Raw genomic sequence first — 72,089 nt, 5'->3', positions numbered from 1 at the left:
CTGGAGGAGTAAACAGTAATTGTTCTTCAGTTTTGGATGTGGCTAACTGCATTTGCCCCTCAAATAAGATTAGTGAGGTGAAAACTTCAGTTTATTTTTTATGTATTATCAGCATAATTTATGATCCATAGACTAAGCTCTAAAATATTCTAATAAAGCTTAACGTATAGTTATATTGTTTATTACAACTTGTAAAATGCCTTTTCTTTTTGTCCTAATAGCTTCCACAGTCAAAGCTGTTTGTGCCTGTGTGTTTCTTGATCTCCCAGGCATAATGCAGTAGTACAGTCAGTTTTGAGTTGACTTCATAAGGAAACACTGAAAAGGTGAACAGTCCTACTATTCATATACACAGATCCACCAACTCTCCCTTTGTTTTATCAGAGTCAAGAGTTCTCTGCAAATACTGGCAGGGGGCTAAGGTGAAACTCATGCTGCCGAAAGAGCGGTGAGCACTGCAGGAGTATATGGGGTAACATTTTTATCACCAGTCTGGTGTCCCTTTTTATGACAGCAAATATTTCCCTTCTCATTGTAATTTGTGTGGAGTATTTGTTTAGTTTAGAGGAGATAAGGTAGGAAACCCAGTAGACATTGGGTTTGGGTTGAAATAATGGTGGGCACGGGTCTTTTTGAGGATGCTGAGGAAGTTTTGTGTGGCACTTCCCTCACCCTCTTTTCCCTTTCTACTTTGATTTGGTTCTCTTATCTCCAGGTTTTTTCTTTATTCATTTTTCATTGCCATCCTTATCTGAAAAAAACCCTCAATCTGTACTTTCTTATGCAGATGAGATCTGAATTGGAGTAGAATTAGGAAGGGGAAAGATTTTTCTTTTATTGTTGTTTTAAACAGGTTTTTTGTTTGTGTGTGTGTGAGAGAGAGAGAGAGAGAGAAGAAGAATCTTGTTATTCCACTTGTGCATTGAATGCTTTTGGTCCGTGCCTTGACAGGGAATCAGACAGGTGACCTCAGGTTTTGAACTGGCAACCTTGGCATTCCAGGTCGATGCTCTATCCAGTGCACCACTACCAGTCTAGCTAAATAGCTTTTCTCTCAGCTTCTGGAGCAGCAGAAGTAGGAGAGACAGGAATAGAGAATTCTGGCTTGATAGTAATTGGTTAGTGTCTGAAAGAACTACAAAGTAACAATCTGGGGTTAACAGCTTTATTTCTTCTCAATACAGAGTTGCTATTGCCTAGTTATATATTGGTATTGTGGTTTGGAATGGATGAACAAGGCCTAATGGAGAAGTGTGTGTGTCTAATGTACAGGACCAGCTGGCCAGTTACTATGATACTCCATATCTCCACCTCTGCCTTAGTCATTTGGTTACTACTACAAATCGGAATTTTTACACTTCTTTTGGGGGGGGGTGCTGAAAGAAGGTTGAGAACCTTTGTTTTAGAGTGCTCCTGGGAAACTGTTTACCTAGCTAGAGTCATATACAGAGTGTAGTTGACGAAAGTTATGAAGTATCATTGATGCTATTAACTATGTGACACTTCATTTGTTTATAGAATTAATTCAACCAAAGATTTTAAGCCCCCATTAAATGTATTACTAGTGTTTAGTATTTAGCTTTGTTTAAATAGCATTATCATAGGGATTTGTTAGTTTATTTTTGCTCTTAATAGCAGGATTTCATATTAGTCAGGAGATTGAATTTGTAAACTCGAAATAGGAAAGGTTTTAGAACATTTGTGCTAGTTGTGATCGAGGGAGTTTTATCTCTGTGCCACTCACCATTTGTAAACTAGCAGCAGTGCCCACCATCTATTTTGTTTGTGTGGCTCTGGCTTTTAATAAAAAGGCTTAAGAAGTGATTTAGGGTGGAGTAGAATTTTAGTGTTGGAAGGAACCTTAAAGGCCTTCTAGGCCAAGTCATGTTTTACAGATGAGAGAGGAAACAGTCCCAGAGTGGTTGAATCTAGTTCCTGATAAATTGTGAGAATTTTTAAGCAACTATGTATGTAGCAGCATTTCTCAATTTAGTAGATGAACATTTTCCCCTATGCAAGAATGATTGGGAATGTTTAATTCATGCACCATGTGTAGATTGGTTGGTAAAGATAGAGGCAGTTTTGTTGCACATGAGACATGGCTTTAAAGAAAACGATCATTCATTTTGGTCAGAGGTGAAGATGATTATTTGAGGCATAATTATAAAGATTTTAATCAAAGAAGACCAAATTGTTTCATAACATAATAGAGGCATCTGTTTAGTATATTTAATGAAGGATGGGTAGTGTGAAGAAAGGTTTGATAATTAAAGATAATTAACTCAAATTATTACTTCCAGAGCTAATAATGTGACCTACTTTTTATGTATCACACCAAAATTAAGAATCTAGCCATATATATTAATTAATCATAAACCATAAAACTTTGCAGTTATGAAAATCAAAAGAAAACTACTTTTATTTTTCTAAAAGCAAAGTGAAATTCTCTTATGATATTGAAAAAATGTGTTCTTGCTTACAAATTTAATTATTTTGCTTTAAATTAAAAACTAAAAAATTTTAAATGTCTTCATTTCTTTTTAAACTGGAAAGTAATTCAAAAGTTGCAATTTTTCAGCTTCTCATGTCTTTATGGCTATATTAGTGAAGATGTACTCAATTGTGATTAGAGTATGAACTGTTAATTTGAACTAGAGTTCCAATGAATATTAGAATTAATAATCAGATTTTTAATAGAAAAATAATATCAAGATATTATCCAACTCTGGCTACTCAAAGAATAAGTGTGGACAGTTTGTATAAAAGGAGAAATAGCTAGAAATAAATACACATGAAATAAAAAGTTTGAGCTCTGAACAGTGCCAGTTAAATCAGGAGATAACATTTGCTATCTGAAATAGCTGAGACTGGGTGTAGTCTTCCATTTATTGTTGCATAACAAATTGGGCATAATCTAGCGTGGATGTGCACTCTTGCATGCAAACCATTTTAATACAATTAATATCTTTTAAATAAAGGAAGAAAAGATTTGTGCGTATAGATATAACTTTTCCAGTTAACATCTGCAAGCATAAACAGTAATGATCTCAGTTTATAAATTTATCAAGGCCAGAGCAATTGACCAATGTCTCTTTATTGTTAGCTTTACTGGCAGAGGGATTAGTGTCCTTTTGTTTCTCTTCTCTCGTTCTCCTTGTCCAGAGACATTTTGATGAAGTCTAGCACAGATTAAAAACCACAGGTATACCATTTATGTGAGACACACAGATTGTCTCTTAAACTACATTTTAAATGCTTGTTGCATTTAAACAACATGAAATGTGAGCGAGCTGAGACACTGTCCATTTTCTAAGGTTCAACCGAGGACTGGCTAAACCATTGGAACACCTCTGCTAATAAAGGCTGTCCTTTTCTTCTTTCCCTTACAATTTAGTCTTTTTTTAATTTTTGGTGTGTTTGGTTGCATGTAGTTAGAACGCTTTGATCACTTTGCATATGAGGAAAACCAATCATCTAAAACTATGACAGGATCTTAAGTGGGTTGGTTTGTCTGTTTCAGGTTGCTAGTTGGTGGGCCCTTCTCAGGGCCTTCATTTTACCTTCTGTGTCTCCCAGAACATTGATCAGAAAATGACTCTGAGTATCATCCCATCTCTTTCTCTTTCTCTCTCTCTCTCTCTTTAAGAAGCAGGGAGGCAGAGTGACAGACTCCCGCATGTGCCCCGACTGGGATCCATCTGGCAAGCCCACTATGGGGAGATCCTCTGCCCATATGAGGCCATTGCTCAGCAACTGAGCTGTTTTAGTGCCTGAGGGGAGGCCATGGAGCCATCTTCAGTGCCTGGAGTCAACTTGCTGGAACCCTTTGAGCTATAGCTTCAGGAGGGAGAGAGAGAAAGAAAGGGGAGGGGTAGAGAACCAAATGGTTGCTTCTACTGTGTGCCCTGACTGGGACCTGAACCCGGGTCGTCCATATGCCAGGCCTGGGCCGATGCTCTACCACGGAGCCAACTGGCCAGGGCCCATCTCATCTATCTATTTATTTATTTATTTAAATTTTTTACAGAGACAGAGAGTGAGTCAGAGAGAGGGATAGACAGGGACAGACAGACAGGAACGGAGAGATGAGAAGCATCAATCATTAGTTTTCCATTGCACGTTGCAACACCTTAGTTGTTCATTGATTGCTTTCTCATATGTGCCCTGACCATGGGCCTTCAGCAGACCGAGCAACCCCTTGTTAGAGCCAGTGACCTTGGGCTCAAGCTGGTGGGCTTTTGCTCAAACCAGATGAGCCCGCGTTCAAGCTGGCGACCTCAGGGTCTCGAACCTGGGTCCTCTGCATCCCAGTCCGACACTCTGTCCACTGCGCCACCACTTGGTCAGGCCCATCTCATCTCTTTTAACCAGTACCTGGCGAAAACTGGAATGTCCAGCACAGTATATTTAAAAGTCATCCACAAAAAAGAGATTCTACAGGTCTTCACAAAACTTGGAATTTCCAGAGATGTTTGATCTTTATAATCCAAGCATTCAGCATTGAAGTTGAGCTTCCAGGAGGCAGTTTGGTCTTTATAACCCAAGCAATTGGTGGTTGAATTAAAACCAGTGGGGAGATAGAAGCTTCACTCCAGATAAACATAGAAGCAGTGCTGCTGGAAATGGCTGGGACTGAATTGCCAGGGGTAACTGAATTGGCCACTTGCTTTACTCTATGAACTCTTCCTGAATAGATGTTTTTTTTGGTAGGTCTTACTTTGTTTTAACCCAGGGGTCAGGAGTCTTTCTGGCTGAGAGAGCCATGAACCCCACATATTTTAAAATGTAATTCCGTGAAAGCCACACAACAACCTATGCACGTTATGCATTATCCAATAAAAACTTGGTGGTGTCCTGGAGGACAGCTGTGATTGGCTCCAGCCACCGCAACCATGAACATGAGCGGTAGGAAATGAATGGATTGTAATACATGAGAATGTTTTTATTTTAACGTGTTTTTTTTAATTAAAGATATGTCTGTGAGCCAGATGCAGCCATCAAAACAGCCACATTTGGCTCGCGAGCTGTAGGTTCCTGACCCGTTTTAACCTATAGTCTGTTGTTTCTATGACTTGTTGGTAGCACTTAGCTCTTTGATTCTTAAACTGTACCAAGGGGTGCAGCAAGTCCATGCCAGAAGTGGTCAGACTCAGCCCATTGACTACATAAGGTGATTAATTAAGGTTAAGACATTATGCTAAGGTTGTTCCGAGGCTCAAAGTCAGTCCAAATGGGGATAGCAGTGGGTAGGATCTAGCCAGAAGGTCTTTCTTCCCCCAGAGTGGACAGATCCAGGGGACTCGGTGGGTGGATGGAACTAAGAGCAAAGTATATAAACATGTCCTGGTTTACTCCTTCAGAGGCAGCAGCCCCTTTTCCATGGTCCACCACTAACAAAGCATAATCCAGTTGTATAGTACATATGAAACGAAAAACTGGTCATATTTTTTCACTCTGTAATTCCACATTTGAAAATTTTCTGAAAGGAAATAATTCAAATAATAGTATGTACATAGATTTGTTCTGGAGGATATTATACCGCAGATTTAAAAGATCATTATATTGCTGTGGAAAGTGGGCTAGTAAATATGAGACCTTAGGACACAAAACGAGACATTGACCAATTGTAGACATGAGAGCTATGTGTAGGCAGAACTGAAAGAAATGAAAATAGTTTTGTTGGTGTGGTAGAATTAAGACAACCATATTCTTAAAGTTTCACCACTAAAATAATCTCTTTTAACATTGTAAATTTTTTGGGTCTTTTTTTTTAATTTTTTATAGAAACAGAGAGTGAGTCAGAGAGAGGGATAGACAGGGACAGACAGGAACGGAGAGATGAGAAGCATCAATCATTAGTTTTTCATTGCGCATTGCAACACCTTAGTTGTTCATTGATTGCTTTCTCATATGTGCCTTGACTGTGGGGCTACAGCAGACCGAGTAACCCCTTGCTGGAGCCAGCGACCTTGCGCTCAAGCTGATGGAATTTTGCTCAAACCTGATGAGCCCGCGCTCAAGCTGGCAACCTCGGGGGTCCTCTGCATCCCAGTCCGACACTCTATCCACTGCGCCACCGCCTGGTCAGGTTTTTTTGGTCTTTTAATACAAAGAATTTTTCCGTAGTTATAATCATATAGTATTTTTAAATGTTTGATTTAATAAAACAATATAAATGTGTTAAGTCTTTTCCTATGATAACAGATTAAATAGAAATGATACTGCTATTGTGTATCCTTAAGGAAATTAATATCTAATCGGTTGGTGAATCTGTTGGTTTATTTTTATTTCTTTTTTTACTTGAAAAAAATTGCCTTGGATGATCTGTGAGGTCTAATTAAAGTCTGCTTTGTTTGTAATTTCATGTTATGATGGTTGGAGTGACCTATATCTGAGAATGTCGAACAAATTTATATAGGTCATTCGCCTTATACCTGCTTGTTTTATAGTAGATTGAAAAAGTTGTATGTTTTCCGAATCTGAACTCAGAATGCTGAGAGAGGATGTTGATAATAAATTAATATCCCTAAAGATTGCTTTTTATTAAATGACTCTTTAAATTGGATGTTAGAATGGTATATATAAAATTTTAATGTCACATGGTTGCCTGTGATAAGCTCTTATTAATTAATGAAATAGCCTAGTCACATTTTAACCATGTTCTAGGAAGTTTCATTTTAAATCTTTTTCCCTTGAATGCATTCACTTCAGTCTTTATCATTTGTCTGCATTTCAAGAAGGTTCCAATAAATAGAAGTCAATATAGTGCTAATTACACAACTTTTAAAAAACTTAATCTCTGTTTTTTTCAAATGTTAATTAGTTGAGGCATTTGAAGGTCTGGAAAAATGTTTTAGGGGAAGCAGAAACAAGTTTGTGGGGCCTGACCAGGCAGTGGTGCAGTGTTTAGAGTGTCACCCTGAGACGCAGAGCACCCAGGTTCAAAACCCCAAGGTCACCCGCTTGAGTGTGGGATCATACACCTGACCCAGTGGTCTCTGGCTTGAGCCCAAGGTTGCTGGCTTGAGCCAAGGGGTCACTCAGTCTGCTGTAACCCCCCCCCATCAAGGCACATATGAGAAAGCAATCAATGAACAACTAAGGAGCCGCAATGAAGAATTGATGCTTCTCATCTCTCTCCCTTCCTGTCTGTCCTTTCTGTCTCTCGCAACAAAACAAAATAAAACCCAAGTTTGTGGGTATGTATGTTTTGCTTTTGTTTCTGTGCATAATTCAGGTTACATGAGACTTTATAGTAGTCAGAATATTAGAGTGAAAAGGTAGTTCCTAAAATTTTTTAAAATCTCTAATCTTAATTGTTACTTTGAAAGTCTGGTTCTACCATTTACTCTGAGTATTAAACTAGAGAGTTGAAGTTGTATAGCTGCCTTTGAAACAGATGGTGGATGAAGGAAGGCCTGAGGCTCAATCTCAAGATAACTCATTAGAGATCCCATTAGGTGACCCCGTTGCAGGTTTCCATTAAGGTGCTTCTGGTTGCAAGCAACACTCTGTGGCAGATGCAAAACTGTCTGACACAATTTGAGCTTGCTATACTAACAAAGTCTAACCTATTCGGGTACTCTCTCCTCTATGAGACAAACCTTTATATAGACTTAGACAATGTAAAAAGAAAAAAAAAAAAAAAAAGGTGCTTCTGGGACTTAGAAGGTAGGACAGCTTCTCTCACACCTCTCTTTTTCTATGATTAGTTTACCTGTTTGTAAAATAATCTTTAATAAGGCCATCTACAGCCTTTGATATTCTGGTGTTCTGTGATCATGTATTTTGGGTATATTTTGGTATAGTGATCATCAGAGCTGGTAAGTTGAAACCCCCCCAAAAAAGTATCAGTATATATTTAAGGCTGGTTCTTTGGCCTGACTAGGTGGTGATGCAGTGAATAGAGCAGGGGTCGGGAACCTATGGCTTGTGAGCCAGATGTGGCTCTTTTGATGTCTGCATCTGGCTCGTAGACAAATTTTTAATAAAAAAAAATGTTAAAAATATAAAACATTCTCATGTATTACAATCCATTCATTTCCTACCGCTCATGTTAATGGTTGCAGGTGGCTGGAGCCAATCACAGCTGTCCTCCGGGACAACACCAAATTTTTATTGGATAATGCATAACGTACGCAGGTCGTTGTATGGCTCTCATGAAATTATATTTTAAAATATGTGGCATTCATGGCTCTCTCAGCCAAAAAGTTTCCCAACCCCTGAAATAGAGCATCAGCCTGGGACACTGAAAACTCAGGTTAGAAACCCCAAAGTCTCTGGCTGGAGCCCAAAGGTTGCTGGCTTGAGCAAGGGATCACTGGCTCAGCAGGAACCCCCAGGGTCAGGACACATATAAGAAAGCAATCAGTGAACAACTAAAGTGACACAACTATGAGTTGATGCTTTTCATTTCTCTCCATTCCTGTCTGTCTGTCCCTGTCTCTCTCTCTCTCTTTCTCGCTTTAAAAAAAAAAAAGACTGGTTTTTGTAAGCATGGATTTTTCTTGTTAAAATACACTTTCTTGCATCTGATACATACTGTTATTTTCTCTAGTATTTAATTAAAATTGTTCTGGTTTGAAATTTGGTAGCAAGAGAAGAAAGCTTTGACTTTCTCAGTTTTAGAAGTTAAGATGTTCACTTTATACAGTGTCCTTTCCCTTTCCCCTTTGGAGGACAATTTGGTAGTGTCAACATAAGAAAGTGCAAACTACTAGATATACTAATAAGTTCACTTTATAGTATCTTCTTTCAGGAAATGTGCCTGCATATGTGTACAAGGAAGCAAATAGTAGGATATACGTTGCAGCAGCAACCACCCTTCCCTGAAGGTATTATCACTCCTCAGGGAATACTCTACACCTACTATGATAAAGTGACCAATTATCATCCTACATGTCCTCCTTTTTGATAACTGGAAGACCAATCTGTAAATGTCAGTATTCGATTGATGCAGAGTCGATCCATTGACTGTGATGTGACGTATTTGTATCTACAATATTAAAAATTAGTAGGCATGTAAGCATAATTACAATATAAAATATACAAATGTTTTTATTATGGATTTATATTATAGTGTATTGTTGCAATCAATAAAATGTTTCTTTTATTTATGATATTGTTTTCAATTTATTTTTGTCCTCCTTTTCATTGTAAAAAAGTTGGTCACCTTAACTATGAGAAATTAACCAGGTCTATATATGCATTTTGAGCAGACTGCTGAACATACTACTTCTAGTTTAAATATATACAGTTATGTTTCTTTAGACATATAATATGTATTAAAATGTATAAACAAGGCTTTTGGGGTTTTTTTTTTGTGACAGAGAGAGTAAGAGAGAGGCACAGACAGGAAGGGAGAGAGATGAGAAACATCAATTCTTCATTGTGGTTCCTTAGTTGTCCATTGATTGATTTCTCATATGTGCCTTGACCTGGGGGCTACAGCAGACGGAGTAACTCCTAGTTTGAGCCAGCAACCTTGGACTCAAGCTGGTGAGCCTTGCTCAAACCCGATGAGCCTGTGCTCGAGCTGGTTACCTCGGGGTCTCAAACCCGGATCCTCCACGTCCTAGTCCGACGCTCTATCCACTGCGCCACTGCCTGGTCAGGCTATAAACAAGGTTTTGAAAGGATATACATCAGAATGCTATTGGTGGTTACTTTGCCTAAGGCTGGGAGTTGAATTGCTGAGAGTGATCAATAACCTTTTGCAAATTTCTTTGAAGTAGGACCTATTATTTCATTCATAGCTATGTTCATTAGTACATATGTAGTAGGTGTTGAAAACACTAGACATGGGATTAATGCCAGAGTTAGTAATAGAATACGCCAAGTGACCTTCCACTTTTTAGTAATAATAAATCAGGGAAGGTTGGAATTATACTAGAGATATGGATTATTTATATTTCTTAAAAAATATCTATTTTTGAGACACTGGGTATTTTTTTCTACATTTAAAAATGTTAGCCTGACTTAGGTGGTGGTGCAATGGATAGAGCGTTAGACTTGGATGCAGAGGACCCATGTTTGAAACCCTGGAGTCACTGGCTTGAGCAGGGAGTTACTCACTCTGCTGTAGCCCCCCAGTCAAGGCACATATGAGAAAGCAATCAATGAACAACTAAGGTGCTGCAACGAAGAATCAATGCTTCTCATATCTCTCTCTTCCTGTCTGCCCCTATCTGTCCATCTATCTGACTCGCTCTCTGTCAAAAAAAAGTTAAATCAAATTAAGAATTAATTTTGTATGTCACTGGTTAGTGGATGTACTGAAATAGGCTCCCCAGAATGTTTGACAGCTTGAAAATAATGATTTTTACACTTGGCTGCATTTGAGAGCACCAGTATGGGGTGGGGAGGGGAGAATTTTAAAATTTATTTATTTATTTTAGGAAAGGAGCGAGACATATCAGTAGTTGTCCCGCTTATTTATGCATTCATTGGTTGATTGTCATATGTACCCTGACTGGGGATGGAATCCGCAACCCTGGCGTATTGGGATGACACTCTAACCGACTGTGCTACCTTGCCAGGGCCTTAAAACAATTATCAATGCTTGGGTTCTACCTCCAGACACTCTTACTTAATTGGGGAAAGAGAAGCCTGGGCTTCTTGACCTATATATTTGTTTATTTACTTACATTAAAAAGAGTAAGTGATTTTTAATGTGCTAAGGTTGGTTACCAGCCTTAAAACCAATCCTTGTCATACTTGTTTGTCACTCAAAATATGATGAGCAAACACTCATTAGCAACAAGTCTCTGGTCATTTCACCACCTGTGTTGCAGTGCTTTTCCTTTCCCTGACCCAGCTTCCCACTGTACATCTGGAACACTATTCCATAGTGCTGGTCACATGTAGAAAGGGGGGGGGGGTACTCAAGAAGTGTTGATTGAATATATGAAGTATCACCATTAACTCATTCTCAGAACAAATTTCTTTTGCCTTAACTGAAATCTGGTGCTCTCTGAGGAAGTCATGCACCTTTTCTGATAGCCCTCCCTGATGGGTGGATTCTGTCTTTCTCTACTCAAGGATAAAATTCCCTGTGTTCAGGCTTCTGTCCTCTCCCTAGATAGCTGGGCATCTTTCCTTACTGCTGTTATTTCTTTATTCTCCAAAGAATTTGGTACCAATTTCCAGGGTTGTGCTGATGTACTGGGAGATAACTATGGCTTTCCCTGAAGATGACCTTGATTTAAGCTCTTGATTAACTTAAATATATATGAAGTGCCTTCTACATCTCAGATATTGTTCTAGCAAGGTGCTGTGCATGCAGTCGTAAATGAATCTGGTGAACATTTTTTAAAATTGTCGCTTTGATTGTTACATAGAATATAGATTAGAGGCAGGAAAATGAAACAGGGAGATAAGTGTGGAGGCCAGCACAGTAATCCAGGTGAGATGATGGTGGCTTGGACCAGGGTAGTAGGGAAAAAAAGGTAGAAGCAGATGGATTTGTTTGGGAAAGAGACTGGATAAGACTTGTCCGTGGAGTGGTCCCTGGATACTAGTGACCTTTAAGCTCTACTTCATCTCAGATGTCCACATTTATAGCTTTACCTCCAAAATATGATACTAAATTCACTTACCGTGTTTTCTGTCGGTGCATCTTTGTTCTAATACCACTTTAATTAGATTTATTCTTCGATCTCTATCCATGCTTCATTCCCTCCTACATTTCCTACTTGGGGTGATCAATTGTAATGGTTTGCGTGCAGCTGAGGCATTTCCTGGGATGTGGGGCTTTCAGTGTTAAAACCAGGGCAGTTGTTAGCATGGCCCCACCCCAGTAGACCCTCCCCTTTACTCTTGTATGTTATGCTTCAGCCATGTTAATGTTTCCCTCTTAACTCCTAAGATATTCTACATAGGATTGCATCTGCCTGTGTTAGACCTCTCATTTCCTACTTTCATCCACTTTCTGTAATTTACACATTCTTTGGACCTCAGGCAGTTTTCCTAGCAGTCTCAGGGCATGTGATCCTGGAACACTGCTGCTTACACTAGCATGTCTTAGCCATTTCTTTTGTAATGATTGCTTTTATTTTATGTCTCGCCAGCTCTACTGTGTTTTGGGGGGTTGTCTGGTTTGTTGTGATACCTTATTTAAAGTGGCCACCACCAGTTACTCTTTCTTTCATGGCATTTAATACAGTCTGTACTCTTACTTAATAACTTGTTAGTGGGCCCCACCGCATCATGGGAATGACTAATCTTGTTGACTACCTGCAGTGGCTAGCACTGGGCCTGGTTATAGTGTCACTCAGATAATTCAGCAACTAAATGATCATCTCTTTACAGTTTCTGGCATTTAGTAAATGATCAATAAGTGTGTGTTGGATGAATGAAATGGTACTGAGAGATACATTACCCTTAAAACTAATGTTTAAATTTGTGATTATATGAAGGAATGCATATGCTGTCAAACAGTTTTCTAAAAGCAGTATAAAACCTGGTATATTGAATAGCTACAATTGTAAAACAAGGAGCTTATATTTTGGTATAAAGTATAAAAAATACATGAATGTACATATAAAATTTTAATGTCTTTCAACAACTAAAATCAGGCAGAACTAAGAATCCTCTCGTCCTAGCCTGGAATCCTGGAGTGCCAGCATTTTGGTTAGACTCCAACAGTAAGGAACTAGGAATTTGAATGGCTTGCTCCATTTTCAGTAGCCTTATAAAGCTGCTCTAAAGAGAATATATTTACTTAGATGGCAACTAATAGGCCTAAAAACTCTGATGCTAATGATAAGAATATATTTTGTTGAATTTATTGGGGTGATACTGGCTAACAAAATTATACTGTACTGATTTGAGGTGCATAGTTCTATAGCACAAGTCAGGTCTCCATCCCCACTTATTGCCGCCGCCCCCTCCCCCCCCACTATGCATCTTGGTACACTTTTTTCTAGGAACCAGGGGAGAGATAACCAATGGAATAGTCTTGCCCTCTTACTTTAACAGGATCATAAGTGCCTGCAATTTCATCTTATTTTGAACTTGCCCCTTAAGCTATATATTAAGTGTAAATAAACATATATATGTTAATGTTGTTTAATGTCAAATATATTGGTTTTGTTGTGTTTTTTTTTTTCATCTGTAGGCTAAAGAAATCCTGACAAAAGAATCCAATGTGCAAGAGGTTCGATGTCCAGTCACAGTCTGTGGAGATGTGCATGGGCAATTTCATGATCTTATGGAACTGTTTAGAATTGGTGGCAAGTCACCAGATACAAATTACTTGTTTATGGGAGATTATGTTGACAGAGGATACTATTCAGTTGAAACAGTTACTCTGCTTGTAGCTCTTAAGGTAATTTCCATTTTAAGTCTGGGCTTTTTAAACTGGGTAAAATAGTCCTGGGTATGTGATTTTGTCCATCTGAATGTTAGGTTTTAGAATAAAACTCCAAATCTAGGAATGTAGGTATTCAGGTTTGGGATTCTCTGTCTTCTTTCTGAGGGGATAGTACAGAATAAAAACAAAAGGGTTATTCTTTAAAAAAGAGAATACTTCTGTTTATTGAAAAAATATTAGAGGCCTGGTCAAATAGAAATTTTAGATCAACAAATTGGGGTGTGGTAATATAAATACATTTCTAGATACTTTGGGATTGTTTTAAAGAACAGAACATATCAGTTGTTGGAATGTTTATATCCTTTGACACTTTGACACAGTAATCCTATAATAAAAATTTTATTGAGTTAGAAATTCAAGAGGAAAGAGCTTTATTTATATGAAAATAAATTGTAGCATTACTGTATTTTTAATATCAGGAAAAGAATTGACCTATATATCCAACAGTAAGTGAATATCAGTTATGATTTATCTCAGTGGACTAGTTTGCAGTCATTAAACGTGATGTGATAATCTAGAACAGTAAAAATGATAATTAAAGCAAGTTGCTTTATACCAGTGATAGCTTTGGGAAGTGTACAAGACCTGAAGGTAAAGCACAAAATGGTAAGTAGTTTTTAGTATGATAGGCTTCTGCCTTTCCCTTAAAAGAAATTGTTTGACTTTACTTTGGAGGGAAGATTTTATTAAATAATATGCAGAAAGGTAAAGTGGCTGCCAAAGACTTGTAGTACTGGAGAACCAATAAGATACGGTTTTGGCAAGAGCTGAAGTTTAGGCAGTTAATATACTGTATGTGTTTGCGAAGCTACTAGTCTGAATCATGTAAAGTGCTACACAGATCTTTGGAGTGTGTTCCCTGCACTGTAAAATAAAAGAGTTAGATTAAATGATGGAAGGTTTCTACAGTGGCTCTAGATCAGGGGTCCCCAAACTTTTTACACAGGGGGCCAGTTCACTGGTTGGAGGGCCGCCACATACAATCAATGCTCCTCTCACTGACCACCAGTGAAAGAGGTGCCCCTTCTGGAAGTACGGCGGGGGGGGGGGGGGGGGGGGATAAATGGCCTCAGGGGGCCGCATGCTCTATCAGGCGTCCCCAAACTGCGACCCCCTAAGGCCATTTATCCAGCCCCCACTGCACTTCTGGAAGGGGCACCTCTTTCATTGGTGGTCAGTGAGAGGACCACTGTATTTGGCAGCCCTCCAATGGTCTGAGGGACAGTGAACTGGCCCCCTGTGTAAAAAGTTTGGAGACCCCTGCACGAGAGCAGCCTTACAAGCAAGCTAACCTGTACTGTAAAGCCGAGGATAAATTCCAGTGCTTAGTGAAGAAATGAATATGTTTCCAATAAGAATTCATGTTTGAAGCTGTTTTGGGCTGAACTGTGTTGTTACCACCCTCAAATTTCATATGTTGAAACCCTAACCCCTAGTAGCTCAGAATGTGACTATATTTGGAAATAGGGCCTTTAAAGAGGTAGTTAAAAGTAAAATGAGGTCATATGAGGGAACCCTAATCCAATATGACTGGTGTCCTTTAAGAAGAGAGTGGGACACAAATACAGAGGAAAGATAATGAGACTTGTGAAGAAAATGGACATTGACTAGACAAGGAGAGAGGTCTTCATCTTGGTCTTGGACTTCTATCCTCTAGAACTGTGAGGAAAACATTTCTGTTGTTTAAGCCACCCAGGCTGTGGTACTTTGTTATGACAGCTCTACCCAGCGAATAGAGGGAAGAGGAAATGAGCAAATAGTGATGGAACAGTTGGGTATACATCTGCAAATAAATAAACAAACAAATTTAGATACCTTATACCATACAAATGGATCAGAATTGATCATAGACCTAAATACAAGAGCTAACACTATGAAACTTTAAGAATAAACATTGGGGAAAAAATCTTTGTAACCTGGAGTTAGGCGTAGATTTCTTAGCTATGCTAAACTAACAAAAGCAAAATCTATTAAAAATTAATAAATTGAACTTCATTGGAATTAAGATTATTTTTTTCAGCCCTGGCCGGTTGGCTCAGCGGTAGAGCGTTGGCCTGGCGTGCGGGGGACCCGGGTTCGATTCCCGGCCAGGGCACATAGGAGAAGCGCCCATTTGCTTCTCCACCCCCCACCCCCTCCTTCCTCTCTGTCTCTCTCTTCCCCTCCCGCAGCCAAGGCTCCATTGGAGCAAAGATGGCCCGGGCGCTGGGGATGGCTCCTTGGCCTCTGCCCCAGGCGCTAGAGTGGCTCTGGTCGCAGCAAAGCGAGGCCAGGAGGGGCAGAGCATCGCCCCCTGGTGGGCAGAGCGTCGCCCCTGGTGGGCGTGCCGGATGGATCCCGTCGGGCTCATGCGGGAGTCTGTCTGACTGTCTCTCCCCGTTTCCAGCTTCAGAAAAATACAAAAAAAAAAAAAAAGATTATTTTTTTCTTCAAAAGACATCACTAAGAAAAAATGTACTCTTGCTTTTTTAAAAATCTGTTATAACTAAGATAGCAGATAATTTTAAAATGGACAAGCTATACCCAAGAAGATAAGTAAGCATATGAAAAGATGCTCAAACTCATTAATCATCCAGGAAATGCAAATTATAGTCACAGTCAGTTGAATGGCTGTCATCAGTGAGCCATCAATGGCTGATACTACCAAGTGTTAGTGACTTTGTAAAGAGATTAGAATCTTCATACATTGCTGGTGGGAATGTAAAATAGCCCAGCCACTTTGAAATACAGTTTGACAGTTTCTCAAAAAGTTAAACATATCCTATGACCCAGCAGTTACACTCTTATTAGGAATCTACCCAAGAGAAATGAAAACTGTTCATATAAAAACTTACATGCAAATGATTTTAGTAACATTATTCATAATAGCCCCAAACTGCAAACATTCCAAGTATCCATTCACCTGGCAACTGAAGAAATAAAATGTGGTCTAGTCATACAATGGAATACTGCGCAGCAGTAAAAAGAAACACACCCTGATCCATATACAGATGAGCCTCAAAAATACTCTGCTAAGTGAAAAAAGCCAGGCACAAACAATGACGTGTTGTGTGATGACATTTATATGAAATTTATAGACAAAGCAAATGTTAGCAAAGTAAATCAGTGGTTGCTGGGAGTGGGAGTTGAGAGTGACTGCAGATAGGCATGAGGGATCTTTTGGGGATAATAGAAAGGTTCTGAAATTGGATTGTGATGGTTGTTATCTAACTATAATTTTACTAAAAATCATTGAATTAGAAAAAGTTCGTGAATGGAGTTTTATAGCTGATAATTATTCTTGTTGTAAAGTTGGTGGTAGTAGGAGTTTGATTTTTAGTAGTTGAGATAGGGTTGACAGATACACCAGGTACAAATGTCTGTAGATGGGTAGTTTCAGTTCAGAGTGATATAAGGGCCTGGGGTTTTGTTTTGTTTCCCATCAAAATTGGAACTCTGCATTTCCCTGTGGAAGGTTTGCTAAATTGCCATTTGGTTTTTGAAGGATCTAGCGTTTCATGTAGTTTGCCATTTGTTTCAGGTTCGTTACCGTGAACGCATCACTATTCTTCGAGGGAATCATGAGAGCAGACAGATCACACAAGTATATGGTTTCTATGATGAGTGTTTAAGGAAATATGGAAATGCAAATGTTTGGAAATATTTTACAGATCTTTTTGACTATCTTCCTCTCACTGCTTTGGTGGATGGGCAGGTATGTAGGTCTTTTTAAAACTTATATTTCTCATCATGTTCAGTATTCTGCTTTCTTAATGTTTAAGTGCCAGTAACTTATTTTTTCACCCTCACATCCCTCTTGGCCCTCTTTGAAGTGCCTTATATCAGGCCTTGGGACCACAGGGATAAAAGATGTAACCCATCCATCTTCTCAGACTGTTTCTGGACACATCTGGGAGATGTAAATAAGAATATTGCAAGAAAATTCTGTGAGAAGGAAGATAATAGTCTATGGTGAGGGTGAAGTTGGAGAAACAATTTCTTATAGGAGCTCATTGAAGTGGAGTAGCAATGGTTTATCAGGAAGAAAGGAAGTATATTTGATAGTTTAGAGTGGGTTGGAAGAAAGAGTGTTTACAGTGGGCTGTGGAGACAAGCCTGGTTGTGGCAGAACATAAAAATACTAGTAGGGGCAAGAAATGTGGGCTACTGCCTGCACCTTAGTCCAGAATATTTCAGGTTTCATTTAGGTGAGGTTAATTATAAACCGTTCTTTTCAGATCTTCTGTCTACATGGTGGCCTCTCGCCTTCCATAGATACACTGGATCACATCAGAGCACTTGATCGCCTACAAGAAGTTCCCCATGAGGTATTGACTTTTATTTAGTAATAAAATCTTTTTAGCAAACTTCTTAGAGGGAAATTTTAATTGTAGCTTAGTTCGTTATATGTGTACATTCTCTTAATTCTCAAAACAACCCCATGCTGTGCGAGCATTCTTGTCCACCCCATTCTTCGGAAGAAGCTAATATTAAGGATCCTGCCAAGCCTGACCAGGCAGTGGCACAGTGGATAGCGTCAGACTGGGACGCAGAGGACCCAGGTTCAAAACCTTGAGGCTGCTGGCTTAAACACCAGCTCATCTGGTTTAAGCATAGTTCACCAGCTTGAACCCAAGGTCGCTGGCTTGAGCAAAGGTTCACTCAATCTGCTATAGCCTCCCGGTCAAGGCACATATGAGAAAGCAATGAACAACTAAGGTGCTGCAATGAAGAATTGATGCTTCTCATCTCTTTCCCTTCCTATCTGTCCCTCTCTCTGTCTCTCTCTGTCTCTGTCACACACACAAAAAAGGAGTCTGCCAAGATCACAACAGTTGTGTGACTGGGCTTAGGATATAGAGTGTAATTGTGTTCAGAGCATCAGCCTTAATTACCAGACTGTACTGTCTAACATTGACATTCACATACTATAGGCAGATCAATTAGTTAGGGTTTGCTGCTATTGAGGCTCAATTAATGTAGGCTAGTTTTCTTAAAGACATCTGGAAATAGTTTCCTACTTATTTAACAGAGATTTTAACTGTTAAGACCTTTTACTGCTTTCAGCAAACACCACTTAAAAAAATGTGATTTAGTAGGATGCTGCTTCTGATGAATTACTCAAATAATTTATTAACCATTTTTACACAAATCTGTTTAAAACTTAACTTGCTTTTTTTTAGGGTCCAATGTGTGACTTACTATGGTCAGATCCAGATGACCGTGGTGGTTGGGGTATATCTCCTCGAGGAGCTGGTTACACCTTTGGGCAAGATATTTCCGAGACATTTAATCATGCCAATGGCCTCACGTTGGTGTCTAGAGCTCACCAGTTGGTGATGGAGGTGTGTTCTGTTTTTTGAAACCGGATTTGCTTTCTAAGTAAACTTAATGAAGGAAGATGTTAGGGAGTTTAAATGAATATTAATGAGAACATTTCATGTGTTCTTTCTGACATTTGCCATTAAAGTCTGAGCGTTTTCAATAAATACTGTACATACTAGAATTAAAATCTCAAGCTGTGATCACAGTGAAACTCATAGTTAACATGTTTTCAGAGATTTTTTGATTAAGTTGATTGACATTGGTTAGTAACATGTAAGTTTCAAGTATACAGTTCTGTAGTACATCATCTGTACATTGTATAGTGTGCTCACCAAAGTCTGATCTCCCTCCACACCATAAATTTGACAGATTCTTATTGATTGAATAGTGCTTGGGATTTAAGAGTAGGAAAGTAAGATTCAGGTGTGGGGAACAGGAGAAAGGGGAATGTAACATTTTATGAGCTCAGTTTTGTTATTTCATACATTAAATGTGTATGTGTGTTGGAGAGTTTGGGAAGAAATAAACCAAATATTTTAAGTAGTCCTTTGGATGGTGGGATTACAGGTGATTTGAAAGAAGAAAGGGGAAATGGGCTCAATTCTTAGCATAGAACATGGATTTAGCATACTTAGAAAAATTAGGGTCCTATTTACATTAATTCTAATACAATTCTGTGATTATCAATAAAGTCTGACTTTACTGAAGACAGGGAAAGAAATTTGTGAACAATACTTCAAATAGATTGAGAGAGTGAAGCCAGACATACTAGCGGCATATCTATTCTTTGTACTTGGGCAGTGTGCAACTTGGGGATCTTCCCTTGTGACTGAGGAGAGAATTATTAATGAGGTTGTGGTCTCCTGGGAATATTTCTCCGCCTTTACAAGGAAAGGCTATATACTCATTCTTGAGTGATGTTTAGAGCCACTGCAATAAAAGAGGCTGGTGAAGCACTGCTATTTACAGAAGGCCACATATTTAATCAGCAGTTTATTCTTTGGTTATTGGTGCTATTTTTTAAAGTTGTGCAGAGCACAGAAAATTATTAATTTATCCTGAAACAGTGTTGATATTTTTTAAATCTTTTGGGGAGAAGAGACTTTTTTTTCTCTTCTGAGTGGAGTCACATTTAGTTATGTAAATAAGGGAGTAAAAAATATTTTTATATCCTTTCTTTTCCTTGTAGGGCTATAACTGGTGCCATGACCGGAATGTTGTAACGATTTTCAGTGCTCCAAACTATTGCTATCGCTGTGGTAACCAAGCTGCAATCATGGAACTTGATGATACTCTAAAATACTCTTTGTAAGTATCTACACCTGAGTAATTAGTTCCATTATTTGATTATACAGCTTTAATGGGAGGTTTATAAGAGTTGAAAAGCTCATGCTAACTCCAATTTGATTTTTAAGTTTTCTTTGAAACAGACGTATGGTATTTTGAAGTACATTAACAGAAACTTGCATAATATGAATTACAACTTTTATTTTATTTATTTAGTAGAGCCTGTCTTTCAATGCTCTTATAAGGAAGTCCGTTAAAAGCGTATCTTCTCTGGCTGAAGTTACCTTGGCTCTTTGAGGAGGCATTCAGCTAGCAGACCCTTATCATTAAGTGCATGGTTAGGCTACAGTTAGGTTTCTGTTAAATTAAGGCAAGCTGACATTGAATAGGAAAAAATGTGTGAAGTTTGAGAGACTAATGTTCTTGATTTTGGTTGACAGTACTTTGGTGTCTGAGAGTATAAACAACAAATGCATCTTGTTTTTCAGCTTGCAGTTTGACCCAGCACCTCGCAGGGGTGAGCCACATGTTACTCGTCGTACCCCAGACTACTTCCTGTAATGAAATTTTAAACTTGTACAGTATTGCCATGAACCATATATTGACCTAATGGAAATGGGAAGAGCAACAGTAACTCCACAAAGTGTCAGAGGATAGTTAACATTCAAAAAACTCGTTTTCACACGGACCAAAAGATGTGCCATATAAAAATACAAAGCCTCTTGTCATCAACAGCCGTGACCACTTTAGAATGAACCAGTTCATTGCATGCTGAAGCGACATTGTTGGTCAAGAAACCAGTTTCTGGCATAGCGTTATTTGTAGTTACTTTTGCTTTCTCTAAGAGACTGCAGATAAGATGTAAACATTAACACCTCGTGAATACAATTTAACTTCCATTTAGCTATAGCTTTACTCAGCATGACTGTAGATAAGGATAGAAACAAACACTCATTGGAGCTTAATGAACATTTTTAAAAATAAGTATCAAGGCCTCCCCTCTACTTGTAGTTTTGAAATCTTTGTTTATTTTCAGGGATACTGTTTAATTTAATTGTATGATTTGTCTGCACTCAGTTTATTTCCTTTCTCAAATCTCAGCCTCATGTTGTTCTTTGTTGTTGTCAGAATCTGGTGAGTTGTTTTGAACAGAACTGTTTTTTCCCTCCTGTAAGGCGATGTTACTGCACAAGAGCACTGCAGTGTTTTTCATAATAAACTTGTGAACTAAGAACTGAGAAAGTCAATTTTTAATTGTATCGATGGGCAAGACTGGTGCTGTTTATTTAAAAGATATATTGATAAATTTTAGAATTTGTAGCATTCTAGGTAAAGAAAAATAAAAATCAAGGCCATTACATAATCTCTGGTAACTCCTTTGCATTCTTCAGATGAATTTCATGATTTATTTGTAGTTCAGATAGTACAATCAGATTGCCACTGTGCTCTGTGGGTTCTTCCTCCATATTAACTACTCTGCAAGAAAGGAATTCTGTGCTACTTCATTTAGACCTGACTATAAAACCATGTAACATGAGATTTAAGTTTGTGTTTTGTTTTAATAAAACAGCATGTTTTCAGGTAGATCTTATCAAACTAATGTGTCCACTTATCAGTCAATGCAGTTTCTAGTTATAAATATTGTTATATATGTTATATAGACTCTTTAAAGTGATTGACAAATTGGTAAATTCTTAACAAATATTTGTACACTTCTTGTCATGTGATCTAAAGTTAAATTTGTCTGAGGTGTTAAAGCATTATCCTCTAGGTAAACTCTTAAGTGATACTAGTTAAACCAAATAGAACCTTGCTGGATCATGGGCTAGTGTTAGTATACATTCATCCAAGGACAAAAAGGGCATTTGAAATGAAGGGCAGTGCTAAGCACTTAGTCATTCCCCCTCTCCCTTTTACCCTTTGATAAAAGTTAGCCCTGGCTGGATAGTTCATTGGTTAGAGTGTTGTCCCTATGCCCAGAAGTTGGGGGTTTGATCCCTAGTCAGGGCACATACAGAAACAGATAGATGTTTTTTCTCTCTTTCTGTCTTTCTCCCTTCCCTTTGCAATAAATTTTTTAAAAGATTCAGAAGTTAAAACAGTTATCCTGTGGAAACTAATACTTGCTCATCTAAGCTATCTGGGTAAACTTTAGGACACTTAATCATTTGTGTGAGTATAGTAATAAATTTTTTTTGCTTTATACTGTATTGAATTTGGAACTGACAAGGAGGTGTTGCCTTTCTCTTTTCTATGTTGCTTTGGGAGAATACACATACACACTGTATTTTTTTAAATGGTCCAGTTTCTTATCTTTTGTGATCTAATTGACAGTACTTTTGATGGCTTATGGAGCTGAATGTCCAAAGCAAAAAGCCCTTAGTTTTTTACTTGTTTCCATTTCACTTTATTGTTCTATGCTTTCACAAGAACTACATCTAGCTCTCTTTTTTGCTTTTTCGGTTTATGGCCTTTCTCTCTGACTAAACAAAAAGTTTATCAGTTTTAATTCAATGGCGATGTGGTCTAGATACCAAGCAGCTGTTTTTCAGGTTTGTTACAACAGAATTGACTCTAGAGAAAATGCACATTTTATAATTGACCTGCACTGTCATCCAGGTACACATTTCTCTATAAAGTAAATCTTTGTGGTGTCAGAAGAGGGGCTGTGGCCAGAATGGCTTGGATTTAGAATATTTACCAGACTTTAACTAACTTGTCTGTTCGTAGAGACTATCTGGGTTTTGGCCGTTTTAGAAAGTATTAGTAACCTACCTGATTATGAAATAAGTTAAGAAAATGTGTTGGTAAGTATAGTAATTTCTTTAAAAATATATAATTGCTGCCCTCAGCAGATAGCTTGATTGGTTAGAGCAGTGGTAGTCAACCTGGTCCCTGCCGCCCACTAGTGGGTGTTCCAGCTTTCATGGTGGGTGGTAGCGGAGCAACCAAAGCATAAATAAAAAGATTTAACTATAGTAAGTTATTTTATAAAGATTTATTCTGCCAAACTTAGCAAAAATCCGACATAAAGTACTTGGTAAGTAATTACTATTATATGCTTTAACTTGCTGTAACTCTGCTTTATAAATTTTATAAAGTAAAGTTACTTCCCTACTTTATAATCACCATTACTGTGGAACTGGTGAGTGGTTAGAAAATTTTACTATGAACAGATACAAAAGTGGGCAGTAGGTAAAAAAGGTTGACTACCCCAGGATTAGAGCATCGTCCTGAAGGTCAGAGGTTGCCAGTTTGATCCCTGGTCAGGGCACAGATCAGTGTTCCTGTCTGTCACTCCCATCCTTCCTTTCTTTAAAGTCAATAAAGTAAACATTTTTTAAAAACACATACATAATATAATTGTTGATTTCTCAATTAGTAACATTAAAGTCAAATTTTCATAATAAACTTTTTAAAAGCTGCTTGTTCCAAAACAAAAAGATTGAAGATGTCAACTGAAAATGAGGACTTGGCAGAAGTTTGCTTTGGAACTTACAGGTAAAATGATGGGCTTATTTTTTAGGTTGAATATCCTACACAAGAATAGATGGCTTTTTTTTCCCTTGGTTGCAGTAAGTATGTTTTTATTTTATTATGTTAATTTTAGCAATTTTAGAGGAAGGGAGAGAGAGAAAGACAGACACATCAATTTGTTCGGTATGTGCCCTGACCAGGGATAGAACCAGCAACCTCTGCACTTCTGGACGATGCCAACCCAGCTAACTGGCCAGGGCAGTTAATGTTTTTTAAATAGGAGTGTAGCATGTCAGTATTAGCAAGGCAGAAAGACGTGGCATTAGCTTTGTAGGAACACAATTATTTCAGTGGTTTTCAACCTTGATACCCACAGAGGTTCTGATTTAAATTGTTTAAAGGAGGAAGTCCCAGGTATATGTATTTTTAAGTTTCCCAAATGACTTTAATTTACATGTAACTATAAGAACTCAGTTTTCCAACTACATATAAGGAAATTGGATTTTGTGGTGGTTGATGATGGTTTTGGGTTTTGGTAAATAGATGTATTGCATGACTGACTTTGTTTCAGTAGTGGCTTTTACCTGTCGTATAAATTTTTTTATTTTTTATTTTTTTTATTTTTATACAGGGACAGAGATAGAGTCAGAGGGATAGATAGGGACAGGCAGACAGGAACGGAGAGAGATGAGAAGCATCAATCATCAGTTTTTCTTTTTGATACCTTAGTTGTTCATTGATTGTTTTCTCATATGTGCCTTGACCGTGGGCCTTCAGCAGCCCAAGTAACCCCTTTCTCGAGCCAGTGACCTTGAGTCTAAGCTGATGAGCTTTTTGCTCAAGCCAGATGAACCCGTGCTCAAGCTGGCAGCCTTGGGTCCTTTTTTTTTTTTTTTTTTTTTTTAATGTTTTTGTTGTTTTTTTTATTTTATTTTTATTTTTTTATTTTTATTCATTTTTAGAGAGGAGAGACAGAGAGAGAGAGAAGGGGGGAGGAACTGGAAGCATCAACTCCCATATATGCCTTGACCAGGCAAGCCCAGGGTTTCGAACCGGCAACCTCAGCATTTCCAGGTCAACGCTTTATCCACTGCGCCACCACAGGTCAGGCATCCCCGGGTTCTTAAACCTGGGTCCTCTGCATCCTAGTCCAACGCTCTACCCACTGCGCCACCACCTGGTCAGGCATAATCAATTTCTTAATTTCTACTATAATGTGTTCCTAGAAATGGGTCTTCAAGTTTAGTATTAGGCTTATTTGTTCTGCGCCACCTCTGTTCCCATGAGCTAAAACTTTTTTTCATTAAAGCCTTAATCTTTTCAAATCTTAGGGTTTTTTCTCTCTTCACAGTTAATACATTTATTCTATTGAATAACTTGATGAAGGTTATAGATACATTATTTTGGGCATACCTGATGCCCTCTATACTTGTTTCAATTAAGATTTTTTAAACCTTAAGTCTTAGGGTTATATGTATATACTTTTTTCAAACTAAGAAAAAGTTATTCAGAAAATAACAGAAGAGCCTGACCCAGTCTGAGTGCATCAGACTGGGATGCGGAGGACCCAGGTTTGAAACCTTTTCTCCCTTCCTATCTGTCCCTCTCTCTGACTCTCTGTCAAAAAAAAAACAAAACAAAAAACCCCAGAAGAAATGGATTTTTAGGAGACGAGTTACAGAGGCAAAAAAAGGGACCCTTGCAGCTTAGGAGAGAAAATGCTAAAGGTGCTAAGCCTTATAGGAGGAGGAAAGGCACAGGAATGAGAGTGAGCACGCCTATAAGTACATTTTATTTCTACTATTATAAAAATTTTATTAGTTGCACAGTTACTGCCATGTAGACACAAATGGGATGTTGTTGAATGGCACTTGGCTTGCAGTCCTGTTATTTTGTAAATACGTTACAATGCTCATTTATCAGCTGGTGTATAAATTTGAAGGAAGGAAAAAGTGCATTATAATATTTATAATGTACAAAGTTGCTACAGTTGAACATATAAAAATCAATGATACAGCCTGACCAGGCAGTGGCGCAGTGGATAGAGCGTCGGACTGGGATGCAGAGGACCCAGGTTCGAGCAAGGGTCACTCAGTCTGCTAGAGCCCCTCAGGGCACATATGGAAAGCAATCAATGAACAACTAAGGTGCTGCAACAAAAAAACTAATGATTGGCCCTGGCTGGTTGGCTCAGTGGTAGACCGTCGGCCTGGCGTGCAGAAGTCCCGGGTTCGATTCCCGGCCAGGGCACATAGGAGAAGCGCCCATCTGCTTCTCCACCCCTCCCCCTCTCCTTCCTCTCTGTCTCTTACCCTCCCACAGCTGAGGCTCCACTGGAGCAAAGATGGCCCAGGCGCTGGGGATGGCTCCTCAGCCTCTGCCCCAGGCGCTAGAGTGGCTCTGGTTGCAACAGAGCGATGCCCCAGAGGGGCAGAGCATCGCCCCCTGGTGGGCGTGCCGGGTAGATCCCAGTCGGGCACATGCGGGAGTCTGTCTGACTGTCTCTCCCTGTTTCCAGCTTCAGAAAAATACAGAAAAAAAAACCCCTAATGATTGATGCTTCTCATCTCCGTTCCTGTCTGTCCCTATCTATCCCTCTCTCTGCCTCTCTGTCTCTGAAAAAAAAAAAAATCAATGATACCTAAGAGTAAATAGACTGGGCAGCAAACTCCAGGTTTATGTCTCTTGTCATACTTGGACCAGAATTCCTTTCCCAGGAGGTAGGTAAAAAGGAGTGATAGCTAGTGACTGAATGCTAAAAGAAAAGAAAAAAAAAGACCTTTTTTTTTTTTTTTGATTAAGGCAAACCACACATTCTCATGGCTGAAGTTCAATTGAATGGAATTTATATCCTAAACCGGTTTAAGTAGCTGGTCTGTTAAAAAAAAATTCTCCACCTAAAACACTGCTAATGTAGCAAACCACTTGTTGTGTCTCATTTTGCTACTTAGACCCCTTGGGGATTTCTCTTGAGATAGCCTCGGTCAACTGGAGAATTGTTATTGGGAACGTCCATTTAGGCTTTAAAGGACAAACCAGGCATGGTCTTCCAAGAGATGACTGAGCGTAGTGGTAGGCGGCAGCTACCAGCAAATCCAGTGTCCATTGGTGGAAGTCAAAGACCAGAATTGTAGAAAAGGAAGTTAAGAGTACTTACTCTGCAGACACTTGAAGACCAAAGTGAAATGTCTAATCTCTTGGAAATGCCAGAGGCTGCTGAGAGCTACTTCAAGACTTAGCGTGCTTTCTGAGCTGTAAAGAAACTCAGTGGTCTAACTTGGTTTAGCATTTTGCAGTAGATTCAGAACCACTTCAGAATGGCAGTGGTACCGAGGGGGCAGGAGTAAGGGCTAGTGGTTAGGTTTTGTAAGCCTGGCCAAGGGTGGACCTCCTGATTACAGGGTCAGCTGTGTCCAAGCATGTCTTAGGAAAAAGTCAGGTTATAAGGTGAAATATACCAGGTGTAAAATGTGTAGAATATGCTCTTGCTGAGTCCGGCCAGCTTTCCCTTTTTTTTTTTTTTTTTTTGTATTTTTCTGAAACTGGAAACGGGGAGAGACAGTCAGACAGACTCCCGCATGCGCCCGACGGGGATCCACCCGGCACGCCCACCAGGGGCGACGCTCTGCCCACCACGGGGCGATGCTCTGCCCCTCCGGGGGGTCGCTCTGCCGCGACCAGAGCCACTAGCGCCACGGAGCCATCCCCAGCGCCCGGGAAGAGAGAGACCGAGAGGAAGGAGGGGGTGGGGGTGGAGAAGCAAATGGGCGCTTCTCCTATGTGCCCTGGCCGGGAATCGAACCCGGGTCCCCCGCACGCCAGGCCGATGCTCTACCGCTGAGCCAACTGGTCAGGGCCCAGCCAGCTTTCCTTTTAAGGTTAGTCCCTTGCCAACAACAGCGAATCTGGGGTGTGTGTTGCATGAAGCAGGCAGAAGAGTGGGAAGGGAAGCTATATAATGTATTTACTCTTGACTATTCTTTATTTCCCAGAAGCACATGGAGAAGTGTGATTAATCTCTACCTTGGTTCAAATAAAACTTAAAAAAATAATAATTTTAATCCTCAGTGATCTGTGGCTAAAAGTACACCACAAGAACAAAAGCCCCAGCTCACTACTACTTCCCCATAACCACACTGGAGCAGGTTGTAGCTGTAAAGGGCTGGGTAGATATTTAAATATGAATCAAGGCCTGACCTGTGGTGGCGCAGTGGATAAAGCATCGACTTGGAAATGCTGAGGTCGCTGGTTCGAAGCCCTGGGCTTGCCTGGTCAAGGCATATATGGGAGTTGATGCTTCCAGCTCCTCCCCCTCTTCTGTCTCTCCTCTCTCTCTGTCTCTCTCTCTCCTCTCTAAAATGAATAAATAGCCCTGGCCAGTTGGCTCAGCGGTAGAGCGTCGGCCGGGCGTGCGGGGGACCCGGGTTTGATTCCCGGCCAGGGCACATAGGAGAAGCGCCCGTTTGCTTCTCCACCGCCCCCCCCCTCCTTCCTCTCTGTCTCTCTCTTCCCCTCCCGCAGCCAAGGCTCCATTGGAGCAAAGATGGCCCCGGGCGCTGGGGTTGGCTCCTTGGCCTCTGCCCCAGGCGCTAGAATGGCTCTGGTCGCGGCAGAGCGATGCCCCGGAGGGGCAGAGCATCTCCCCCTGGTGGGCAGAGCGTCGCCCCTGGTGGGCGTGCCGGGTGGATCCCGGTCAGGCGCATGCAGGAGTCTGTCCAACTGTCTCTCCCCATTTCCAGCTTCGGAAAAAAGAAAAAAATAAAAATAAAATAAATAAAATAAAATAAAATGAATAAATAAAAATTTTAAAAATTAATAAATAAATATGAATCAAGGTCTTTGAGGTGGCAATGCAATAGCTCAGTTTTTTTCACCTGGGGTGCCACAAGAATTTTTAAAACATGCAATACCTGACTAGTCAGGGGCACTGACCTCTTTTCCCCTCTAGATTGTTTTTAAGAAAATGAAAGCCAACACAACAGCAGCTGCCTGATATGAATGAGTCAAGATTATTATACCTTTTTTTGGTGTTTTTTGTCAGATTAGCAAAATATACATTTTTTTTGGTGTGCCACAGAATGTAATTTATGTGTGCCATGAGATGAGAAAGGTTGTATAGCTGCAATAGCTTCTGACCTCTGAAAAGGTCAGTGAGAAGAGATCAGGTACCTCTGCTTGGTACCACTGCATCATATTTTGTCTTTAACTCAGGACTTCTTTAAAACAAAATATTAATGATTGCGTTGTAAGCCTTTGGGTTTTTCCAACTTTGCCTGCAATCCTAGAAAAAATAACCTTACTCCAGAAAATCAGAAGCTAAGATTTTTTAAATTGAGCTGGGAATGTGAATAGATGACTTGGATTGAGAGTATTTAAGTCACTTCCTGGAAACACTTGAACATTTCTGCCATCACCCTGAGTGGCAGATGGTCTACATCATTAAGTATCTTAGAAGAGTGCAGAGTAAGTGATTTGTGGCTTCTGAAATACATAATTGTGATGTTGCTATCCTAAAAGATTCAGTGGGCTAGGTTAGGGTTCCGGTGCATGCAGCATTTGTGAAGGAGAGTAGAGAAATGACCATTACTGTAAAGGGTTTAGTTGAATTCATAGTGACCAGGAGAGCAATAGACATTGGAGGTTCAGTTCTTAGAATGGCAGAAATAGTTAATGACTAACACTGAGTATTTGCCACGTGCTGGGCATTTTACATGAATTATTTTATTAAGCTGTTTCAACAGTTTGGAAGGAGGAGGGAGGGTAAAGTGATTCAGATTCAGGCAGTCTGACCCAAACTCCCTGATTCAATAGAAAGCATTAGGGTTCCCTTTCATTTGCTGAAATTTATATTTAGTGGCCTTTAAGGGTGGGCAAGAGCCTGCACTGTTTTTGGGTCTAAAGAAAGTGACTTGTGCGTGTGCCTGACCCCTGCTTCAGGAGTTGAGTGTGTGGCAAGCCCTTTGGGAATTATGAGGGAGGCTTGTTTGCCACTGGTCCTCGAGTGTTGGACCAAGTCAAGTAGCCTGGTCACTGCATTCCCAGAGCTCGTGCAATGACTTTACTGTAGGTCTTGGGACATTTATATGAGCCAGATTTGAAAGAGCTGAAGCTGATCAAGAAAATGATACTCAGCCAAGCACCTACCTCTACAGCCTATTGTTTCTGAGGATAAAAGAACTCTCACAGTGGACTTACAATGACAGGTATTAGAAATGAAAAAAAAGAAAGAAAGACAGTTTATTTTAATAAGGTATATATGGAGTAGGGCACCCCACCCCCAAATTTAAGAGGAGGATTGAGTTCAGAGCAAAATTGAGAAGATAGAGGTTCCCCATATTCCCCCTAGCCCCACATATGTACAACCTCCTCAGTTATTAATATCCTCGACCAGAATGGCACATTTGTTAGAATTGATGAACCTACATTAACAATCACCCAGAGTCCATAGTTCACATTAGGCTTCACTCTTGGTGAACATTCAATGAATTTACATTGGTTGTACATTTTGTGGGTTTGGACGGGTAATTACATATGTCCACCATTATACAGAGTATTTTCACTGCTCAAAAAATCTCTGCTGAAAAAAAAAAACAAAAACAAAAACAAAAAAAAAAAATCTCTGCTGGGCCTGACCTGTGGTGGTGCAGTGGATAAAGCATCGACCTGGAACGCTGAGGTTCAAAACCCTACATTTGTCTGGTCAAGACACATATGGGAGTTGATGCTTCCTGCTCCTCTTCCCCTTTCTCTCTCTCACTCTCAGTCTCCTCTGTAAAATGAATAAATAAATAAAAATTTTTAAAAGAATGAAAAAAAATTTATTAAAAGACAACAGTGTGGGGGCAGTTTTGAAAAAAAAAAAAATCTGTGCTATTTTACAATTCCCCTTACCCCAATCTGTTACAACTAAGTGAAATAATTCCTTTCTCCCCTGAAAGTCCAATTGATTTTGGAGTATTCTTGTAGCTAAAGAATGACCTTGGTTTTTTTAGACTAGTAAACTGGTATTCTATGTAAGACTGTTGGAAACTAGTCAGCTGTTTAGGGCCTAAACAGCTATAACCTATACTTTAGGCTTTAACAAGTATAGTAAATGGAATCTCATGCTAGCCTTTCATCACCTGACCATCTATCTCCTCACCTTTCTGAAAGCCCTTGTCAGTATGGGGTTCTATGCTACACCTTGTAGGCACAGGAAGCCTTTCCCATCCTCACCAGTTTGGCAGAATCCAGGCCCTGCTCTGGCTCTTATCAGGGCTTCTAGTGAGGGAAGTGGTAAATGGATGAATTGACAGACATGAGTCATAAGTCCTAAGTCCATCTGTTGCTTGGCCCGATGTCTTGGGTCAGCAGAAACCTATCTTTAATTTAAAGCCTATGACTTGGGATCTGCTGACACTAAACATTCCAAGTCTTGTGCAATATTCATGCTCTTGTTAATGAAAGAATATTAAGGCTTTCCAAATCTTGAGGTAAAGGACAGATTTTTATCTAAGGGGGAGACCAGAAGTAAAAATAAATTGGCGACTTGTATAATTTTATTAACCAATGTCAGCCCAATAAATTCAATTAAAACTTAAAAAAAAAAAAAAATTGGTGAGCCTGACTTGTGGTGGCGCAGTGGATAAACTGTCGACCTGGAGGGCTAAGGTCACTTGTTCAAGGTCCTAGGCTTGCCTGGTCAAAGTACATAAAAAAAAAACAACTACTATAAGTTGATGCTTCCCATTCCTCAACCCCCTCTCAAATCAGTAAGTTAAAATATTTAAAAAGAATAAATTGATGAAAAAGAATAGAAAGGAGAAAACAGGTGTATTGGAGGGCATGGGCTATGTGATTCTAGCAAGAGGGCTTAGATTTCGCTAGAGTGTAGTTAGGGGCTGTTGTCATCTGGAGGAGCATAGCATATGAGGAGCAAGAAGAGATGTTGCCATGGTGTTTGAGTAATGGCCATGGGATTAAGTAAGCAACTACCAGATACCAGACTGAGTGGTTTGGTGGAGTGCCGATAGTGGCTGGTTCAGCTAGTATACCACAGGTTTTTTGAGTCAGACAAGTGATTGGATTACCTGGGTGGGCTTGGGAGCTATTTTGACTTCACTGCAGCACAAGGCTGCGTCTTATCCTCATAAGAGAACTGTCGTGTGCAAAGGAAGCTGAAGTGTAGTGAGGGCCCCCCCATTTCAGGTGTACTGTCCTAGAAAATTGCTGCTCTGAAGTTTCTTCATTAGCCACTTCTCTGTGTTAGCCAGAAACCTTTTTTTATTTTTTTTATTTTTTTACAGAGACAGAGAGTGAGTCAGAGAGAGGGATAGATAGGGACAGACAGGAACAGAGAGATGAGATGCATCAACCATTAGTTTTTCATTGCGACACTTCAGTTGTTCATTGATTGCTTTCTCATATGTGCCTTGACTGCGGGCCTTCAGCAGACCGTATAACCCCTTGCTCAAGCCAGCGACCTTGGGCTCAGGCTGGTGAGCTTTTGCTCAAACCAGATGAGCCTGCGCTCAAGCTGGCGACCTCGGGGTCTCGAACCTGAGTCTTCCGCATCCCAGTCCGACGCTCTATTCACTGTGCCACTGCCTGGTCAGGCAGCCAGGAACATTTTAAAATATAACAACATTTAGACTGCTCTGTGGTAGTGCAGTGGATAAAGCATTGACCTGGAATGCTGAGGTCGTCAGATTGAAACCCTGAGTTGCCCAGTCAAAGTACCTATGAGAAGCAACTACTATGAGCTGATGCTTCCTGCTCCTACCCCCTTGCTTTCTCACCTCTATAAAATCAATAAATAAAATCCTTTATGTATAACAACATTTAAAGGACAAACAGAAGGAAATGCCTTTGAACAATCAACAACTACTTACTGAGCACCTGTTATGTGCCAGGTGTTATTAGGCAATGGTAATAATACAGTGGTGTACAACACCAAGACTGCCCTTGGAGAGCTTACACTTCCGAGAGACCAGTATAAAAGGAATAATTTGCTATGAAGAGAAATAGAGATAGCAGTCTAGTGCACAACTCAACTAGTTTGTGAATTATAATGATTTTATGCCTAATGGGAATAATACGTTTTGAAGTAGTGGCTTTTAAATTTAGATAACTTTTAATTAGATTTAACAATGCATTGATTGGGGAAGTAATGAGGCTGGTGGTTTCTGAGGAGGGGACATTGAAATGAGACCTAAAGGATGATAAGAAGCTATCCTTTTTCACCTGATTGTATTTGTCACTATCACACTATTTAGACATACCTGTATTTGAAAAGAAAAACTGAAAAACTAATTTGTAGAGTAGCACTGGCCATGACCTGACAACATCCCCAGTGATGTCTGCCTTCAGCTGCTAGGGGCGGGAGGTCAGGGACAGCAGAAGGGAGGCTGCTGGATGGGAACTTGTTGTGGTCCAGGCTGGGATTTTCTGACCAGAACGGGATGCCTGCACCTTAAAGCAGGACATGGCTAGAGATATTGACACAACTATACTGGTATGGAACTCATTTATAAAGTGTCAAATTGCTCATGGTTACTGCCTGTTGGGCAGATAAAATGTATTATGCTCACTTTATTAAAGAGGCCATTGCCCAGGTGATATTAATGTGTGTTGAGAATTGTTGTAGCCTGAGGCTTGGTTTTGGGATTAAGCCTGTCCCACCCTTTTTGGTGTAAGGTGGTACAATCCTATCATGCCTCAGAGAAGTGACTTTGTATTAGAGACTTCCCTATTATGTATATTGGATTAAGGGTTTGGATTTCTACACTATAAAATGGGAACGAAGCGGGAGTTTGGTTCTTGGTTCCTGAGGTTAGCTTGAGAGAGCAGAGAGAATAAAGCCAGCAGCGGGAGAAGGCCAGGAAAAGCAGCCAAGATGGCGGAGTGCTGAGTGAGATGCCAGTTTGTGTAGAGTTTGTATTTGGGATAAGGAAGGAGATGGGGAACTGAGGAGAATAAGTCTGGTGAGCTAGAAACCTTTGATTCTAGGAAACTCGGATAAGTCAGTAGCTTTGTGAGCACTGAATGTGACTGGGTTTTGGAGCCCAGTGTGTATTTTTACTTGCCCGCCGGGTGCAAGCTAGATTAAAGACTATGGCCCACCAGTTTTTGGCTCCATGGTTTCTTTACCGACTGTCCGAATCTGATGCGAACCTGCAAGGGCTGGGCTGCTCTGATGGTGGCCCTGGCCTTGCCTCCTGGCTTTACACTGCCAGACAGTCCCACTTACTGAGATTCTTTATCAGACTTCGAAAGGACTGCTTCACATGGTCTCTTCTCAAATTGCCAGCACAGCTCCTCCAGAACTCAAACTCTGACGACCTTATCTATTAATTGCACTTCAGAGTGCAATCAGACAAGAAGAGATCTTTCTTCTTCCTGCCACCACTTCCACCAGCTTCTCTGCAGGTGTGCCTTCAGCTAACGTCTACCCCCTCAATTGGATTCATTCCGATAGCATACAAACATGGTTCTAGTGTCTTTGATCCTAAAAACAGACTTCTTTGACCTTGCAAACCCCTTAAATGTCTGCCCCTTTTCTGTGCTGCTCTTGTTAGCAAACTTTAAAGAACTGTTTCTATTCTCTGTCCATCTTCTCACATTACATTCTCACTGTACCAGTCCACTGAGGTAATTGGCATTATCCAGGTTATTTTCCTATTGCTAAGTTTAGTAGATATTTTTCTGACTATTAAATTCTAGTGTTTAGCATTTGAAATGAGTAACCAAAACAACTTCCTGGAAATAATTTGTATACATTTGCTTGTTTTCCTCCTTTTTGACTGCTGCTTCCCAGCTTCCTTTGCTAATTCTTCCTGTCCTCTAAATCAGTGGTCCCCAACCCCTGGGCTGCGGACTGGTATCGGTCCGTGGGCCATTTGGTACCGGTCCGCAGAGAAAGAATAACTTACATTATTTACATTTTACTTAAATTTAAGTTTGAACAATGTTTTATTTTTAAAAAGTGACCAGATTCCCTCTGTTATATCCGTCTAAGACTCACTCTTGATGCTTGTCTCGGTCACGTGATACATGTATCCGTCCCACCCTAAAGGCCGGTCCATGAAAATATTTTCTGACATTAAACCGATCCATGGCCCAAAAAAGGTTGGAAATGTTAGAGTGACCCAAAGCTTAGGTCTCTCTCTGTCTCTCCTCTATCAGGCGTCCCCAAACTATGGCCCGCAGGCCACATGCAGCCCCCTGAGGCCATTTATCTGGCCCCCTGCCGCACTTCTGGAAGGAGCACCTCCTTCATTGGTGGTCAGTGAGAGGAGCACTGTATGTAGCAGCGCTCCAACGGTCTGAGGGACAGTGAACTGGCCCCCTGTGTAAAAAGTTTGGGGACCCTTGAAGATGATCTCATCTAGTCTCATTTATATGCTGAAGAATGCTAAATTTATATCTTTAGCCTAACTTCTCCCTTGAGCTCCAGAATTATCTACCCAACTGCCTCCAAGACATGATTCAAGTGTCTAACGTGCATCTCAAATTGAATTCCTGATCTCCCAAACTCCTGGTGCTCCCTACTTCAGTAAATGGTACCACCATTCATGCAATTTTCTTCACATGAAGTCCCTCAATACCTCCAAATATATCTTTCTCATCTCCACAGCCCCTGCCTCCTAAAAGATCTTACTGCTTTCCACCTTCCCCCCACTACAATCCATTCTCCATAGTCACAAGAGTGATCTTTCTAAACTGTGGATCAGATTATGCCCCTTGCTGCTTACCCTCCATCCCCTGAGGTTGCTAAATGCAAATAGAATAAAATCCAACATTTTTATGTTGTCTTCCCTACAAAACTCTTCATGATGTGGTCCTTACTTGCTTCTCTGCTTTCATTTCTTTCCATTCTCCCCTGTTCATTAAACTCTAATGATGCTGGCCTTGCTGTTTCTAGGACATGTCAAGCTCATTTTTACCTATCTGGGGCCAATGCTCTGCCCATCTGGGGTTGATACTTGCAACTAAGCTGTTTTTAGTGCCTGAGGCGGAGGTTCCATGGAGCCATCCTCAGCACCCGAGGCTAACATGCTCAAACCAATCGAGCCACGGCTGTGGGTGGGGGAGAGAGGGGAAAGGGATGGAGAAGCAAATGGTTGCTTCTGCTGTGTGCCCTGCCCAGGAATTGGACCTGGGACATCCACATGCCGGGCTGATGTTCTACCACTGATCCAACCAGCCAGGATATATTTTCTTCATGGTCCTTATCTAACATTCTTTAATTTGTGTTTGTCCCATTCAACCCACTCGAAGACAAACTCCTTGAAGGTAGAAGTCTCTTTTCTTTTTTCCTTTTTCTGTCTTATTTACCACTGCCTAGAACATAGTTGTAGTGGATACTAGATCATAGTTATTGACTGGCACAATCCAGACTGGCAGCTTTCTGAGCCAGTTAGTGAGCCATTGGCTTTCTCCTTGGGAAATCCTTGCCACTCAGTGGCCCCTGGGCAGATAGGCTCTTCCCAACTGGCATTCAGCATTCACACACTGCCATTTGGCTTGTAGGACACACTCAAGTTGCACTTGCCTTCACCTAACTGCTGTCCCTGGAGTCTGGCTCCCGGAACTCTCAGCGTCTCGGGGCCTGGTCAAGAGCTCCACGGGCAGCCCACTGGCAGGCTAGGCTGCAGTCCTTTCAGACAGAGTGCCATCTCTGGTGCACTTTGCCCAATGTGCTGGTTCCAGATGCCACACTGGTACTGGGGATCTCTGAAACCCCACAGAACCAGATAAGGGAGGACAGAGAGAGATGGTTGTGTCTTGTCATCTGCAAAAGACCCCTTGAGGCACTGCACTGCTCTGCTCCTGACTGAGCCTACCCAGCACCTGCTGCCAGAATTTGTCATGTGTGTATTTGATTTCATAGAGGGACACTGGCCTATGGGACTGGGGTCTACTTTCAGAGTCACACTGTTGGTGTATGATCATGCTGTGTTGGCAATCAGTCTGTGATGGCCAGACCAGGAATCTGGACAGAAGTCTGGGACCTGGAGAGGAGCGAAAGCAGTGTCTAGAGGCATCTCAGTGAGCCGGCAGGGCAAAAAGGGATAACCCAAAAGGGGCAAGCTGGGTGAAGATGCTCTCTTTGGATGGCCATCTGACCCTCTGGCACCATCTACTGGCTGGAGCCAATCAGTGCTGGTAGTTCTTGGTGACTAGCCAGGACCAGACAGCAGAGAACCCAACCCTGTCCCTGTCTTGGCTGAGCTAAGCGTGGCCACTCTGAGACCACACTGGGCACCCAGGTATCCCCATAGACTTTTCCTCTTGGGGAGGGTATAGAACAGGGTAGCCCATGCTCTTCTGGGAAGCTTTGACATATATATGGTGAGTCAGACCTAAGAGAAAATGCCGCCTCCCCAATTCCTTTCTGAGTAGCCTGGGGCAGGTTACATATCCATCTCAGCTTCATGGGCAGGCTCACCCTGACAATCCTTCAATCCAGCTAGGACCCACAGTTCTCTGATAGTGGTAGGTACAGATATTGGTCAAAAGTTGTCTCCTTTATCATTTAGGTGTGGATGCCACTTCTGCCTAGAGCTTCGTTCCATTGGCTGGGCTTCCCAAGGCTGGGCCCACAGCCCACCACGGGAGACACTGCCCTGGCTGGCCAAGGTAGAAGCAAGGAAGCTGATGAGTGCTCCTTCCTGCAGCTTTACCCAAGGCCTTAGTTGGACTCCTGGGTAATGGGCAGATAAATTCTCCCTGGGCATAGGGACCTTGCAACAGCCCCCACTTTCCCTCCCAACATCTTCTCACCTTGACTGAAGGGTTGGGCAGCCATGTGAAGGAGAGACTACAGGGGCTCAAATTTCCTTCAGGGACTGACACTGGCATCATGCTAAGCATGAAACATACACTATCACAGTTTTCACACTCCCCTCTTTTTAAAAATTGAACTATAACATATATGCAGTACATGAGTGTGGTTATAGTTCAGTGAATTTTTATATATGCATATATCCATGAAACTACCACCTGGGTCAAGATAGAGAATTGCTAGCATCCCAGAAAGCTTCCCTCATCAATACCTGCCTTCCTTCCAAGGCGGTGTTTCCCAAACGTGGGGCCCACGCCCCACAGGGGGGAAATTCGATAGTTACTGGGGGCAATTTGAAAATGGACTCGACAGGACTTTAACTCCTTCACCCCGGGCCATTTAAATGCAATGCTAGATATCGGTGCCAAATTTAACAAAAAATGCAATTCTTAAATAATTGCGGTAAATAATTATTAAGTATAATTTCGTTTGACGAGACCAAAATATCAACTGGGTGATTGGCATCGTCAAGTAAACTTCGTCCTGGGTTCACCGCGGAGCGTGCCGTCTGCCGCAGGGAACCCCGGACGTTTTAAAAACTCGCTAAACAACGCAGTTATTCTCACCTAATTGGCCCATCGCAACTTCTGTAGTGTTTCACATCATTCAGTTGGTGTTAATTTGAAATAAGTGTCAGTCAAAACTGTTGTAAAAGCTCGTTGATTTAATAAATATACATATATATATTGTATAGATATAATTGGTAAGTATTTGATTTTATTTTTATCAATATTAAACTCTTTATTAAGTACTTCTTGCATTGGGGCTAGAAAGCAATAATATTTTATAAATATTATTGGGCTATAATAGTGCATGCACAACAATTTTAATTTTAGAAGCATAACTTTCCAGAAAATTTTGTCAAGTGGAAAAAATATAGATACCTTTTGATTTGCGGTGGTAGTGTAGTAAATGTGTTATATACATTTAAAGAAATATGAATTTTTAGTATACGTTTACTCTATGTCACATTGAATATATTTTAACACATATTTTAATATTAGTTTTTAATTGATCTTATTTTTATTATAGCCCATAGTAAAATGAGTGGTGCAAGCAAGAAAAAAACTCATCAATATTCGGAGGAATATTTAAAATTTGGGTTCATACCCACTGTTCACGATGAGCGGATTCCTTTTTGTCTTTTATGTCAGCAATGCTTGACCAACGAATCAATGAAACTAGGTCTTGAGGCACATTTGAAGGCAAAACATAGTGCTCATATTAATTCAGATTTGAGTTACTTTAAAACTTTAAAGAAAAATTTTGAAAAAAGAACAACATTAAAGTCTCTATTTACTGCTCATACTTCAACTAATAATCGTGTTCTTGAGGCTAGTTATCAAATTTCTTTATTCATCACTAAAACTGGAGAAAATCACACTATAGGACAGAATTTAATAAAACCGTCAATATCAGCATTTCTTAAAATGGTTCTTGAAAAAGATGACAAAGATGTAAAAGCTATGCCACTCAGTAACAATTCTGTTAGCAGAAGAATAGACGAAATGAGTGAGGATATTGAAAAACAACTTATTGAAAAGCTGAAAACAAGAAAATTCTCCTTGCAAATGGATGAATCAACTTTGAGAGACAGTGAGGCAGTATTGATAACTTACGTAAGATATATTGATAAAGGACATTTTGCTGAAGAAATGTTCTGTAAAAGAGTAGAAAGCACCACTACCTCCAAAGATATATATAATAAGCTAAAAAACTACTTAGATGTCAATGATATACCAATGAAAAATATAACATCTTGTGCTGCAGATGGTGCTCCCAATATGATGGGCAAGAAAAATGGCTGCTTAAAATTGATGAGAGATGCGAATCCAGAAATGATTCTTGTGCATTGTGTTATTCATAGGGAAAACTTGGTAGCTAAAAACATCTCGCCTGTTCTGAATGAAGTATTACATACAGTAATAAAGTGTGTTAATGCTATTAAAGCTAGTGGCAAATGTGAACGTCTTTTCAAGCTATTTTGTGAAGAACAAAATGAAGACCATGTGAGACTTCTACTTCATACTGAAGTAAGATGGCTATCTAAAGGAAACTGTTTGAAAAGATTTATGGAACTGTTTGATACTCTTAGTGATTTTTTAAGTGACAAACCTGAAATGTATCTGTTAACAATAGATGGTAAAGCATTTGTGAGTTATTTAGCCGATATCTTTGAAAAACTAAATATATTAAATAAGCAACTTCAAGGAACAAATAAAACTCTTGTCGATGCAAAAGCAAAAATATTTGGTTTCATTACCAATATTGAGTTATGTCAGAAACATATTAACAACAAAAACTTTAAACAGTTTCATTGGCTCCAAAAATGTGAAGTAACTGATACCGCTTTACTTGTTATTGTCAATCATTTGAATATTCTATCGGCTGATTTAAAAGAAAGATTTTCTGATTTAAAACAAATTGATTTCCCAACATGGATGATGCAGTCAATGTTAGTGGATTTGTCTGATATATCAAATATGCAGTATCAAGAAGAACTCGCAGAATTGCAAAATGATGAGTCAGTTAAAGCTTTATTTAATATCAAAGGAGCGATGGCATGGCTTTGTGAGGAAACAGAAATCAAATACCCAAATTCAACCAAATGTGCAAGAAAACTATTGCTACCGTTTCCATCTTCATTTTTAGCTGAATGTGGATTTAGTGCTGTAAATGATTTACTGGTAAAAAAAAAAGAAATCGGCTGGATATAACACAATGTGGAGACTTGAGACTAAAGCTAACCAAATTGGAACCTAATATAAAATCTCTGTGCAGCAAGCATCAAGCGCAAGGATCACACTATATTAAAATAATAAATTAATATAGAAAAATCTGTATTAAAATTATTTGGAATTTAAATTTCTGTTTTTCATTATATGTTTTGAAATTTTACTTACTGTGTTTTGTTAACAATTTCATAGTGATTTCTTCCTAGAACCTATCATTTATGTTTATTAAGTGAACAAATCAATTTTTAATGTTAAAAATTATGTATGTTACATAGAGAGGGACATAAAAATTTTAGAAAGATTAAGGTGGGGCATGGCACAAAAAAGGTTGGGAAACACTGTTCCAAGGGTAACTATTATTTTCTCATCTCTAACCTAGATTACTTTGGGCCTGTTTTTGGTCTTCATTTCAGTGGATTCATACAAAAAGTACTCTTGTGTCTACTTTCTTTCTTTCTTTCTTTCTTTTTTTTACAGAGAGAGAGAGCCAGAGAGAGGGACAGACAGGGGCAGACAGACAGGAATGAAGAGAGATGAGAAGCATCAATCATTAGTTTTTTTTCATTGCGCGTTGCAACACCTTTGTTGTTCATTGATTGCTTTCTCTTATGTGCCTTGACTGTGGGCCTTCAGCAGACCGAGTAACCCCTTGCTGGAGCCAGTGACCTTGGGTTCAAGCTGGTGAGCTTTTTGCTCAAACCAGATGAGCCCACGCTCAAGCTAGTGACCTCGGGGTCTCGAACCTGGGTCCTCGGCATCCCAGTCCGATGCTCTATCCACTGCGCCACCGCCTGGTCAGGCTTGTGTCTACTTTCTTTGGCTCAACAGGTCTGAAATTCATCCATGGTGTTGTTTATATCAGTAGTTTCTTTTTCATTGCTATTTAGTATTCTATTGTATGGATATACAGAGGTTCATATTTTTATCTTACAGTTGATGGATTTGTTATTTCTAGGTTTTTTTCTCTTGTGAATGAAATTGCAGTGAAAATTCTTAAACACGTATTTTGGTAGATATAGGACTTATTCCTTTTGGGAATTTGTCTGGAATTGGAATTACTGAGCCATTGAATATATATATATATATTTAACTGTGGCAGATACTGATGACTAAAATATTAATTTTCACACAAATACTGTGAGGTAGGTACTTCTGTGTGCCCCATTCTACAGAGAAAAAGACTGAGGCTAGGGGGAGAAGTCACACATAGGATGTGAGCAGCAAATGGGCAGCAGCAGACCTGCATGATTCTTATCTGTGGCTGTATGAAATTTTTTTTTTTTTGTATTTTTCTGAAGCTGGAAACAGGGAGAGACAGTCAGACAGACTCCCGCATGCGCCGGACCGGGATCCACCCGGCACGCCCACCAGGGGGCGATGCTCTGCCCCTCCGGGGCGTCGCTTGGCTGCGACCAGAGCCACTCTAGCGCCTGGGGCAGAGGCCAAGGAGCCATCCCCAGCGCTCGGGCCATCTCTGCTCCAATGGAGCCTTGGCTGCGGGAGGGGAAGAGAGAGACAGAGAGGAAGGAGGGGGGGGGGGTGGAGAAGCAAATGGACGCTTCTCCTATGTGCCCTAGCCGGGAATCAAACCCGGGTCCCCCACATGCCAGGCCGACGCTCTACCACTGAGCCAACCGGCCAGGGCCTGTATGAAATTTTAAAGTCAGAAAACTCAGCTCTGCCAAAATGATGGGTTTTATTTTCTTAATTATTTTCTATAGTACCTATTTCCATTTGCTAGCAGAGACAGAATCTAGTCACTTCCTGGTAAGTTCGGTTGGGTAAGCATATGATCACTCAGTTATTTCAGGCTACACTCAGCCATTTTAGGCTACACTCAGTCAGCTTGACGGTCTTGTCCCTCTTCTGTTATCCAAGATCACAGCTACATTCTGTAGAGCTTAAGTGGTCATGGTACGGAGTGGGAAGTGAGGGGGCTAGGGGGTGCCTGGTCCTTGGTCAGGAGCCAGGCAGACCTCACCCCTACCAGGTTGTGAGCTGTCATCCTTGGTTTCTACTGTGCCCACATTTCTGCATTTGTGCCCTGGTCTCTGACTTGGACTGTCTAGTTTCATCTACTTTCATTATCCCTTTATTACATTCCCAGAATCCCCTTTCTGGTCACCTATCCTCTCTTTGAGCAATGTCCAGGCTGTTTTAGGGCCTCAGGACATATTTTAATGCTCCTTAGGATCCTCACACATTAATCATGAGCCTGAGATGCTCTCAGACCCACCTGCCCAGGTATACCCAGCAGCCATTTCTACTTGACCACTATCATATCTTTTCAAGGTGAAAGATTTAGACTTAAACACCTTACACCTTACTCACAGACCAAGGCACATACTCTCTCAATGCTCAGAGCCCCCATGCCTTTCTGGGGGGGTCCTTATCTCTCCATATCCCTGGTTTGGAAGGAAGGGGGACGGAGTGGCATAGTTCCTTCTTAGAGGCCAACCCTGGTAGCTAACTGCAATGTTCCCTTCTCTGCCTCATCCCCCCCCCCTCAAATCTTTTGGAAATCTGGCTCTGGCATCATCATACCTTCTTCCCATCTCTGCTGTTACTGGTATAAAATTTAAGATTTGAATCCTTCAGCCTCTTGGGCTTTCAGTGTTCCAAAAGACCTTTCTTGCTCTAAAAAGCTTTTGGTTTCAAGAGTCTGTTTTGCAAATCAGGATCCAAGAATTTGACTTTCTTCTTTGCATTCAGCACAACTTTCCTCTGGAATAATAAGATGGTCTGGTTTTAGGTGAAAGACTTATAGAGTGTGGCAAAAAAGAGGGCTTAGCAGGGAAAGGTGAGGCTCAGAGAGGAAAAATAACTTGCCCCAACTCACATAACAGAGTCACTGTGCTTATCATTCTGTCAGGAGAGCAAAACCAAGAAAGTAGACACAGCAGCAGAGTGCAACCAGGAGACCATAGCAATGGTATTACTTTTTACCTTGCATCTGTTCTACGGGCTGGTACATACATCCATAGTCTAGAGTCCAAAGCCTGTCCCATGGATGGTAGATGCCTGAGAAAGGAAGTGTGAACTGAATTCTTGGCAACAAAGTCACATTTATTTTAATATTTTAGAGAGGGAAAAGAAGGGAGAAAGAAAGAGAGAGAGACATCAATTTGTTGTTCCACTTATTTATGCATTCTTTGGTTGATTCTCGTATACTGTATGCCCTGACCAGGAATCAAACTCACAACCTTGGCATATTGGGACAATGCTCTAACCAACTGAGCTACTTGGCTAGGGCACAAAAGTCTCATTTTAGATGTACTAAGAGGGCTGGTCCTTGTATGAATCCAACTGTGAACCCTTAAGAGCTAATTAAACTCTATTTACAAAGGAAGATCATCATTTGTGGAAATGAATTAATCATAAAAGCCAGGTTTTTTCCCACCTGGACTGCTTGAGTCCAAGGCCTTTAGCTTCCCTGGAGGTAGTATGCTGGGAACAGTTGTAAATCAGAAAATATTCCTGGCATTTGAGGGATTGGGCTAAAACTCAATATATAGGTGTGGTGGCAGAAGCATAGCTGGCACCTGAGCCTCAGCCCTACACTGCAGTAGTGTGTGACATGGGAAAAATCTCATCTCTTTGGTTTTATTCCTTCCTATATAGGACAAAGAGTTTTCCTTACGGTGTGTGTGTAGTGATTGAAGTAAGAATGACACCTCAGCCTTCTCAGGGGCCAGACTGTTTGGGGACTCATCCTTTCAGACCTGGGCTGGTGATGATAGTTAATGAGGGGAGAGGAATGATCTCTAGTCCAGCAATTACCTTGTCCCTCCTGAGTGGAGGGTTTGAAAAAGGATCGAGTTGATTCAGAATATATGGCTAAATGAGTCGCCTTTGTCAGACACTGCAGGGCCCCTTCTTTGCAGTGCTTCATCTCTGAGTCTCTACTGCAGAGGTCTCTCAGCTTGCCCTGGGCTTAACGGTCACTTGGAGACTTGTTTAAAAGGTGGAAAAACCTGCCCCTCCTCCACCCCGGTGGGGTTGATTCATTAGATCAAGAGTTGAACCAGGAATCTGCATTTTTCTTGACCTGATGCCAATTTATTTTTTGAAAAAAAAAATTGACATAGGTAATAGTCATTGGATTGAAATCCAAAAGGTAGAAAAGGGTATAAAGTGAAAAATCATCCTAACCTCTGGCCCCTAGTCACCTAGTTCCCTTCATCTGGGCAAACAATATATCTTTTATCTTTCCTGAAATAATGTATGCATATAATATATATGACTGAATAAGATCTGAATGTTAAAACAAGCATCTTTTTGGTTTTAAGAGTTATTTTATTCATAAAAATAAAGCAGTTAATAGCTTGCAAACTACATATTGGCTTTGATGATCTCACATCACTATATATTATTATTTCACTTATTTTATTTATTTTATTTTTTTGTGGCAGAGACAGACAGAGTCAGAGACAGAGACAGATAGGGACAGACAGACAGGAAGGGAGAGAGACAAGAAACATCAATTCTTCGTTGCAGTTCCTTAGTTGTTCATTGACTGATTTCTCATATGTGTCTTGACCGGGGGCTACAGGCGACCAAGTAACCCCTTGCTTGAGCCAGAGACCTTGCGCTTCAGCTGGTGAGCCTTGCTCAAACCTGATGAGCCTGAGCTCAAGCTGGCGACCTCGGGGTCTTGAACCTGGGTTCTCCACATCCCAGTCCGACGCTCTATCCACTGCGCCACCACCCAGTCAGGCTTTAATTTTTAAAAAAACATTTAATTTTTTATTTACTTTTTATTCAGTGAGAGGAGGGGAAGCAGAGAGACTGACTTCTGCATGCACCTTAATTAGGATCCACCCAGCAAGCCCACTAGGGGGCAATGCTCTGCCCATCTGGGGCATTGCTCCATTGCTCAGCAACAGAGCTCTTCTTAGTACCTGAGGTGGAAGCCATGGAGTCATCCTCAGTGCGCAGCACCAACTTGCTCCAATCAAGCCATGGCTGCAGGAGGGGAAAGAGAAAGAGAGAGAGGGAGAAAGAGAAGAGGGAGGGGGAGAGGTGGAGAAGCAGATGGGTACTTCTCCTGTGTGCCCTGACTGGGAATTGAACCCAGGATATCGACATGCTGGGCTGATGCTGTACCACTGAGCCAACTGGTCAGGGACTATTTCACTTATTTCAGTGGAATTTGTGGGAATTATTATTATTATTATTATTTTGCTTATTTACTGTATTAGAAGAGGGGGGAGAGAGAGAGAAAGAGGGGAGAAGTAAAAAGCATCAACTCATAGCAGATGCTTCCTGTATGTGCCTGGACCAGGCAAGCCCAGGGTTTTGAACCAGCGACCTCAGCATTCCAGGTCGATCCTTTATCACTGCGCCACCACAGGTCAGGTGTGGAAATAATTTTTAAGTTAATTTAAATAAATATTTACATACATCTGTGAGAAAAAGAAACTACATCAATTATAATTGCTGAAATTCAGTGTTCTCAGTATTTATAACACCACATTAAAGCAAAATTTAAAAAGAAATAGCTTTTAAGAACCTAAATCTCTTGGTGATTCTAATATTGGGGTCCCCAGACAAATTTGGAAAAATATAGACTTACTTTATGCCAGGTCCTATGACAAGTACTTGGGCTAGATGTGGGACCTGGCACTGCCCAGTCCTGCTTAGGATGCTCAACAAGAATTTACAGGGTGCCACTTGGTGTGCCATGGGCAGACATCGGACAAAGGGGCTCCGGTGGGCCTTGCCTAGGAGACCTGAAGCTCAGCCTTCAGTTGAAGGCGGACTGTGTTATGGAAAAAAAGTATGAGAGCTGTAGGTCCTTTCATCTTCCTTCATCAGCTGTGGCACCTGGCAGATACTGGACACCGCTGCTGGTAGACAAAGACCTGGTAACTCAAGAAGCTGTTTGGCCTCTCGGTTTATTCCCATCCCAGAAGAACTGTAGGCCTCTGATTTCTTTAGAGGGCCCTATGTAGACGTGTCTTTTGTCTCCCTGGCGTCAGGAATACATCATGTGCCTGCTGGTTAGGTGAGCCTGGCGCCTTAGTCTCCTAGGGAGGGGTGGCAATGTTCCCTAAGCAGAGCAGGTTAGAGCCAAGTCAAGGCCCTGACAGGGTGGGTGGGGGTTTTCAGGCCAAACCCTTTTTCCTTTAGGGTTGGCTTCATCCTGTGGACCCTATCACAGCCTTCAGGGAGCACCCTACACAAGAGTGTCCAGGCTGAACCCTGGCTGGCTGGCGGGCTCACTGAGAATCCCCAGCTCTGTGCCTGGGCATACAGGGGCTCAACATGCTTTGATGAAGGGGTGGATATCTACCTCCAGGACGAGGTTTCTTCTCCCGACCTGGGGTTTCCCTGCAACACTTGTTATCTTGGGCCTGGAGGCCTCTTCAGAAATCCATAGTTGGAAATAAGGGTGCAGGTCACCAAAATGCGGAGAAAGCATCATCTACGCGTTCTGCCACCGTTGGAAACCTGTTTCTTCACGTTTAAAGGAGAAAACGGGTAATGATATTTCACCTCATGGGTTACTGCGGACAGTGAGCTAACTCAGGTTCAGGGGAGGGGCCCGGGGCCCTGAACAGACTCTCAGCGGCGACTGCAAAGCCCATCCGCCTTCTTCCTCTGGGCCCGTTTCCCATTTTGAAAAGGGAGCGACAGCCCCTCCCAAATACCACCCCCAACGGCTCCGCACACTAGTAGTTTCTAGGCTTCTCAGGATTGGGGTGGGTCTTCAATTCGGCTTAGGGCAGTCCCTGCCTGAAGGACCCTTGCAGGTCACGGAGTACATCGTCCAGTTCCTGTTGCCTCTGAGGACCGCAAGGCCAGCTTTCGAGGGTGCGGTTAAGAACCCAGCCCCGCCCTGCCCCGCTGCGCCCACCGCGCCCGCCGTCTCCAGTCCCGGCTCTGCCCCTCCACCCCCACCCACCCTGTGTCCTGGAGCCGCCCTGCAGTCGTCCACGTGCCGTCAGGCGAACTCGGCGGCCAGCCCTGCCGGCTCGGTGACGCCACGGGGCCCGGGTCCTCGACGCCTGCGCCGCTCATATAAAGGCCGACGCCGCGCCGCGCTGTTGTTAAGTGGCCTTGTTTCCCACCTTCTTCTGTTGTGTCTGCGGACTGCTCCGCTTTCGTCAGCCTCCGGCCCGCTCTCTTCTTGAGACCGAGCACGGTGAGTAGTCGCCGACAGAGCTGAAGAGGCGGTGGCGCCGCTGGTTGCTAGCTAATGGTCGCACTGTTGCGGCTTCGGTCCGCCTGAGGCGGGAGGTACCTGGGCCTGGCCTTCCCTCAGGCCCGAGGCAGCCCGTTTCAGACGCCGTTCTCCCATTCTGCTCCTCCACTCGGCGAGGCCTCTTTCGGCCGCGCGTCTTCACGAAGCCCCATGGGCGGCCGGGAGAAGGTGCGAGCCGAGCCCGGGATTGGGCCTTGTCTCCTTGGGACGAGCATCAGCCGGCGCGGAGCTCCGCTGCAAGGCCCAGGCTGCGACCCGAGACCTCCCTTGGTGTTGAGCTTGCCGGCCTCGGGGACTCCTGGTGGGGATGGCGGCGGGGTTTTTAATGGAGGTCCCATGGCTGTCGTGAGCGTTGGTGTGTGTTTGTGTTTTGGTGTCTGAGGGAGCGTGGCGGTGATGGTCTGGGAGCGTTGGTCCTTTCTTTCCTCTGTCTCTGGCGTCACTAGTCACCGATTCTTTCGCCAGCTGAGCAAATAGTCGCCAGCTGCTTTTGAATATTTCTGTTAATTTGTCACAGCCTGCAGTTGGTAAAACAACTTGTAATAGCAGGTACTGTAGTCATGGGGTGTGACTTTGAGGAACCCTAACTCTGTAAAACTTAAGGTGTCTGGCTTTTAAAAAGAGGTAGAACGTTCACCTGATTTGGTTCACTTTTTAATGGAGACTAGGTCATGAATTTTTTTTTTAAATCTAGCGTCGCAATAGGAGGTGTCTTTGTTGTAGAGCAATGCAGACTTACCCCCTCTGCCCAATGAAAGGTGTCAGAATTTCGGGTCACTTAAAACATTTTCTTCCCCTTATGATGTTGTTAGAACCCACATCATGCCAGTCATGGAGAGTGATTTAAATTCTAACTACAGGAGCCTGACCTGTGGTGGCGCAGTGGATAAAGCGTCAACCTGGAAACACTGAGGTTGCCGGTTCAAAACCCTGGCTTGCCTGGTCAAGGCACATATGGGAGTTGATGCTTCCTGCTCCTCCCCCTTCTCTCTCTCTCTCTCTCTCTCTCTCTCTCTCTCTCTCTCTCCCCACTCTTTAAAATGAATAAAAAAAAAATTAAAAAAAAAAAATAAATTCTAACTACAGGAGCCTAAAGAACTGAAGGAATGGTCTTGGAAGCATGTCAGAGCAAAATTTAATCCATTATTATCTAAAAATTTTGCACCGAATTCCAATTGTATAACACTAAAAAAAGTTCTCTTTGAATATTAAGTTTAGGATTACAAAATACATCGAATTACAGATGAGCTGATTGACTCCCTGCTATTTAATAAGACCTCAACTCCCTTAAGAGTAATCTAATACACGAATTTGACTATGACTAAGCAGATCTTGCTATTTATTGAGTTATTTTAAAGAAATATGAAATAGTCACTTTGCTTAAAAGTAATTTTATCAATTGCATTGCCGGACTTGTGATTCTATGTTTATTCTAGTACTATGGAACATAAAAAGAACATAGAATATTTTGTAATTAAAAGTTGCACTCACATTCAAATACTTCTTTTGGAGATACCTTTTGTTACTGCCTTGTCACAGGGAAGGTCCTCTGCCCTGGGCTCTCTGCATTATTGGCAAGTGCAGAGCAACATTGAGAAGCAGACATATTTGTGAACTGAAAAGTGAAATTTGATTCTTTACAACCCTGGGTCAGTGATGGCAGGATATTTCAGTGCTTGGTTTTAAAACATACCCTTACCTTTTTGCTTCAATTTTTCCTATTGTTTGGGGTTTGGAGATAATTGTCTGGAAAAAGCTGCATGAATATTTTAACATTTAAATGAGTCGTAAGTCTTTAAACCTAAAATTGTTGCAATGGATGTTTTAAATGCCAAATTCTCCACTTTCAAGTTAATAGTGACATCACAATATTATGAGTTTCTCAGAAGCATGGGACCTTTAAAAATCTATACTCGAAATTGGAAGAGGTCTTGAGTTAATATTTATAGTGAGGTATTGCTGCCCTTCCCTCCCTTCCCTAAACCCTCTCTCCCCACGAGAAGATTGCTAAGAAATTGCTGGTTTAGAATGTTTAATTTTAAAGGTTTGTTTTTTGGGGTTTTTTTTTGCCAGAGTTCAGTCACATCCTTTTGCTTAATTAACTTGTATGTATGAGGTATTTTTTTTCCTGACTCATAATTAATCTGAGTTAATAAGTTTTTTGAAGCAAGTAATAGGTTATACTGTGAGGATTTTGGCAAAAGATCTCAAACTTGGACACTCAGTAATAAACGATAAAAAGAACTCTGCAGTTTCAGTTTCTTATTTGGCTTAGGGAATTAGATTGACATCTGCCCATCCTTAGATTTTTTTTTTTTTTTTTTTTTTTTTTTTTCTTTACAGGGACAGAGAGAGAGTCAGAGAGAGGGATAGATAGGGACAGACAGACAGGAACAGAGAGAGATGAGAAGCATCAATCATCAGTTTTTCGTTGCGACACCTTAGTTGTTCATTGATTGCTTTCTCATATGTGCCTTGACTGCGGGCTTTCAGCAGACCGAATAACCCCTTGCTCGAGCCAGCGACCCTGGGTCCAAGCTGGTGAGATTTTGCTCAAGCCAGGTGAGCCCGTGCTCAAGCTGGTGAACTCGGGGTCTTGAACCTGGGTCCTTCCACATCCCAGTCTGACACTCTATCCACTGCGCCACCGCCTGGTCAGGCCATCCTTAGATCTTTGATTGTTACGTGATCATGCATAAATATGTCCTGATCCACTCTTTGGGTCTGAACTCATTTTTTCACTGGTAAGTCTCACTAGGGGAAAACTATCTTATTTAAATAAGTTTGCATCAAAAGTATGGCATATAGGCCTGACCTGTGGTGGCGCAGTGGGATAAGGCGTCGACCTGGAACACTGAGGTTGCCGGTTTGAAACCCTGGGCTTGCCTGGTCAAGGCACATATGGGAGTTGATGCTTCCTGCTCCTCCCCTTTCTCTCCCTCTCTCTCTCTCTTTCTCTCTCCCCTCTCTCTAAAAATCAATAAATAAAATATTTTTTAAAAAAAGATTAAAAAAAAAAAAGTATGGCATATAACTTAAGTTTATATGCCAGTAATGAGTTCAGTAGGGCAGACCTTAAAAGCTTCTGATCCTATGATTTATACTTTGAAAAAATTTTGTATGAACACTTGTGTGTTAGCCTGTGATTGTCCACTCAGAGTTTTATAGGGCTATAAACTACAGGTCCTTAGGATTTTATAGTTAATAAAGTATAGAGGGTTTGTTTGTAACAGACTGTAGTTGATGAAATGTTTTATAGAACTAATATCTCTTATATTTCAAATTTAATATAATGCATTTTTTTTAGATGCCCTCAATTAAATTGCAGAGTTCTGATGGAGAGATATTTGAAGTCGATGTTGAAATTGCTAAACAGTCTGTGACTATCAAGACCATGTTAGAAGGTAAGTTTATTTAAAAACTTGGATCCAGGGGAAAGGGGGGAAAATAAGTGGTTTGAAATAACCTGTGAATATCGAATTTATACAAGTAACAATCTGTCAAAGGGCTCAAGAGTATGAAGGGGTCAAGTTTACATTTTTTTTACATTTAAATTATTAACTATGTTTTTCTGATACAGGTCGTCCTTTCTGCATTGTCTGAATTAATGGGGTTTGTTTTTCCTTAATAAATAAATAAGACCATAAGCTAACGTTGAAATGTCCAATTTCTGTTTTAAGTAAATTTAGGTTCAGTTTCTAATGACAAAAAATTAAAGCCTTTGAAAAAGATCCCTTCTATGAGGTAACTAAATAGAGCGCCTTGTTTCAACAGAGGGAGTAAACTGAGTAGATTGTAAACTGAGCAGACCACAGACCATCAGCTTTTTTTTTTTTACTATTTGTTTTTTTTCTTTTGTCTTTTTTGTCATTCCTTTGAAACTGCTGCAAAGTATCTGTGCAGCACAGCAAAGAAGAAATAACAGGTTCTGAAACATTTTGAAACTTACTAGTTAGGGTAGATCTCTTCTTAGTATTACCAGTGGGCTAGATTTGTATGGAGACATACAAATCTGTATACAAATCAGTTTCTAGAGTTGGTGAACAAAAACTTAGTAAAGATGTTCTTTAGTTCTTAAACATCAAATGTATCTATGTAGGGAAGATCTGTGGCTTTTAGATACTTAAAGTGAAGAGAAGTTATGTGCCAAGCATTAGCCGTATTCTAGTGCAGTGGTCCGCAAACCGCAGCTCACGAGCCACATGCGTCTCTTTGGCCCCTTCAGTGCAGCTCTCTGGTCAGCTTAGGAGTACCCTAATTAAGTTGATAATGTACCTATCTATATAGTTTAAGTTTAAAAAATTTGGCTTTCATCAATCGTACCATTGTTATTTGGCTCTGTTGACTAATGAGTTTGCCGACTATTGTTCTAGTGAAAAGAGGGTAAGTGAGAAATGGTCTTTGCCTTTGAAGGATTTTTAAACCAGGGAGGGAGGCAGACACCAAACAAGTCAAATTGTTACGTGGCATAATTAATAAAGTTGTGTGCCAAGGGATGGTATGGGACTAACTTGGCTGATGCTATTCTTCAGACTTGTGGAGAGACTCCAGTGTGTAGTCCTAGTGGGATATTTCATATCTAGTATAAATAGGATGTTTGGGAGATCATTCTGAGGTAGAATGTGTTAGAGAAAAGTAAAATCGAAGTTTTTTAGTTGGTTTGTTTTTTGTTTTTTTTTTTGGGTGGGCCATAGTCTTTAATTTAGCTTGCACCCGGCGGGCAAGTAAAAACATACACACTGGGCTCCAAAACCCAGTCACATTCAGTGCTCACAAAGCCACTGACTTATCCGAGTTTCCTAGAATCAAAGGTTTCTAGCTCACCAGACTTATTCACCTCTGTTCCCCGTCTCCTTCCTTATCCCAAATACAAACTCTACACAAACTGGCATCTCACTCAGCACTCCACCATCTTGGCTGCTTCTCCTGGCCTCCTCCACATGGCCTTTCTCTGCTCTCCTCTGCTCTCTCTTCTAATGATAATCTCAGGAACCAAGAGCCAAGTCCCGTTCTGCCCCCATTTTATAGTGTAGCTTCACAACCTTTAATCCAATATACAAAATAGGGTAGTCTCTAATACAAAATCACCTCTGAGGCATGATTGGATTGTACCACCCCACATCAAAAAGGGTGAGAAAGGCTTAATCCCAAAACCAAGCCCCAGGCTACAACAGTTCTTAACATACATTAATATCACCTGGGCAACGGCCTCTTTAACAAAGTGAGCATAATACATTTATCTGCCCAACATAGGTCCATGCCCTCTGCCCCCTATTTAGGTCCATGCCCTTTGTCCCCATATAGGTCCAGGTCTCTTCCCCCCCATGTAGGTCCAGGTCTCTGCCTCCCATGTAGGTTCAGGTCTCTGCCCACAATGTAGGTCCATTTTTAAAATCCAATTAAAAAAAAAATAAAAAATATACTTACCTAGTGCTGCAGCCGCTGCCGCGCTGTGGACCCGGCACCTCGGTCTTCAGTCTGTCAGGCCTAGATACGCACGTCGCGCGCTACAACGTCGCGACGTGATCATCTAGGTAGGACAGTGAGCACCGAGCGCAATACAGGAAAGACAGTTCCTTTATAGCGGCGGGCGCATTATTTCAATTGTAAGCGCCAGAGCGCTTACAATTGAAATGAATCAGGGAACCAGCTGAATCCCCGTAAGTGCGACGGGGGCCGGGTAAAAGGCCGTCATGGGCCGCATACGGCCCGCGGGCCATAGTTTGGGGACCCCTGGTCTAGTGACTAGTCTGTACTGAGGCCATGCCGTGTTAGAGAAGAAGATTAATTTCTTCAGTTTGAGGTCTGAGAGACCAAGTTTGGTGAAGATTTTTATGAGACATCCTAGAGGTGTCTGGTCGGAAGGCTTAGACTGAAGAGCCCATAGTGAAGACGGGAGCAAGAGGGGGCGTCCCCGCCTTTTGTCACTGTCCCAAGAGGAGAGAATCTCCATGTGGGGGAGTCGTCCCTGATAGAGGTCGTCACCACCTGTCAGGGAGCTCCGAGGACGAGAAGTCCGAGAGAGTGGAGAGGTTTGGCTAGGCGCCTAGTCTTCCGTGCAGTCCACTGAGACTGAAAGTCAAACCCCTCAAAACGTGAGGCGTGTCAGAGAAAACCGTCTGACCAGAAAGGGGTGTTTTTAGAGAGAAATTTAGAGGCCAACCGGGGAAGGGGAAGGGAGAAACTCCTTACCTTCTGGTCCAGCAGGGGTTCAGGACAGGGTTAGACTGCCGGCCAATCAGCCCACAATTTCACGTCCAAACAGAATCAAGGAGTAAGCCCGGGACGAGCTGCCGCTGCCCATTGCTTCCCTGGTTGTAAGTTTGAATGGCAAAGAGGGATCGTCCAGGCAGTTAGTACCCTGTCCCGGGTTTCGGCACCAAATGTTGGAATCCATGGGAGTCCGAAAGACCAGAGTCACAGGCTTTATTGAAAGGAAGAAAGGAACCCTGCCAGGCACTTCTCCCAGGGTAGAAAAGCCATAGTTGGGGGTTTTTGGAGTGGGGTGAGATTGTGATATATAGTTGGTAGAGCTGAAGAACGGGATTGAGAGGAATGAAAGGAAAATGGCTTTGAGCTTGAACGTGTTATGTGTGTTTGAAATTCCTTCAGTAATCTTGGTAACAATTTATAGGCAGTTAAGTGTGTAGATCTTGGTGTCTGAGTTGTAGGCTTCTGGAGATAAGCAGACTTACTTTGTATGGTGGGTTATGAGAGTATATGAGACTATCTGTGTGAGTAAATGAGGTTGGCAGGAGTATAGAAGTCAGAAGTGGAGGCCCTGGCCGGTTGGCTCAGTGCTAGAGCGTCGGCCTGGTGTGCAGGAGTCCTGGGTTCAATTCCTGGCCAGGGCACACAGGAGAAGTGCCCATCTGCTTCATTCCTCCCCCTCTCCTTCCTCTCTGCCTCTCTCTTCCCCTCCCACAGCCAAGGCTCCATTGGAGCAGAGTTGGCCCAGGCGCTGAGGATGGCTCTATGGCCTCTGCCTCAGGCGCTAGAATGGCTCTGGTTGCAACAGAGCAACGCCCCAGATGGGTGGAGCATCGCCCCTAGTGGGCATGCTGGGTGGATCCCGGTCATGCGTATGTGGGAGTCTGTCTGACTGCCTCCCCGTTTCCAACTTCGGAAAAATACAAACAAACAAAAAAAAGTAGTCAGAAGTGGAGAATCAGCAAAAAAATAGGATTTGTGGAAACCAAAGTAAGTGGGTAGCATTTTGAGGTGACCAGAATGATTAGTTGATTCCTATCTGTAGACTGGTCACTTAGGACTTCACAATTAATAAGTTAGAGGACTTCTAACAGCAGGTATTATGTGTGGTAGAGGCAGAAGCTGAATTGCAGAGGGTGTGTCTTCAGTTTTCTTAGAATGTGACTTCTGCTTGCTAGTAAGCTGAATATATAATTATTTTTTGTCATTGATACCAATCATGTGGCACTTACATTCCCATATCCTGGTAACTTACATAGATCATTTCCATTAAGTTGTAAATCCCTTGGTACATCCCATAGTCACTGTTCATCAAGTACCTATTGATGTTTGTTGTTATTTATGCATTCATTGGTTTATTCCTGTATGGTTCCCTGACACAGGATGGAACCACAACCTTGGCCTATTCCCACAAGGCTCTAACCAGCTACCTGGCCAGGGAGATTTTCTGTATCTTGAGTCTATCTCATTCATTTGTTGAATGTCTCCCACTTCTTTTTTTTTTTTTTAACAGGCAAAGAGAGTCAGAGAGAGGGACAGACAGGAATGGAGAGATGAGAAGCATCAATCATTAGTTTTTCGTTGCGCATTGCGACACCTTAGTTGTTCATTGATTGCTTTCTCATATGTGCCTTGACCATGGGCCTTCAGCAGGCCGAGTAACCCCTTGCTCGAGTCAGCAACCTTGGGTCCAAGCTGGTAAACTTTTGCTCAAACCAGATGAGCCCGCGCTCAAGCTGGTGACCTTGGGGTCTCGAACGTGGGTCCTCTGCATCCCAGTCAGACGCTCTATCCACTGCGCCACCTCCTGGTCAGGCCACCAAGTACCTATTGAATGAAGAACTATGGTATGGTCACTAATAAAAGAGTATGAAAGCCATCCAAGTGTCCCTAAAGGCAGGTGAATAAAGCTTTATCTAGAAAATATAGAAACTGATACCACAGTTGCTGCTTGAATACTTGCTTTGGCAATGAAAGTTTTTTTTATTTCATCATTGTTGGTGCCTGGCACACTAATCTGTCTTGTGCAGCTTCAAGGAATTGTTTGCCAGTGTGAAAACATAGGGCTCTTTGAAGGTTTTTCACACTAACTTTGATCACTGAATCAAGTGGAATGATAGCAACAGTTAAATAATTTTTTTCCTCCATAGCATTTGGCTCTTACAGTGGTTTATATAGAATTCTAGGCTTGTGAGGACTAGAGTCGATAGAGTTCAGTGACTTAATGCTTTCCTTGTTTTGCATCTGTAGTGTTTCTAGTTATGGGCTTTTTGTGACTTAGGAAACAAAAATAAAACCTTCTAATCACAGGACAATCAGAAGTGAAAATCTTGGCTTGGATACATGTGGATTGACTGATTTGTTCAAGTACAGGGTGTGGTATCAGGATACAGGTGTCTTTCAGGAGTCCTTGAAACTAAATATCTTAAAGAAATGACTATTGCTACTTGTACATTCAGTCTAAAAGCAAAAAATTTTGCAAATCCTTAGTTTAAATGCTAGAGAAGGAATTCTTTACAACCTTAAGTCCCTTATTTTTAATGTGACGTAACTCTTCTTCCAAAGGACATTGGATTTAAACAAGATGGTCTTTTATATTATTTTCTCTAAATCTTAATTTCCCAAACACAAGTATTTTACATATTAAAACTTTTTTTTTCTTCCCTTTGACTAAAACTATTTTATATTAGTTCAGGAATAGAGTATGTGGCTTGATCCAAATTGGGTTATTATCATTTTACAGTTTTACTCAGGGCAGAGATGGGATCAGGGAAAGACATTGGTGGGAAGAAGGAGCAGGGAGATGAATAACTCTAACCCATTTAGGAAAATAAGATACTTTTTGAATCTGTACTCCACTGGGACTACTTGTTAAGCTCAGTTACCTCCATATTATATCAAGTGCATCATCTGTTTCATTTCTCATCTAGACTTATTGACAGCATTTGACGGTTGATCATTCTCTTCTGCATTTGGCTTCCAGGATACTGTACTTACTAGTACCTCTCCCATAGCCTTCTATCTCCCTGTCTTTAAAGCCTGAAGTTCTTCAGGGCATACTTAATCATTGTACCTCTTCGCTGCATCTCTACTGATTGATTCCCTTGGTCAGCTCATCCAGTTTCATAGTGTTATAAGCCATCTGTACACTAATTCCCACGCTTACCTACAGTTAAGATCTCTTTTTTTGATTTTTAGACTTGCATATTTTAACCTCTTGGTCTACCCTTACATATCTAATTAATATCTCAAACCTATGAAAGTAAGAGTTTTTTTTAAAAGATTGTTTTTATTGGTTTTAAAGAGGGGGGAAGAGAGAGAGAAAGGCAGGGGTGGGGGGCATCAATTCATAGTTGCTTCTCAAATGTGCTGTGACCAGGCAAGCCTGGGGTTTCCAACCAGTGACTTCAGCATTCCAGGTTGATGCCCTCACCACTGCGCCACCACAGGTCAGGCTGAAAGTAGTGTTCTTGATTCTCTGCCCTTCAGAATCACAGTTCTTGACACCCTTTCCCATATCAATTAATGGCAATTCATCATGTCTTAAACCTTAGTCTTCTCTGACTCCTTTTACATTCTATTTCGCATCTGTTGGCAAGCTCTATTGCCTCTACCTTCAAAATACATACTAAATTACACCATTTCTTCTTCCGTGGCTATAAATCTTGTTTAAGCCACCACTTTGTGCCATATTGCTTGCCCCATAATTGGTTTCCCTCTTTTCCCTCAGCTCTCCGTGGTCTCTTTCCAATACAGTAGCCAAAATGCAGAAGGCCCTATTTCTATCAGTCCCCTATTCATACATCTCATCTGTTCCTTTCATCCTTGCCAGCCCTGCTCTAGCAACACTAGATACCTTAGTGTTTTTAGAACATGCCAGACTCTCCCCTTAGAAGGCCTTTGCATTTGCCATTTCCTTTCTGTAGGTGTTCTCTCCTCCTTTAAAGTTATAATAAAATGATATCTTCTCTGTGAGATATCCTGATCTACTCTAAAATTGCAATAATTCCTCCTGTCTGGTATTCATTGCTGCCTCTCAACTGCCTAGGACAGCACCTGGATATATCAGGGAGTCAAATGTTTGGTTCAACACTGGCCATGTCAGCATAAATGATACTCTGGTACACCAGTATAGTACTGTAGTAATTTTTTTATATATAGAGAGAGAGGGATAGACAGGGACAGACAGACGGGAACGGAGATGAGAAGCATCAATCATTAGTTTTTCTATTTTTTTTCCTTTTTCTTTTTTTTTCCTGAAGTTTGAAACGGGGAGGCAGTCAGACAGACTCCCGCATGCTCCCGACCGGGATCCACCCAGCATGCCCACCAGGGGGCGATGCTGTGCCTATCTGGGGCGTTGCTCTGTTGCAACCAGAGCCATCCTCAGCGCCTGGGCCAACTTTGCTACAACGGAACCTTGGCTGAGGGAGGGGAAGAGAGAACAGAGAGGAAGGAGAGGGGGAGGGGTGGAGAAGCAGATGGGCCCTTCTCCCGTGTGCCTTGGCCTGGAATCGAACCCGGGACTCCTGCACGCCAGGACAATGCTCTACCACTGAGCCAACTGGCCAGGGCCAATCATTAGTTTTTCATTGCACGTTGCGACACCTTAGTTGTTCATTGATTGCTTTCTTATATGTGCCTTGACCGCGGGCCTTCAGCAGATCGAGTAACCCCTTTCTCGAGCCAGCGACCTTGGGTCCAAGCTGGTGAGCTTTTGCTCAAACCAGATGAGCCCGCACTCAAACTGGCGACCTCGGGGTCTCAAACCTGGGTCCTCCGCATCTCAGTCCGATGCTCTATCCACTGCGCCACCACCTGGTCAGGCTACTGTAGTAGTTTTTGGCCTCTAATCTTGGTATGTGCTACTATGAAATAACTTTTCTTTGGCAGCTTTTCTTAGTCTTCTAGAAACCAAAGGACAGACCCATTTGGTTTGAAAAATATATAGAACCTTTAAGTAACATGAATTTTTATGTTAAGTTTTATCTGTGGACTTTGCCAACCATTTTGTGCTTTTACTTTTATTTGTTTAAATTGTTTTTTATTAGAGGAAGGGAGAGAGACATGCACAGAATCCTTTGGCTTCACCTAGTTGCAGGGATAGAACCTGCAACCTTATCCCATCTAGGCAACACTGCAGAGCACTGCAGTTATCCCCTCAGCTTTTAGTTTTATTACTATTTATTTTATGTTGAATTTAGTCTGGGCTGTAAGTTTTTGTTTCTCTAGTTTCTTCTGGGATATCTTTCTTCTGTGCAACTTCCTCTTTTGTACCAACCATTTTGAGAGTCTGGAAGTTAGACCTTTTTATAAGAGCTTATAAATTCAAAATTATAGGTAATGTGTGCAAGATGTATGACCTTGAAACTGAATCACTCAACCCAAATTCTCATTAACTTCCCTAGACATAATATTTTTAACAGTTCCTTATGTATCCTTATGGAGATATTTTAAATATAAATATATTCTCATTTTTTATCCAGGTAACGTATCTTTTTTTATTAAGTGAGAGGAGGGGGGAATAGAGAGACAGACCCCCACATGTGCCCCTACCAGGATCCACCTGACAACCTCCATCTGGGACTGATGCTCGAATCAGTGGAGCTATCCCTCAGCACCTGAGGCCAATGCTCAGACCAGCTGAGCCACTGGCTGCAAGAGGGAAAGAGAGAGAAGGGAGAGAGGAAGAGGAAGAGAAGTAGATGGACGTTTCTCACGTGTGCCCTGGCTGGAGATCAAACCTGACTTCTGCGCACCGGGCCGGCACTATCCGTTGAGCAAGCTGGCCAGGGCCACGTGTATCTTTTTATTCCTTGTTTTTAAAACTTGAAATTATACCAGAATGTATGAAGCTGCCTGCCTTGTTTTTGTCAGTGGCTGCATAATTTATTGTGTGTGTTATGTGAGGTTCTGTTACTTGTTTTATTTTTATAAATGCAGTCCATCTGGAAAGAGTAGTATTTAGAGGAAAGATAAGGGTTTGGCTTTATTTAAATGGCTGCCCAGTCATCCCAGTCACACTTACTAAGTCATTTTCCTCCTACTTAAGAATTCTTTATAATCCTTTATTTGTCACAGCATTTTAGTTTTGGGTGGTTCATGGACTTCTTGTTAGGAACCACCAATTTTATTTTATTTCTTATGTTTATTTACTGATTTTTAGCCAGAGAAGAAGGGGAGAGAGAGATAGGAACATCAACCTGTTTCTGTATGTTCCCTAACTGGGGATCAAACCGGCAACCTCTGCACTTCACATGATGCTCTTACTTACTGAGTTATCTGGCCAGGGCAGAACAACCAATTTTAAATGCTGTTACAGGAACTGTTCTTATCAGACAAGTTGTCACACAGGTTACTTCGAGAAATAGCCTGGTTTGGTATAAATGTTATAGTGAAATTAGGAAATAATGGCACTCTTCTGGTTTTGTTAGATTTGGGAATGGATGATGAAGGCGATGATGATCCAGTTCCTCTACCAAATGTTAATGCAGCAATATTAAAAAAGGTAAGCTAGCAAACTACACACTTGTATATTTTTTTCATTTTTCTTTTCTCATTTCACAATATTTTGGTGATCTTTCTATATTGATACTGAGATAGCTTTCTTTTATAAAAAAGAAAACCATGGTATGACTCTCTAAATATTTATTTTAGTTTATTTAACCAGGCCTTGTGAATATTTGAGCTGCCTAGCCTTTTCATTAACACATATTTTTTATTTATTTTTTTGTGGTAGAGACAGTCAGAGAGAGGGACAGACAGACAGGAAGGGAGAGGGATGAGAAATATCAATTCTTCATTGTGGTTCCTTAGTTGTCCATTGATTGATTTCTCATATGTGCCTTGAGCGGGGGAGGCTACAGCAGACCGAGTGACCCCTTGCTCAAGCCAGCGACCTTGGGCTCAAGCTGGTGAGCCTTGCTCAAGCCCAATGAGCCCGCGCTCAAGCTGGCGACCTCAGGGTCTTGTACCCAGGGTTCCGCGTCCCAGTCTGACGCTCTATATCCACTGCACCACCGCTGGGTCAGGCTTAACACATTTAAATTACTTAAATATAACAGTATTATGATTAGCAAATTTTTGTATTGTTTGTCCATTGAATGGGTATGCCTCAAAAGGAGCTTGAGAATAAAAGATTCACTTTTGTTTTTGTTTTTGTTTTCTCGGTTGATAATCTTACTTTGTGTCCAAGCATAAATGGCTATTCACATTGAATAGGAATTTAGTGTTTCAGGGCACATAGCTCTGTAACAGAGCCAAAATTGTATTCTTACCTGCAAAAAACAGCAGCCAGTTTCCACATGGGGGAGAGAAACTAGCAAGGATTAGAAAAGTGAATGGTTTACTCCAGTCAGCCCCTTTCTAAGGGATTTTTTTCAAGTGAGAGAAAGGGAGACAGTGAGACAGACTCCCGTATGTACCCCAAACATAATCTACTCAGCAACCTCATCTGGGGCCAGTGCTTGAGTACCAAGCTATTCTTAGTGCTTGAGGCTGATGCACTGCAGTGGAGCTATCTTCGGCGCCTGGGGCCATGCTTGAACTAATTGAGCCACTGGCTGTGGGAGGGAAAGAGGGGGAGAGAAGGGGGAGAAGGAAAAAGAAAGAAGCAGATGGTCGCTACTCCAGACTTCCCTGACCCAGAATTGAACCCAGGACGTTCATATGCCAGGCCAATGATCTATCCACTGATCCACTGGCCAGGGCCTCTTAAAGGATTTTTTTAAAGGTCACTAATCATGTGCAGTGTCCTCTTATGCTTTCTCTTGACCCTGGTGCAAGATGTAGTTAGTACATTTTGTATGTTTCCATACTTTTACCTCAATTGGCTATTAAATTGGCTTTTTAGTTGCCCTAGACTGGTTAAAAAGTGATTCTTCTCTAAGCTTGAATATTTTTACATATGTTTTTGTCATTTATATTTTCTACATTGTCTATTTTCCTTTGCTCACCTTTCTAATGGGCATTTAAAAAATGGTGATAGCCTGACCAGGTGGTGGTGCAGTGGATAGAGAGTATTGGACTGGAACACAGAGGATCCAGGCTTGAAACCCTGAGGTTGCCGGCTTGAGCACGGGCTCATCTGACTTGAGCCCAAACGTAGCTGGCTTAAAGCCCAAGGTCGCTGGCTTGACCAAGGGTTCACTCACTCTGCTGTAGCTGTCCAGTCAAGGCACATACAAGAAAGCAATCAATGAACAACTAAGGAGCTGCAGTGAAGAATTGATGCTTCTCATCTCTCTCCCTATCTGTCCCTCTCTCTGTCACAAAAAAAAGTGATAAAATACATAACCTAAAGTTTATAAAATTTTTTTAGGTGAACAATTCAGTGGCATAAAGTACATTAACATTGTTATACAATCATCACCTTTAACCAGCTCCAAAACTGAATATGTTCTAGACATCTTTTCTTCATCCAAAACTGAAACAATTTCTCTATTCTGTCCTCCCTTCAAGCCCCTTGTAACCACTATTCTATTTTCTATCTCTGAATTAGACTATTCTGGGCACCTCATATAAATGGGATTATATAATATTTGTTCTTTTGTGTCTGGTTTATATTATGTTTTCAAGGTTCATTTTATAGTCTGGTGGGCTTTTTATAGGAGTTATTTATATAGAGTTTCTGTCTGTGTTATGTCAATTCATAGTATTTTGTGGCTTAGAAGCTTTATATTTTATTTAGTTAGATCTCCTTTCTGGCTCCTGTGTATTGTCTTGCAATTAACATTTTATTTTATACTAATGTAAAATGCTTCTAAAAGGAACTTTTAGGTATTGGGGAAAACATGCCACATAAGAAATATGTCAGATGGAAAAGCACTAGATAATAAGTGGGTTGGTATTTGAAAATAAAGATAGGAAATGCCTTACTGAGAAGATGATCTTTGAACAAAGATTAACAGTGTGGGGGAAAAGAATTCTGGACAGTGGGAGTAAGTGCATTGACTATTGACTATATGACAAGAGCATGCCCTACTTTTGAGGTGGCTAGAGCATAGTGAACAAGCAAAGAGGTAGTGTAGAGATCAGAGCTGATGGGCTGGGGGACATAGGGCCACTTTTGAGGATAAGATTTTTTTAAACTTATTTGCATTATTACTTGTGAATATTTAAACTTAAGTGTATTAAGTAATCACATGATCCAAAAACTAAAAATACATGATAAAATCTTGTCTCTTATCTGACCAAAACCTCCGTAAGTAATGATCAACAGTAATTTTTTACATATCCTTTAAATATTTTTTTTTTTTGTATTTTTCTGAAGTAAGAAGCGGGGAGGCAGAAAGATAGACTCCCGCATGTGCCTGACCAGGATCCACCCTGCATGCCCACTAGGGGGTGATGCTTTGCGCATCTGGGGTGTTGCTCCAGTTGCAATGGAGCCATTCAAGGGCCTAAGGCAGAGGCCATGGAGCCATCCTCAGTGCCTGGGCCAACTTCGCTCCAATGGAGCCTTGGCTGCGGGAGGGGAAGAGAGGGGGGGAAGAGAGAGAGAGAGAAGGGAAGGGAGAAGGGGAAGGGTGGAAAAGCAGATTGGCGCTTCTCCTGTATGCCCTGACCAGGAATTAAACCTGGGACTTCCACACACCAGGCCAACGCTTTACCACTGAGCCAACCAGCCAAGGCCCCTTTAAAGAATTTTTTAATGCCTACATAAGTAAGTACTAATTTCTGTTTTTGTTATACAACTAGACTTCTTAAAAGCTATTATTTATTTCATTAAAGCACCTTATGCATGGTTTTTCCTTCTAGAAATACCTCTTTCCCTTTTTTGCATCCTGGCAGTATAATTTCTTGGCTCTGCCAATTTTTTTCCACCAGTGTTATGCTATGAAATAATTTTTGTAATGATGCAGCATTTTGGTGCTACACTTTATTTTTTTTATTTATTGGTTTTAGACAGCAAGGGAAAGAGGGACAGAGAGAGAAAAAAACAGGAATGTGCCCTGGTGCGGATTGAACCAACAACCTCTACACTTTGGGACAATGCTGTATTCACTGTGCCACAAACCAGGGCTCACTATTCAGATTTTTTTGTGAATGACCTGTTCATATCTTTATTTATTTGTAGTGTTTACTCTGCAGCAAGTAAAGCAAGGATGTATTGGCCGGACAGGAATACACTCAGAAGGGACTACTCTCTTTGCAGAACTTGGGACAGTGAAACAAGGGCCTAGGATAAAAGAAGCAACAGGAGAGAGCCTAGGCGGGCCTACTTTGGTTCTCTAGAAATATGGGAAAGAAATGAGCCCACTAAAAAGTCAGAAAAATGGGGGCCTTGGAGATAGGTTCAGGGGTTATCTCAGGATGAGCAACCACCACCCATTGCTTCCCTCTTTGCAAGTCTCATGGGGACCCTTAGAGCTTAGGGGAAACTGAGAGGCAAGGAACATGTGCTGTGGGCAGGTTGGCAGGGAAAAGAGGAGTGAAAGGCAGAAAGCACGGGGATGCTTCAAGGAAGGAGAGAGCACTCTGTAGTGATTTTTAAGATTTTGTATTCTAGGGTAATTCATTGCTGGTTGTACATGTTGGAGGTATTTTCCAGTCCTTATCCTTTGTGACTTTATTTTTATTTATTCATTCATTCATGAGTGAGTGAGACAGAGACAGGAAGGGAGAAAGATGGGAAGCATCCACTTGTAGTTGTGGCACTTTAGTTGTTCATTGCTTTCTCATGCCGCAACTTGGAGGTTTCAAACCTGGGTCCTCAGCATTCCAGGTTGACGATCTAGCCACTGTGCCACTCACTGCCTGGTCAGGCATGTCCTGTGTGACTTTATATATTTTTTTGCATAGAGGATTTTTTATGTGGTCAAGGATAGTAATCTGTCTGCAGATTTATTGTTACCTAAGATCTTCCACCTTTTTAAAGTTGTGAAGATTACTCAAGGTTCATTTTTGCTTTTCAAGCTTGGCTACTAACTTTATTATCAAGTCAACTTCTAGGTAGTTCTTAGCCCAGTATAGAAATAACCTTGCCCAGCAGTGGAATGATGACCTTGTGACAAAATGCCACAGAGGAACAAATTTATGTTTCTGTTGTAGGTCATTCAGTGGTGCACTCACCACAAGGATGATCCTCCTCCTCCTGAGGATGATGAGAACAAAGAAAAGCGAACAGATGATATTCCTGTATGGGACCAAGAATTCCTGAAAGTTGACCAAGGAACACTTTTTGAACTTATTCTGGTATGTTTTTAATGAATAAAATAAAATTAATCTCTAATTCAGAGCCTTTAGCAGTTCTTACAGAGTTAAATTTGTTAAATTAATTGATACTGAATTTTATGACTGAATTCAAATCTACATATCAATAATCACATTAAATGTAAATGGTCTAAACAGTACAATTAAAGGGTAGAGATTGTCACATTGGGTTAAAACGTAAGGCTCAGCTATGCTGTCTAAAAAAACAAATATAAAGACACCTTAGGTTGAAAGTGGGAAGGGGGAGATATATATTATGCTAACATTAATCAAAAGGAAACTAGAGTAACTGTGTTCTGGACAAAGAATATTACCAGGATTAAAGAGGGTCGTTGTACAATGATAATGGAATCAGTCTATTATTGAGGGCATAACAATTCTAAAACATTTATCTGCCTAAATGCAGAACTTCCAAAAAGTTAAAACCAGTAGACCTCAAAGGATAATAGACAAATCTACAATCATAGTTGGATATTTCCATGCCTGTTTCTAAATAATTGGTAAAACAATAGAGAAATTAGTAAGGATATAGAAGACTTGAATAACACTGTTGATAAACTTGTCCTAATTGACATTATAGAATATTACATCTAAAGACAGCAGAATACATACTACAAGTAGTCCCCTGGGTTACGAACAAGATAGGTTTGAAAATGTTTAAGTATTTATGTGCACAGAAAGGTAAAAATAAATATATGTTAAAGACAAACATCTGAGTTGCATTTAATACGTAAATATACCTGTTTCAAATTACAAATTCAACTTAACAAGCCTACAGAACATAGTCTTGTTCATAACTGAGGGATTGCTTGTATGTATTTATCATCAAGGTAGACATGTTCTGAGCCATAAAATAGTCTCAAATTTGGAAGAATTAAAGTCACACAACTTGTGTGTTCTGATCACAGTGGAATTAAATTAGAATTCAGTAACAGAACGCTATCTGGAAAATCTGCAACTATTTGAAAATTAACGTACTTTTCAGTAACCCATGAGTCAAAGAAGAAATCAAAAGGAAAATTAGAAAGTATTTTGAACTGAATGGAAATGAAACACAACGTGTGAAAATCTGTGAGGTGCAGCTGTTGTATTACAGGGAAATTGATAGCATTAAAACACCTACATTGGAAAAGAAGTCTCAGATCAGTAATCTAAACTTTTTACCTTAAGAAACTAGCAAAAGATGAAATTATCTCAAAGAAAAAGGAAATGTTTTCTATTGTGCAGAAATCAATAGAAAATGGGAAAACAGTAGAGAAAATCAAAGAAACCAAAAGCTGATTCTTTTAGAAAATCAAGAAAATATAATGCTATGCCTGACTATATTTGAATTCTTTAAATGTTTTGTCAAGATTTGATGTGGATGCCTGACCTGTGGTGGCGCAGTGGATAAAGCGTCGACCTGGAAATGCTGAGGTCGCCGGTTCGAAACCCTGGGCTTGCCTGGTCAAGGCACATATGGGAGTTGATGCTTCCAGCTCCTCTCTCCCTTCTCTCTCTCTGTCTCTCCTTCCCCCCCCCCTCTCTCCCCACTCTGAAATGAATAATAATAAAAAAAGTACTGGTGGGAAAAAAAAAAGATTTGATGTGGCTCTTGTGTGTGCGGTTAACATTTGAGGTAGTTTGTAGTGTATGTAGTTTACTGGAGGCAGCACCAGGTTACACAGTTGAAGGGGATGTACAAATAATCTTTCACAAAACTTGTCTGTCTTACTGTTTTCCACTTAATTTCCTAAATTTAACTAGCATTTTAATCTTAATTAGATCCACTAAGTTTGGATTTAGTTTAAAATATTAAATATACTTTAATGAAAATAACAATCACTTTACAGGCTGCAAACTATTTAGACATCAAAGGTTTGCTTGATGTTACATGCAAGACTGTTGCCAACATGATCAAGGGGAAAACTCCTGAGGAGATTCGCAAGACCTTCAATATCAAAAATGACTTTACTGAGGAAGAGGAAGCCCAGGTAGGTAGTCCACAATTTGTTCTTGATCACATGCTTTTTAAAAGAGAATCATAAAACCCATAACATGCCAGGAAAAGAAGTGTCTGTATCAAGGAGTCTTGACTTTTATTTGAGGGATGATAGGTTCCTTCTGTGTCCTAAAATGAGTAGAAGTACTTGAATGACACTGCTTTTTTATAAATAGAAGAACAGTTACTTTTCAACCAAACGTGCTCTTTGATACTTACTCCTTAGCAGTTACTAATACCAGTTTTTGCACCTGGGACCTTACATATAAGCCATAAGCGACTTCAGAAAAGCAGGCCCCTAGTGTTGGTTGGATACTAGGTTACTTTAGAGAAGCTTAGTGAATGATGAAGAAATGAATAGATCAGAATGATTTTGGTGACATAGCTACAAGGTGAAATAAGGTGAATAGAGTTATTTGAATTTGCTGCATTAGCTCTGGTGACTGAAGCTCTAATTGTCCATTACCTTTGCTTTTTTGATAACTTCAGCAGGGCAGAATAAAAACCTAAGGAGGAAAAGAAGGGTGACTAGGAAGTTTACTGTTAACCTGGTGTTTCTCCAGTTTTTTATCCGTTTTTTTCTGACCCATCTCACAGATTATTTGGTAGTATTAAGAAAAATTACTTAAGTTAAAGTACGTCCTTATATCCATCTCTTCTAGGTACGCAAAGAGAACCAGTGGTGTGAAGAAAAGTGAAATGTTGTGCCTGACACTGTAACACTGTAAGGATTGTTCCAAATACTAGTTGCACTGCTCTGTTTATAATTGTTAATATTAGACAAACAGTAGACAAATGCAGCAGCAAATCCATTGTATTAGCAGAATATTGTCTTCATTGCATGTGTAGTTTGGGTACAGATTCCAAACCTATGGCTGAGTTTCTTCCAGTATGATCAAAAGTTTTTTTCTTTGCTCTGAATAAAACTGAATTGTGGGTTCTCTATAGAAAGTGGCATTTTGGGCTTTCCCTCTTTGTAAAGTGATTTCTGCCTAGTTTTTTTTTCAATTAACTTTATTTAGTTTAGTGACCTCATAAAAGTTGGCATTGTAAATAAAAACTTGTAAAAGTTTTCTGAAATAGAAATAACAATATATTATCTTTATTCATGAATTGGAAGCTGGAAAAAGGGCTACTTTAAGTAAATGTTCTGAGTTGTGGTTATTAGGATTTCTTCCAGCTTCCTGGAATCAAGGAGTACCACTGGTATTGATTAGCTCATATGTAGCAGGGCTCCCTTAATTGGATCTGAGGACTTGTTTTTTGCATTTTTAATCTTTTCAGCTTTGCATATGTTGGCTAGAGACTCAGTTTGTGGTTTTGGGGGAATATAACTAGGTAGTTGTTAGGTCTTCAATGACAAAAGACAACCCTTGTGGTATGTCATCTTTTTATAACAGTGATCTCATATGAAGAAAACTATTCACACTACTTGCATGTGAAAAATTTTAACCTTTAACGTTAAAACGTGTGGCAAAACCCAGAAAACATCCATTATGAATGCAAGATACTTTCAATAAAAAGTAAGTTGCATAGTAGGTAGTAAGTAATTTGTTTTTGTGTACTTAAATGAGTCTCTTCACTTAGTATATTACATGAGTTAAATGTATGTACTGTTGTTTAGCTGGAAAAGACTTATAAGCAGCCCTGGCTCACTATAGGCTGCTTACATAACAGTAAGAGTTCTGATGGACTTTTGTCTCTTCTAATGTCATTGAAGGGTTGGTGGAGCCAGTGTTTCAGTTTTTTGGGTTTTTTTTTTTTTTTTAGAGACAGGAAGTGGGAGAGGGAGGAGAGAGATGAGAAGTACTAACTCATAGTTGTTTTACTTTAGTTATTTATTGATTGCTTCTCATATGTGCCTTGATGGGGTGGGGGTGGGGTGGCCCAGCTGAGCCAGTGACCCCTTGCTCAAGCCAGCAAGCTAGTGACCCTGGAATCATGTCGATGATCCTGTATTCAAGCCAATGAGCCTGAGCTTGTTGCACTCGCCGGGTAAAACAAACACTGGAGACGTTTGGAGAGTTTCAGACAAAGTTTTATGGCCAAGAGAAAAAGAAAAAACAAACAAACCTGCGCAGGGGTGAGCTCAGGTGGCAGTCACCAGAGTCACATCGAGCGCCTACAGTCTAGGGGTTTTTATAGCGTAGCAAGCAAGCGGTTCATACAGAAGCTGATGTGGCTGTTAATCATTAGCTAGGGAGGTTGTGCGCAGTTACAGGGGCGGTATTACTCAGTGGAGAATTTCAAACATAAACTTCTGATAAGGGTCTCTGACTCAATGCAGGATGTTGCTGAACTCTTTGTTCTCAGCGTCACAGGGACCTTGGCAGCCCCAGCATGTCAGTACTCCCTGAATCTAACAAGCTCAAGCTAGCAACTTCAGGGTTTTAAACTGGCAACCTCTGCCTCCCAGGTTGACACTGTATCCACTGTACCACCACTGGTCAGGCAGTTTCAGTTCTTAAGTGGTGTAGTCAGTCACACAAAACTGCATTGGCATTGTTACCTTCTAACCCCTGCAGCAGAATGAGGTTTTCCTGATCATTTGATATGGCTCACAAATTTTTCCTTTCTTCCTGTTTCCTTTTTTCTTCCTTTCCCATCATCTGTATTCACATGTAGCCTTATTGTACATGTTTACTTCATGTTTTCTCTGAGCTCTTCTTGCTTAGATTATTGACAGCAGTTTGCCTCTACTTCACCTCTTATCTGCCCCAAATCACTTTATTTAATATAGTCCCATATGCTATATCGCATGACTCCCCATTTGTTGACTGTACCAGAGCTAGCAGACTGCAGCCTGTGTGTGGGTGAAATCCAGCTCACAGCCTGTTTTGCAGTCTGTGCGTTAAAAATTATTTTTACATTTTTAAAAGGATTGTTTAAAAATATACACAGAGACTGTACCTGACCAAAAGCCTAATATGTATACTTTCTGGCCTTTTACCCAAAAAAAATTGCCAACCCCTAGACTACTGCTGCTGGATCCTTGATTCCCTTTACTCTCAGGAAGTAAGCTTGTTTTCTATTCTGGTTTTTGTGGGTAAGGTAGCAGAGTTCATACTGGCTGTAGTGTCTCATCTGCTAATTCCCACTATAATGGTCAACTCTTACAAAAATCTTAACCACCCCAAGTATATCCTAGCAATATCATGATAAATGTAAACCTTTACTGAAAGTCCAAGATATTAGCATATATTATGTTTAATTTGGAAACTAAGCATCAGCTTCTAGGAAACACAAGCCTATTACTTTTTTTTTTTTTTTTTTTTTTTTAGAGAGACAGGAATGGGGAGATGAGAAGCATCAATCATTAGTTTTTTGTTGTGTATTCTGACACCTTAGTTGTTCATTGATTGCCTTCTCATATGTGCCTTGACCGCGGGCCTTCAGCAGACCGAGTAACTTCTTGCTCAAGCCAGCGACCTTGGGTCCAAGCTGGTGAGCTTCTGCTCAAACCAGATGAGCCCATGCTCAAGCTGGTGACCTGGGGGTCTCAAACCTGGGTTCTCGGCATCCCAGTCTGATGCTCTATCCACTGCGCCACCACCTGGTCAGGCACTATTAGTTCTTGATCTGTGTAATCCTCCAAAATTGTTAGAATTATAGGACTAAATAATTTCACTGTAAAGGACACTGGGAGCTTTCTGATAAGATTGAGTAGACAGCCCAGGCCAGATAGCTCGGTTGGTAAGAGCATTGTCCTGAAGAACAGAGGTTGTGGGTTTGATCCCTAGTCAGGATACATACAGGAACAGATTGATGTTTCTATCTCTCTCTCAAACCAGTAAACATTAAAAAAGGGGGGGGGGATTGAGTGGACAATGTAATACTTTAAATTTTTGTTCTCTTTCTGACTTTGTGTTGACTATGGCCCTAGCCTTTAAACAAAAAGGTCTGATAAATTCTCATGTTTAATATAGATCTGACAGCTCATCCAAGAATAAACAGGCCAGCCTGACCAGGTGGTGGCACTGGATAGAGCGTCGGACTGGAATGCAGAGGACCCAGCTCTGAAACTTTGAGGTCACCAGCTTGAGCACAGGCTCATTCAGCTTGAGCGTGGGGTCGCTGGCTTGAGCAAGGGGCTACTCGCTCTACTGTAGCCCCCTAGTCAAAGCATATATGAGAAAATCAGTGAACAACTAAGGAACAAGCAAAGAAGAATTGATGTTTCTCATCTCTTTCCCTTCCTGTTTGTCCCTATCTGTCCCTCTTTCTCTTTCTGTCACAAAAATAAAAAAAAAAAATAGAAAAATAGGGAAAAAAGAATAAACAGGCCATTTATAGATATTGTATACCCAAATAAATATTTGGCATGGTATTAAGAGGCCCTTCAAGCTGGCTGCAGTACTTACTCTTCCCCCTTCCCTTTTCCCTCTTCCCTGCTATATGCTGTTTTTTTTAATATGTCCAGAAAGAGTTTTCCAGGTTCTCATTTTATCCAGGGAAAGTGAGTTGCCCTTTCCCATAGTAGCCAAACATGTCTTCAAAGGTACACCCTGCCTATTCTCTCATTTCAACTTTTCTGAACTAATGCTTTGGCAATGAAGTTGTACTGTGAGGCTGGAGTCCTGCCTCTGCCTCTTATTGCCTAGATGGCCTGGATAGGTTGGAAATAGGAGCTACCTGCAGCGTGGTGCTGTTGATGGTGAAGACTCCCTCTGTGACAGTCCTTTGGCTTTTTCAGCTTTTCATTGTGTCACTTGTGATCAAAAAATAAACTGTACCCCTTATTTTTTCTAACATTGTCATGGGCAAAAGATGTGGCCCCTCAGATAGTTTCTAATAATTTTTAAATTGTAAAAGCAAGTTACCTCTTTTGAAGTGGTTGTACAGCAGGCCTTGTTTTCTTAAATTTCACTTTATAGTACTTAACGATACAAGTTTCACAAATTGAAGGCAAGATCCTCCACCAAAAAAAAAGACAGACTTGCTTTATTGCAATACTCACTTTATTATGATACTGTGGAACTGAACACGCAATGTCCTGAAACATGCCTGTGTATTTTATGAGCTTGCCTTCATAAATCTCCCTTTAACAACACACAAAGTAGATACACAGCTTTACAATTTTTATATTTTTCCAAAGAGTCACAAAGGCTTCCCTTTAAGTTACAGATGCTTGAGTGACATTATAGCCACAATTTATTCTATAATTATTCAAACACACCAGCTGCTGGAACTAAGCAAGATCTGTAACAGGGGTAGTCAACCTTTTTATACCTACTGCCCACTTTTGTATCTCTGTTAGTAAAAATTTCTAACCACCCACTGGTTCCACAGTAATGGTGATTTATAAAGTAGGGAAGTAACTTTATAAAATTTATAAAGCAGAGTTACAGCAAGTTAAAGCATATAATAATAATTACTTACCAAGTACTTTATGTCGGATTTTTGCTGTTTGGCAGAATAAATCTTTATAAAACAACTTACTATAGTTAAATCTCTCTTTTTATTTATACTTTGGTTGC

At 40.9% G+C, this 72,089-nt stretch overlaps 2 protein-coding genes and 1 non-coding gene across 3 annotated transcripts in view; all 3 read left to right on the top strand.

Annotated features, from left to right (window-relative positions):
* Positions 1–21,197, top strand: part of PPP2CA (protein phosphatase 2 catalytic subunit alpha) — a 27,534-nt gene extending 6,337 nt beyond the window's left edge. Inside the window, exons 2-7 of the mRNA XM_066272476.1 lie at positions 13,118–13,327; positions 16,893–17,066; positions 17,590–17,679; positions 18,535–18,696; positions 19,866–19,984; positions 20,452–21,197. Of these exons, the coding sequence (XP_066128573.1) occupies positions 13,118–13,327; positions 16,893–17,066; positions 17,590–17,679; positions 18,535–18,696; positions 19,866–19,984; positions 20,452–20,524 (828 nt within the window). The 3' untranslated portion in view covers positions 20,525–21,197. The remainder of the gene's footprint in view (positions 1–13,117; positions 13,328–16,892; positions 17,067–17,589; positions 17,680–18,534; positions 18,697–19,865; positions 19,985–20,451) is intronic.
* Positions 7,502–7,625, top strand: LOC136337124 (small nucleolar RNA SNORA28). Its single transcript, XR_010731825.1, has one exon. It is a non-coding gene; the product is annotated as a small nucleolar RNA SNORA28 (small nucleolar RNA).
* Positions 21,198–46,983: 25,786 nt separating the features above from the next.
* SKP1 (S-phase kinase associated protein 1) lies at positions 46,984–68,150 on the top strand. Its single transcript, XM_066272470.1, has 6 exons — positions 46,984–47,147; positions 50,515–50,611; positions 59,852–59,925; positions 64,470–64,613; positions 66,464–66,604; positions 67,275–68,150. The coding sequence occupies exons 2-6, from the start codon at positions 50,515–50,517 to the stop codon at positions 67,308–67,310; spliced, it is 492 nt and encodes a 163-aa protein (XP_066128567.1). The 5' UTR covers positions 46,984–47,147; the 3' UTR covers positions 67,311–68,150.
* The last annotated feature ends 3,939 nt before the right edge of the window (positions 68,151–72,089 follow it).

The sequence above is a fragment of the Saccopteryx bilineata genome, chromosome 4 (assembly GCF_036850765.1).
Source record: "Saccopteryx bilineata isolate mSacBil1 chromosome 4, mSacBil1_pri_phased_curated, whole genome shotgun sequence".
Lineage (NCBI taxonomy): Eukaryota > Metazoa > Chordata > Mammalia > Chiroptera > Emballonuridae > Saccopteryx > Saccopteryx bilineata.
This window is presented reverse-complemented; position numbering and strand designations above follow the sequence as displayed.

Coding starts and splice junctions, on each gene's coding strand:
- SKP1 (XM_066272470.1), top strand. CDS start 50,515: ATGCCCTCAATTAAATTGCAGAGTTCTGATGGAGAGATATTTGAAGTC. Junction 59,926..64,469: donor ATGCAGCAATATTAAAAAAG/GTAAGCTAGCAA, acceptor TTTCTGTTGTAG/GTCATTCAGTGGTGCACTCA. Junction 64,614..66,463: donor CACTTTTTGAACTTATTCTG/GTATGTTTTTAA, acceptor ATCACTTTACAG/GCTGCAAACTATTTAGACAT.